Source organism: Martes martes (genome assembly GCF_963455335.1).
Source record: "Martes martes genome assembly, chromosome: 5".
NCBI lineage: Eukaryota > Metazoa > Chordata > Mammalia > Carnivora > Mustelidae > Martes > Martes martes.
In genome coordinates this window covers 80102057-80174145 of record NC_137892.1, presented here as the reverse complement: position 1 = coordinate 80174145, position 72089 = coordinate 80102057, and the positions used below count along the sequence as shown (strand labels likewise).

General features: G+C 38.4%; 2 protein-coding genes across 3 annotated transcripts; one reads left to right on the top strand and one right to left on the bottom strand.

Annotated features, from left to right (window-relative positions):
* The first annotated feature begins 18915 nt into the window (after positions 1-18915).
* Positions 18916-26817, top strand: SETD9 (SET domain containing 9). Of its 2 annotated transcripts, XM_080803799.1 has the most exons (6): positions 18925-19035; positions 20437-20804; positions 22638-22761; positions 23030-23145; positions 24076-24181; positions 26328-26817. In XM_080803799.1, the coding sequence occupies exons 1-6, from the start codon at positions 18938-18940 to the stop codon at positions 26413-26415; spliced, it is 900 nt and encodes a 299-aa protein (XP_080659925.1). In that variant the 5' UTR covers positions 18925-18937; the 3' UTR covers positions 26416-26817. The 2 variants fall into 2 exon arrangements, with proteins under 2 accessions (XP_080659926.1, XP_080659925.1); XM_080803800.1 differs by lacking the exon at positions 20437-20804 and having other exon boundaries at positions 18916-19114.
* A 3406-nt stretch (positions 26818-30223) lies between these two features.
* MIER3 (MIER family member 3) lies at positions 30224-63643 on the bottom strand. Its single transcript, XM_080803911.1, has 12 exons — positions 62649-63643; positions 59269-59414; positions 49904-50038; positions 48125-48245; positions 47071-47156; positions 46799-46871; positions 44451-44602; positions 41854-41935; positions 40352-40446; positions 34547-34674; positions 34321-34463; positions 30224-34218 (listed from the first exon to the last, which is right to left on the bottom strand). Exons 2-12 carry the CDS (start codon positions 59365-59367, stop codon positions 33761-33763), a joined length of 1572 nt encoding a protein of 523 aa, XP_080660037.1. The 5' UTR covers positions 59368-59414; positions 62649-63643; the 3' UTR covers positions 30224-33760.
* Positions 63644-72089: the final 8446 nt, after the last annotated feature.

Sequence of the window (72089 nt, the reverse complement as noted above, 5' to 3'; positions counted from 1 at the left end):
GAAAGCAGAGTCCATGCAGCACACAATGGATATACTCTCAGTAGCCCTAGGGTATAGGTGACATTACACTGCAGGGACCTCTTCTTCATAAAGCCACTACTCTCAAGAACAGGAGACAGAGTTGACTTTCCTAACACAAGGAAACAGGCACAGGGACTTAAGACAAAATGAAGACAGAGGAATTTGTCCCAAATGAAAGAACAGAACAAGGCCACGCTAGGGATCTAAGTGAAAGAGATCAGTAACAATGCCTGATGGAGAATTTAAAGCAATGATTGTAAGGATACTCCCTGGGCTTGAGAAGAGTAGAGGACATTAGTGAGACTATTAACAAAGATAAAGAATAACAGAGAAGAGATAAAAGGCTCGATAAACAAAACGAGAAACAGCTTCACAGAATAAACAGCAGGCTGGAAGAAGCAGAGGAATGAACTGGTGACCTGGAAGAGTAATAAAAGTAATCAAGCTAAACAAAAGAGAGAGACAAAAGAATTACGCAAAATGAGAAGAGACTTAGGGAATTCAGTGACTCCATCAAACATAGTACATTCCTATTATAGGAATCCTAGAAGAGGAAAGAGAAAATGGGGCAGAGAATTTATTCTAAAAAATAATAGCTGAAAACTTACCTAACCTGGGAAAGCAAACAGATAGATATCCAGATGCAGGAGCCACAGAGAACTGCCAACAAAAACAAAAGCAGAGCCACACCAAAAGATATTGTAATGAAAATGGCAAAATACAGTGATAATGAATAAATATTAAAAGCCACAAGACATGGGGCATGTGGGTGGCTCAGTCATTTAAGCATCTGACTCTTGATTTTTGGCTCAGGTCATGATGTCAGGGTCCTAGAATCAAGCCCCGCATCAGGCTCCACTGTCAGCGTGGAGTCTGCTTTTCTGCCTCTCTCTCTCTCTCCCTCTGCCCTTTCCCGTGTGTGCATGCATACATACCCTTTCTCTCTCTCTCTAATGAATAAATAAATCTTTTTCTTGAAAAAAGCAGTGGGACGCAAAGTGCTGAATGATAAAAACCTGCACCTCAGAATAATCTATCCAGCAAAGCTATCATTCAAAATAGAAGGAGAAATAAAGTTTCCCAGACAAACAAAAACTAAAGGAGTTCATGACCACTAAACCAGCCCTGCAAGAAATACTAAAGGGGACTCTTTGAGTGGAAAGGAAAGACCAAAAATGACAGTATGAACATAGGAAACATAGAAGCAGTAAAAATTAGTGTTTCTATAAAGTATCAAGAAACTCACAAAATAAAAAGATATAAAATATACCTTACACCATATACCTAAAGTATAGGAAGGACCCATACTTGGATGATACTGATGATGAGAGGGACCCAGAGACAGAAGAACCTTATGAAAAGTTTTGTTTGGAATCTGAGCATAAGCAAAAACAGTAAAGCTAGGGGTGCCTGGGTGGCTCAGTCACTGAGCATCTGCCTTTGGCCCAGGTCATGATCCCAGGGTCCTGGGATGGAGCCCCACATTGGGCTCCCTGCTCTGTGGGAAGCCTGCTTCTCCCTCTCCCACTTCCCCTGCTTGTGTTCCCTCTCTTGCTGTGTCTCTCTGTCAAATAAATAAATAAGATAAAGATAACTTTCAACAAATCAGTTTTATAAAGCAGTTTAGGTTATGGTGATTTAGCAGAACACAGGAAAACAAGAAAATGTGTCACACTTATATTAAGGATGTTGAGTTACGTTACTAATGTATGCAACTTTAATTTTGTTTAACACTATCTCCCCAAATAAACTTTATTTTCTATAACTTAAAATGTATGTGTATGTGTATGTGTGTTTGTGTGTGTGTACACACTTGCAATAGCTTATATGTACATTTAATTCCACTGTTTTGGCTACAATCATATCAATTTTGAAAACAAGTCCTAGGCTTGCCTCATCACTCGAACATGGCTAGATAACTACTAAATCATTCTGAAAACCCAAGAAATCAATCTGAGGAGTAACAGAACAAACTATACAACTAGGCAGAGAGAAGAGGCTACTGTGGAAGGTAGGAGGTGCAGAGATGAGATTTGGGGGAGGAAAGGATTGTGCATGTTGTAGAGGAGAGGCAGTGTTAATCACCGAGAGAGGCAAGTGGCTCAGTGGGTTAAAGCCTCTGCCTTCAGCTTGGGTCATGGTCCCGGGGTCCTGGAATCGAGCCCCACATCGGGCTCTCTGCTAAGTAGGGAGCCTGCTTTCCCCTCTCTCTGCCTGCCTTTCTGCCTACTTGTGATCTCTGTCTGTCAAAATAAATAAAATCTTAAAAAAAGAAAAAAAAAATGGAAGAAGGAAAGGAATGAATAAGTGATGTAGAGGACAAATTACTGAAAATAATTAAGATGAAAAGAAGAGGGAAAGAAAAATATTGGATCACAAATGTAGACTTAAGGATATCAGCAACTGCAGAAAGTGTAACAATATTCATATCATAGAAGTCCCAGAAGAAGAAAAGAGGGGATAAGGGGCAAAAGGTTTACCTGAGAAAATTATAATTGAAAACTTCCCTAACCCAGGAAAGGAAACACATATCCATATCCAGGAGGCACAAAGAACTATCAATATCAACAAAAGCAGGCCAACACCAAGACATATAGTAGTAAAATATGCAAAATACATAGATAAGGAAAAAATCGTAAAAGGAGCAAGAGAAAAGAAATCCCTACCTTACAAAGGAAGACAAATAAGGTTAGCAGATCTCTCCACAGAAACCTAGCATGCCAGAATAGAGTGGCAGGATATATTCAATGTACTGCATGGAAAAAATATGCAGCCAAGAATTTTCTATCCAGCATGGCTGTCATTCAGAATAGGAAAGAAAGAGTTTCCCAGACAAACAAAACTAAAGGAGTTGCTGACCACTAAACCAGCCCTGCAAGAAATATTAAAGGGGACTCTGAATAGGAAAGAAAGACCAGAAGTGACAAAGACTAGAAAGGAACAGAGAAAATCTTCAGAAACAACTACTTAACAAGTAATACAATAATACTAAATTCATACCTATCAATAATCATTCTACATGTAAATGGATAAAAAACAAGACCCATCTGTATGATGCCTACAGAAGACTCATTTTAGACCCAAAGACACCTGCAGATTGATAGTGAGGGGACGGACGGAGAAGTATTTATCATGCTAACGGACATCAAAAGAAAGCCAGGGGCGCCAGGGTGGCTCAGTGGGTTAGGCCTCTGCCTTCGGCTCAGGTCATGATCTCAGGGTCCTGGAATCAAGCCCCGCATCAGGCTCTCTGCTTGGCAGGGAGCCTGCTTCCCCCTCTCTCTCTGCCTGCCTCTTTGCCCATTTGTGATCTATGTCAAATAAATAAATAAAATCTTTTAAAAAAAGAAAAAGAAAGCCAGAGTAGCCATCCTTATGTTAGACAAACTAGACTTTAAACCAAAGACTGTAACAAGAGATGAAGAACAGCACTATATCATAATAAAGGGATCTATTCAACAAGATCTAACAATTGTAAATATTTGTGCACCCAACTTGGTAGCACTCAAATACATAAAACAGTTAATAACAAACAAAGGAACTAATTGATAATAATACGATTATATTAGGGGACTTTAACACCCCATTTACAGCAATGGATAGATCATCTAAGCAGAAAATTAACAAGGAAATAATGGCTTTGAATGACATGTTGGACTAGACGGACTTAACAGACATATTCAGAACATCTCATCCTAAAGCAGGAGAATACACATTCTTCTCGAGTGCACAGGGGCATTTTCCATAATATTACATACTGGGTCACAAATCAGACCTCAACAAGTACAGAAAGACTAAGGTTATACAGTGCATATTCTCTGACCACAATGTTATGAAACTTGAAGTCAATTAACAAGAAAAAATGTGGAAAGACCACAAATACATGGAGGGTAAAGAATATCCTACCTTCTTTAAGAATGAAGGGGTCAACCAGAAATTAAAGAAGAAATTTTAAAAATAGATGGGAACAAATAGTAATGAGAACAGAAGAGTCCAAAACCTTTGGTATGCAGCAAAAGCAGTCATAAGAGGGAAGTATATACCAATACAGGCCTACCTCAAGAAGCAAGAAAAATCTCAAATACACAACCTAAACTTACACCCACAGGAGCTAGAAAAAGAACAAATCAAACCTAAAGCCAGGAGAAAGGGGAAATAATAAAGATTAGAGCATTAAAAAAAAGATATAGAAACAAACAAACAAAAATCAGTAGAACAGATCAATGAAATCACGAGCTGATTCTTTGAAAGAATCAATACGACTAAAAAAAAAAAAAAAAATCAATACAACTGATAACCCCCTAGCCAGATTTACCAAAAAGAAGAGAAAGGTCCCAAATAGTTAAAATCATGAATGAATGGGAAGAGAAAACGGCCAACACAGAAATACCATTTTAAGAGAATGGTATGAAATATTATATGCCAACAAATTAGGCAATCTGGAAGAAATGCACATATTCCTAGAAACATATTAACTGTCAAAACTAAAACTGGAAGAAACAGAAAACTTGAACAGACCAATAGCCAGCAGGGGAACTGAATCAGTAACCAAAAGTCTCCCAACAGGGATGCCTGGGTGGCTCAGTTAGTTAAGAAACTGCCTTTGCCTCAGGTCATGATCCCAGAGTCCCGGGATCGAGTCCCACATCAGGCTCCCAGCTCTGGCAGGGAGTCTGCTTCTCCCTCTGACCCTTCTCCCCTCTCATGCTCTTTCTCACTTTCTCTCTCAAATAAATAAATAAAATCTTTTTAAAAAGTCTCCCAACAAACAAAACTCCAGGAGTAGATGTCTTCCCAAGGGAATTCTACCAAACATTTAAAGAATAGTTAATACCACTTCTTCCAAAATGTTCTGAAAAATAAAAATGGAAAGGAAAACTTCCAAACTCATTCTACAAGGCCAGCATTACCTTGATTCCAAAGCCAAACAAAGACCCCACTAAAAAAGTGAATTACAGAGAAATATCCCAATGAAAATTGATGTAAAAATTCTCAACAAATACTAGCAAATCAAATCTGAATGATACATGAAAAGAATCATTCACCACAGTTAAGTGGGATTTATTCCTTGGCTGCAAGGGGGGTTCAATATTCACAAATTAATCACATGATACACCACATAAATAAAAGAAAGGATAAGAACCATATGATCCTTCCAATAGATGTTAAAAAAGCATTTGACAAAGTACAGCATCCATTCTTGATAAAAACCACCAAAAAAGTAGGGACATAGGGAACATATCTTAACATCATAAAAGCCATATATGAAAAACCTAGAGCTAATATCATTCTCAATGGGGCGAAATTGAGACCTTTTTCTCTACAGTCAGGAGCAAGATAGAGATGTCCACTCTCACCACTGTTATTTAACATTGTACTGGAAGTCCTAGCGTCAGCAATCATACAGGAAGAAGAAATACAAGGCATCCAAATTGCCAAGGAAGAAGTCAAACCCTCACTATTTGTAGACAACATGATAGTCTATGAAGAAAACCTAGAAGACTCTATCAAAAAATTGCCTGATACACAAATTCAGGAAAGCTGCAGACACAAAATCAACAGAGAGAAGGAAAATCCAAGATGGCAGAGGAGTAGTAGACCACAGTTTCGTCTGGTCCCAGGAATTCAGCTAGATAGTTACCAAATCATTCTGAACACCTGTGAACTCAACCAGAGATCTAAGAAAAGAACTGTTGCAACTCTACAAATAGAAAAGCAACCACTTTCTAAAAGAAAGATAAGATGGAGAAACTCACCTCAAAAAGGAGAACAAGAGGCAGTACTGACTGCCAAGGACCTAATCGGTATGGATAGAAGTAAAATGTCAGAACTAGAGTTCAGAATAATGATTATAAAGATAGTAGCTGGGTTTGAAAAAAGCATAGAAGAGCATAGAAGAGACTAGAGAATCCCTTTCTGGAGAAATAAAAGAACTAAAATCTAATCAAGTCAAAATCAAAAAGGCTATTAATGAGATGCAATAAAAAAAAAAGGAAGGCTCTAACTGCTGAGATAAATGAGGCAGAAGAAAGAATTAGTGATACAGAAGACCAAATGATGGAGAATAAAGCTGAGAAAAAGAAAGATAAACAACTACTGTACCACAAGCGGAGAATTCAAAACATAAATGATACCATAAAGTGAAACAATATTGGAATAATTGGGATTCTAGAAGAAGAGCAAAGAGAGAGCAAAAGAGAAGGGAAGAAGGTATACTGGAGCAAATTATACTGGAGAATTTCCGTAATCTGGGGAAGGAAGTACACATTCATATCCAGGAGGCACAGAGATCCCCCCTCAAAGTCAATAAAAATAGGTCAAACCCTGCTATCTAACAGTGAAACTTGAAAATCTCAGAGACAAAGAGAAAATCCTTAAAGCAGCTCTAGACAAGAGGTCCATAACCTGCAAGAGTAGAAACATTACACTGGCAGATCTATCCACAGAGACCTGGCAGGCCAGAAAGCACTGGCATGATATATTCAGGGTGCTAAGTAAGAAAAATATGCAGCCAAGAATAAGACAAACAGAAACTAAAAGAATTTGTGATCACTAAACCAGTCCTGCAAGAAATATTAAAGGAAATCCTTTAAGCGAAAAGAGAGCTCAAAAGTAACATAGACCAGAAAGGAATAGAGACAATTTACATAAACAGTAACTTTACAGGAAATAAGATGGCACTAAATTCCTATCTTTCAATAGTTACTCTGAATGAAAATGGATTAAGTACCCTAATAAAAGACACAGGGTATCAGATTGGATAAAAAAGCAAGACCCATTGATATGCTGTCTGCCAGAGACTCATTTTAGGCTCAAAGACACTTCCAGATGAAAGTGACAGGGTGGAAAACCATTTATCATGATAACTGACATCAAGAGAAAGCTGGGGTAGCAATCATTATATCAGACAAATCAGATTTTAATCCAAAGATTATAATAAGAGTTGAGGAAAGACACTATATCAAAATTAAAGGGTCTATTCAATAAGAAGATCTAACAACTGTAAATATTTATGCCCCTAACATGGAAGCAGCCAATTATATGAGCCAATTAATCACAAAACTAAAGAAACACATTGATAATAATGCAATACTAGTAGGAGACTTTAATACCCTACTCACTGCAAAGGACAGATCATCTAAGCAAATGGTCAACAAGGAAACAAGGGCTCTGAATGATACAGTGGACCAGACAGACTTCACAGATACATTCAGAGCATTCCATCCAAGCAACAGAATATACGTTCTTCTCTAGTGCACATGGAACATTCTCCAGAACAGATCACATCCTGGGTCACAAAACAGGTCTCAAACAGTACCAAAGACTGGGATCATTCCCTGAATATTTTCAGATCACAATGCTTTAAAACTAGAACTCAACCAAGAGGAAAGTTGGAAAGAACTCAAATACATGGAGGCTAAAGAGCATCCTACTAAAGAATGAAAGGGTCAACCAGAAAATTTAAAAAAAAAGAATTTAAAAAATTCATGGCAACAAATGAAAATGAAAACACAACTGTTCAAAACCTTTGAGATGTACCAAATGAGGTCCTAAGAGAGAAGAATATAACAAAACAAGCCTTTCTCAATAATCAAGAAAGGTCTCAAATATACACCCTACTCTTATACCTAAAGGAGATGGACAAAAACCAGAAAACAAAGCCTAAACCCAGCAGGAGAAGAGAAATCATAAATATCAGAGCAGAAACCAATGAAATGGAAACCAAAAGAAGAGTAAAACATATCAATGAGAGTAGGAGCTAGTTCTTTGAAAGAATTAATAAGATTGATAAAGCCCTACCCAGACTTACCAGAAAGTAAAGAGAAAGGACTCAAATAAATAAAATCATGAATGAAAGAGGAGAAGTCACAACCAACACCAAAGAAATACAAATAATTATAAGAACATATTATGAGTAACTATATGCCTACAAATTGGGCAATCTGGAAGAAATGGATGTATTCCTAGAGACGTATAAACTACCAAAACTGAAACAGGAAGAAATAGAAAACCTGAATAGACTCATAACCAGCAAGGAAATTGAATCAGTAATCAAAAATCTCCCAATGAACAAGAGCTCAGGGCCAGTTGGCTTCCTAGGGAAACTCTACCAAACATTTAAAGAATTAATACCTATTCTTCCGAAGCTGTTTCAAAAAACAGAAATGGAAGGAAAACTTCCCAACTCGTTCTATAAGGCCAGCATTACCTTGATCCCAAAGCCAGACAAAGACCCCACCAAAAAGAAGAATTATAGACGAATATCCCTGATGAACATGGAGGCCAAAATTCTCACTAAGATACTAGTCAATAGGATCCATCAATACATTAAAAAGATTATTCACCACAACCAAGTGGGATTTATTCCTGGGCTGCAAGGGTGGTTCAACATCCACAATCCCATCAATGTGATACAATACATGAATAAAAGAAAGACAAGAATCATATGATCCTCTCAGTGGATGCAGAAAAAGCACTGGACAAAGTACTGTATCCTTTCTTGATTAAAACTCTTCACAGTGTAGGGATACAGGGTATATAACTCAATATCATAAAGGCCATCTATGAAAAACCCACAGCAAATATCATTCTCAATGGGGAAAAACAGAGCTTCTCCCCTAAGGTCTGGAACATGGCAGGGATGTCCACTATCAGCATGGTAGTTCAACATAGTACTAGAAGTCGTAGTCTAAGAAATCAGACAACACAAAAAAATAAAAGGCATCAGAATCAGCAAAGAAGAAGTCAAACTTTCATTCTTTGCAGATGACATGATACTCTATGTGGAAAACCTAAAAGAGTCCACCCCAAAATTACAAGAACTCACAAAGGAACTCAGCAAAGTGGCAGGATATAAAATCAATGTTCATAAATCATTGCACTTCTATACACCAACAAGAGAGCAGGAAGAGAAATTAAGGAGTCGATCCCACTTGCAATCGCACCCAAAACCATAAGATACCTAGGAATAAATCCAACCAAAGAGGCAAAGGATCAGTACTCAGAAAACTATAGAATACTCATGAAAGAAATTGTGAAAGACACAAAGAAATGGAAAAATATTCCATGCTCATGGATTAGAACAAATATTGTGAAAATGTCTATGCTACCCAAAGCAATCTATACATTCAGTGTGATCCCTATCAAAATACCATTAACTTTTTTCACAGAGCTAAAACAAATCATCTTAAAATTTATATGGAACAAAAAAAGACCCCAAAGAGCCAAAGGAATGTTGAAAGAGAAAACCGAAGCTGGTGGCATCACAGTCCCAGGCTTCAAGCTCTATCACAAAGCTGTAACCATCAAGATGATACGGTACTGGCACAAAAAGAGACATGTAGATCAACGGAACAGAATACAGAACCCAGAAATGGACCCTCAACTTTATGGTCAAGTGATCTTTAACAAAGCAGGAAAGAACATCCAATGGGAAAAAGACAGTCTCTTCAACAAATGGTGTTGGGAAAACTGGACAGCCACATGCAGAAGAATGAAACTGGATTACACTATATTACACCATACACAAAAATAAATTCTTAATGGATTCAAGACCTAAATGTGAGACAGGAAACCATCAAAATCCTAGAGGAGAACAAAGGCAGCAACCACTATGACCTCGGCCACAGCAACTTTGTACTAGCTAGGTCTCCAGAGGCAAGGGAAACAAAAGCAAAAATGAATTACTGGGACTTCATCAAGATAAAAAGCTTCTGCAAAGTGAAGGAAACTATCAATGAAATTTTTTTTAAAAGTGCAGCCACTCTGGAAAACAGTATGGAGGTTCCTCAAAAAGTTGAAAAGAGCTACCATATGACCAGCAATTGCACTACTGGGCATTTATCCTAAAGATACAAATGTAGTGATCCAAAGGGGCATGTGCACCCAAATGTTTATAGCAGCAGTGTCCACAATAGCCAAACTATGGAAAGAGTCCAGATGTCCATCAGCAGATGGACATCTATTGTAAAGAATGGATAAAGAAGATGTGACATGTGCCGTATATGGGTGCGCGCGCACACACACACACAGGAATATTATGCAGTCATCAAAAATGAAATCTTGCCATTTGCCATGATGTGGATGGAACTAGAGGGTATTATGCTAAGCAAAATAAGTCAATCAGAGAAAGACAATTATCATATGATCTCAGCAATAGAAGGAATTTGAGAAACAAGACAGAGGATCATAAGGGAAGAGAGGGAAAAACGAAACAAGACAAAACCAGAGAGGGAGACAAACCATAAGAGACTCTTAATCTCAGGAAACAAACTGAGAGTTGCTGGAGTGGAGGGGAGTGAGAAGGATGGGTGGCTGGGTGATGGCAGGGAGGGTATATGCTATGGTATGCGCTGTGAACTGTGTAAAACTGATGAATCACAGGCCTATACCCCTGAAACAAGTAATACATTATATGTTAATTTTTTTAAAAGTTAAAAATAGACCTACCCTACAATCCAGCAATTGAACTACCAGATATTTACCCAAAAGATACAAAAATACTGATCTGAAGGGACACACGTATCCCAATGTTTATAGCAGCATTATCAACAATAGCCAAATTGTGGGAAAAGCCCAAATGGCCATTGACAGAGAGATGGATAAAGAAGCTGTAGTATATGTGTACACACACACACACACACACACACACACAATGGAATATTACTGAGCCACAAAAAAGAATGAAATCCTGCCATTTGCAATGATGTGGATGGAGTTAGAGTGTATTATGCTAAGTGAAACAAACAAGTCAGAGAAAGACAAATGTCATATGATTTCACCCATATGTAGAAACAAAACAGATGAACATAGGGAGAAAAAAAGAGAGAGAGGCAAACCATAAAACAAACTCTTAGGGCATGACTCGGTCAGTTAAGTGTTCGATTCTTGGTTTCAGTTAACGTCATGAGATTGAGCCCCACATTGGGCTCAGTGCTCAGCATGGAGTCTGCTTAAGGTTATTTCCCCCCTCTCTCCCTGCCCCCCGTCCTCTCCTCTCACTCTTTCTCTATCTCTAAAATAAATAAATAAAATCTTAAAACAAAAACAAACAAACAAAAAAAACAGACTCTTACCTACAGAAAACAAACTGAGGGTCATTGGAGGGAAGATAGGCAGGGGGATGGGCAAAATGAGTGATGGTTATTAAGGAGAGCACTTATTGTGATGAGCACTGGATGTTTTATGTAAGTGATAAATCATTAAATTCTACTCCTGAAACTAATATTCCACTATGTATTAACTAACCAGAATTAAAATAAAAACATCAAACAAAAAAAGAAAAAAAGAAAGATCTAAAATCAGTAAGGATCTACTTACGAAGGTCAAAAAAGAGTAAAACCAAAGAAAGTAGAATGCATAAAATAATACAGAACAGAAATGAACAAAATTTAATTTTAGGCAAACAGAAGAGAAAATTAATAAAGCCAAACCTCTTTCTTTGAAAAAAAAAAAGAAAGAAAGAAAGAAAGAAAGAAACTCCCAGTTATAATGAGAAAGGAAACACAAACCACCAAAATCAGAAACGAAAATGGGGTTCTCACTATAGCTCATACAGACATTAAAGGGACAATAAGATTATGTTTACGAAAACTTTATGCCAACCAATTTGCTAGACTAAATGAACAAATTCCATGAAAAATACCTTACCAAACTTGAAAGAAGATGAAACAGAATTTTTCAATAGCACTGTATCTTTCAAAGAAATGGAATTTAGGAGGGGGGATGGAGACGGCAGAGTAGGAAGCTCCTGAGCTCACTTCCTCCTGAGGACATACCAACATCTATAACTACACACAAAACAACTATCTCTGAAGACAAACTGAAGACTACCAGGACAGATCGTACACAACTACAGATAGAAAGAAAAAACCACATCAAGATGGGTGGGAGGAGCAGAGATGTGATCTAGCCAGGATCCACCACCCCTGCACAGTGATCGCCTACAGGAGAGATACCACAAACATACAGGCCCTTGAGGAGGAACAAAGGATCCAAGCCCCACATCTAGATCCCCAGTCAAGGAACATGCAAACATGCATGGGAAAAATGAGGCTCATAACAAATGTCTTTGCAAACCAGCGGTGCTTATGTTTGGGAGATCCAGAAGGCAGCAGGAAACTTAAAGGGCAGGTGAATAATTTCACTCACTCCAAGTTCGAGAAAAGAAGCAGCAGTTGGAAAAGCACCTGGGTTATACGGAAAGATCCATTCACCAATTTTAGGACCTGTGCCAAAGGCGCAGGGATCTGTTAGAACATTCTCCAAAGAGTACAGCATTCACAGACTAGCTGGTCCAGCCTAGCAGCAGCCATTTCCAACCCTCAACTTACTGTGCTAGCACCAATCCGTGGGCCGTAGCCTTCCTCTGCAGACTTCACCAGCCCAACTTACCTGCCCCAGCCTGCCCCCTGCGGAGCAGTTCCCCACCTGGCCACACCTGCAGGTGGAGGCCGCTGCACCAGAGTCCCAGCCTCCCCATTACCCCATCCCTACCAAGCAACCTCCATCCCAGGGGAAAGAGCCAAACACTAGAGCACCTGCAACAGTCACAGCTGGGCCTCACAGCCAACCACACTGGAGGCCGATCCCACCCACACACATGCCCACAGCTGTTGCTCCAGAACTTCATGGCCAACTGCATGAGGGGCCAACCCTGCACATGAGCACACTCACAGTAGTTATGGCCTGGACTCTCAGCCAGACAGGCTGGGGACGAGCCCCATTCACCAGCACATCCATAGCCAACATGGCTAAGCCACACGGAAAGCTACCCTGGGGAACAGCCCCTCACACCAGTGAATCCACCACCAAGTGCAACCCAGCTATAGTAGGAAGGTACCTGCAGCCCAAAGAGGGGAGACCGCTAGGGCACCTGGCTCAAGTAATGAGGGGTGGGGGGTGGGGTTGCACAACTGGACCTGACAGGATACTTCTGCATAAAGCCACTCCTTCAAAACTGGAAGGAAGCCATCAACAAAATGCAATGTACCCTATCTACTAAATAAGAGAAGATATCTGCAACTGATAAAACAGATAAGGGGTTAATATCCAAACTATATAAAGAACTCATACAACACACTACCCAAAAAAAAAAAAAAATCCAACTAAAAATGGGTAGAGAACCTAAACAGACATTACTCCAAAGAACACATACAGATGGAGAACAGACATATGAAATGATGTTCAAGATTGCTAATCTTCAGTGAAATTCAAATCAAAACTACGATGACATATCACCTCGTACCTGTCAGAATGGTGAGTATCGAAGATAAGAAATAACAAGGTCAGAAAATATGTAGGAAAAAGGGGAAACTTGGGAGCTGCTGGTGGGAATGCAAAATGGTGCAACTGCAATGGATAGTCTGGACGTTCCCCCAAAAATTAAAAATAGAAATACCATACAATCCAGCAATTCCACAGCTGGATATTTACTGGAAGAAAACAAAAGCAGTAACTAGAAAAGATATATGAATCCCCTTGTTCACTGCAACTTTACTTAAAACAGCAGAGATATAGAAACAACTTAAGTGTCCATCAATAGATGAATGAATAAAGATGTAGTATAGATATAGAATGGATTACTATGCAGCCATCAAAAAATGAAATCCTGCCATTTGCAATGATGTGGATGGAACTAGAGGGTATTATGCCGAGCGAAATAAGTCAATCAGAGAAAGACAATTATCATATGAGATCTCTGACATGAGGAATTTGAGAGGCAGGGTGGGGGCCAGGGGAGGTAGGGAGGGAAAAACTGAAACAAGATGGGACTGGGGTGGGAGAAAAACTATAGAAGACTCTTAATCTCAGGAAACAAACTGAGTGTTGCTGGAGGGTGGGAGGGAGGGATAGGGTGGTTGGGTGATGGACACTGGGGAGGGTGTGTGCTATGGTGAGAGCTGTGAACTGTGTAAGACTGAGGATTCACAGACCTGCATCCCTGAAGCAAATAATACATTATGTGTTTAAAAAAAAAAAAAGAGTATGTGGTGTATAAACAATGAATCTTAGAACACTGAAAAAATAAAATTAAATTTAAAGAAAAGAATATATGGTATAAAAATATACAATGGAATACTATTCTGCCATAAAAAAAATGAAATCTTGCCATTTCGAACAACATGGATGGACCCAGAGGGTACTGTGCTAAGTCAGAGAAAGACAACCATCAAATGATTTCACTTATATGAGGAGCCTAAAAATAAAGCAAGAAAACAGAAACAGACTCATAGATACAGAAAATAATCTTGTGGTGCCAAGGAGAGATGGGCAAAATAAGGAAAGGAGAATAAAAGGTATAAAATTCCCAGTTATAAAACAAATAAGATGGGAATGCAATGTACACCATAGGAAATATAATAATAATGTAACAACTCCATATGGGGACAAATGGTAGCTAGACTTATAATGGTGATCATTTCCTAATGTATATAGATATTGAATCACTATGTATACCCAAGAATAATACTGTATGACAACTCTACTTCAATTAAAAAAATGAATTAATTAACAAAGAATATGACAAGCCCAATGGTTTCACTGGTGAATTCTATCAACATTCAAAGAAGGAATAACAGTACTCATATACAAATTTTTTGGTGTTTTAGAAAGTAGAGAAGAGAATACTTCTCAACACATTTTATGAGGTCAACATAAGCCTAACACCAAAACCCTAAAACAAAACTACAAATAAACCATGAGGCTAAAAAGTTAAAACACACTTCAAAATAAATGTAAGACAACAAAAGCATATAAAAACCTATAGGGTATAACCAAAGTATTACTCATAAAGACTTTAAGGATGGTGCAAGATTTGACAATGTGTCATTGTAATTCATTACATTAATAGAAGAACAGAGAAAAATGGCAAAGAAAAGCATGTGATATTCACCATTTAAAATTATGACAAAAATTCTTGACCAACCAAAACTAGAGAACTTTTTAAACTCAGAAGAATACCTACCAGAAAATTATAGTAAATATTAAACTTGATGGCAAAACCTTAGAAATAAACAGAATAATAAAGTAGAATTATAGACTAATATGGGAAGACTCCAAAATATATTTTTGAATTAAAGAAGTTACAGGTATTTACAGTAGTTTAAAAACACTCCACATATTTCTATGATTTTCTGTAGGAATATACACAGGTATACAAATACACAGAAATATGACTTACAGAAAACACATCAGCCTGATAACTTCTGAAGAGACCAGGTGAGGACCAGGACTGGCCTAAGTACAAGTCACAGAGTCTGATTAAAGGAGATTTTAGCTTTATCTACCATGTTTCTATTTGTTACCAGGAGAAAGCTGTTTTTATAAATAGCTTAGGTAACTAAAAAGTAACTTTAATACCATAAATTTAAATTCAGTATAGTACTGGAAGTCCTACCCAAAGCAATTAGAAAAGAAACAAATAAAGACATCCAAATTGAAAAAGAAGTAAAACTCACTATTTGCACATTACATGATATTATATACAGATAATACATCTAGAAAACCCTAAAGACTCTACCAAAAAACTGTTAGAACTAATAAATTCAGTAATGTTATAGGGTTATGAAATCAGTATACAAAATCTGTTGTGTCTATACCCTAATGAGCTATCAGAGAGAGAAATTAAAACAATATCCTTTACAATTGCATCAAAAAGAATAAAATACAGGGGCACCTGGGTAGCTCAGTTGGTTAAGTGTAAGACTCTTGATTTTGGCTCAGGTCATAATCTTTGCATCATGAGATGGAGCCCCACATTGGGCTCCATGCTGGTGGTCATGGAGCCCGCTTAAGATTCTCTGTCCCTCTCCCCCACCACACACACACAAAAAATCTCTCTCTCTCTCTCCTTCCCTCTACCCCGCCCCCTACCTCCCTCGGTGAGGGGGGGGAGGGGGAGAATAAAATACACAGAAATAAATTTAACCCAGGAGGTGAAAGATCTGTACCCTGAAAATTGTAAGGCATTAACGAAAGAAAATGAAATAGACACAAATAAATGGAAATATATTCCATGTTCATGGACTGGAAGAACTAATACTGTTAAAATGTCCATCTACTCAAAGCAATCCACAAATTCAATGCAATTCCTTGAAATTTCAATGACATTTTTCACAGAACTAGAACAAGTAATCCTAAAATTCATATAGAATCACAAAAGACCCCAAACAGTCAAAACAATCTCACAAAGATGAGCAAATGTAGAGGGATCATGCTCCTTGATTTCAAAGTCTAATACAAGGCTACAGTAACCAAATAATACAGTGTTAGCATAAAAAAAGACAGATAAATGTAAGAGAATACAGAGTCCAGAAATAAACCTATATTTACATGGTCAAATAATTTATGACAAAGAAGCCAAGAATATACAATGGGGAAAAGATAGTCTCTTCAACAAATGGTGGTAGAAAAGTGGGCAGCCTCATGCAAAAGAATGAAACTGCACTACTACCTTACACCATACACAAAAATGAACTCAAAATGACTTGAAGACTTGGATTTAAGGACTGACACCATAAAACTCTTACACAGTAAGGAAAATATAAGCAGTAAGCTCCTGGACATCAGTCTTAACAATAACTGTTTTTGGCTGTTTTTTTTTAATCTAACACCAAAAGCAAAGACAACAGAAGAAAATGAGTAAGTGGGACTACATCAAAGTAAAAAGCCTCTGCACAGCAAATGAAACCATCAACAAAATGAAAAAGCAACCTATGGAATGGGAGAAGACATCTGCAAATCATACATCTGATAAAGGGTTAATATCCAAAATATATAAAGAAATCCTACAACAGAAAAAAAAAATCCAATTTAAAAAATTGGCAGAAGACCCAAGCAGATTTTTTTTTCCTGAAGAAGATATACATATGGCCAACAGACACAGAAAAGATGCTCAACACTACTAATCTTCAGGGAAATAAAAACCAAAGCTACAATGAAATATCACCTCACACCTGTTAGAATGGCTATTCTGAAAAAGGCAAGAAATAACAAGTGTTGGCTGGGATGTAGAGAAAAGGAAATCCTCATGCACTGTTGGTAGGAATGCAAATCAGTGCAGCTATTATGCAAAACAGTATGGAAGTTCCTCAAAAAATTAAAAATAGGGACACCTGGGTGGCTCAGTCAGTTAAGCATTTGTCTTTCGCTCAGGTCATGATCCCAGGGTGCTGGGATCGAGTTTCCCAGTGGGAAGTCTACTTCTCCCTCAGCCGGTCACTCCCCCTACTTGTGCACTCTCTTGCTCTCTCTTTCTATCTCTGACAAATAAAGTCTTTTCTAAAAAATTAAAAATAGACCTACCATAAGATCCAGCAATTCTACAGCTGGGTATTTACCCAAAGAAAATGAAAACACTTAACTAGAAATGATATATGCACCCCTATGTTCACTCTAACATTATTTACAACAGCCATGACATGGAAACCACTGAAGTGTCCATCAATGGATGAAGAAATCATGGTATGTATATGTGTGTATATATGTATATGTGCACACACACTCACACACACACACAGACACATACAATGGAACATTATCAGCCCTTAAAAAGGAAACCTTGCCATTTGGGACAACAAAGATGAACCCTGAGGGTATCATGCTAAGGGAAAGAAGACAGAGAAAGGCCAATAACATATGATTTCGTTTATATGTGAAATCTAAAAAAAAAACAAAATAAAACAAGCTCAGAGACAACAGACTGATGGTTGCCAGAGGTTGCCAGGGGTTGGAGGGTAGGGGGTCATTACAAGAGAAGTAAGATCTGGGGATGTAATGTACAGTGTGGTGACTATAGGTAACAATACTGTATATTTGACAGTTGCTAAGAGAGTAGATCTTAAAAGTCCTCATCACAAGAAAAAAATCATAACATGTATGATGACCAATGTTAAATAGACTTATTGTGGTGGTCATTTTGCAATATATACAAACATGGAATCATTATGTTGCACATGTGAAACTAATGTTATAAATCATTATACATCAATCAATCAATAATAAATAGAGTCTATGCAAAATGGTCCCCTTAACTGGATGGACAACAAAGATGATTACACTACATGATAAAAATTTTTAAAACACTGGAAATATATACAAAATTTTTTCTTGAAAAGTATATTATTATAAGTAAATATACTACTAGTTCTTTTCGCTTCCTTTTAAGTTTAGAGACCATAAAATCACTTTCTTTGAAGGCCATTTATTAATACAACCTGGAACTGAATTGACCCCATTTAGCAAATCAGGTAAATCCGCAGGATGCCAATTTACCAAACACAACACCTGAGCCTCTAGAGTTTGCCAACATTCTGTATTATATCAGAGTGAAATGGAGACTTTGGCAGATATTCTTTCTCTCCTTGTGTTTGAACAAATTAGTCCTAAAGCCACCTGCCTTTACCTGAATTTTCACTAGGTCTCATGCGTTCTATTTAGACTTTTGCTTAGGATTTCGCTTTCATTCTCCGCCAAAGAAGAGGAGAGCAGTTTCCGCCTAAGGAAAAGGCACCAACACATTTAATTTTTAATAAATTCTTGGGGATCTGAAGATAGTTGCGAGATTCTTGAAGTTAGCCTCCACTGGAACTAAGCGTGAGCCAAACTTGTCCCAGGTGGGTGTGTGTGCGTGTGGGTGTGTGTAAATACACGAGCGAATGGAGAAAGTTAAGGGGGAGAGAGGGCTTCCCTCAGCTCTACGCACCTCTGATTCAGCCAGTGGGGACAATAAAGGAGAGGCACAGACAACACCAGCAACAGGATCCAAAGGAGTACCAGGGCCACAAAGCTCGGAACTGAAGGCGGAGACAGAGAAGGGGCGGGACGGCGTGGCTCCCGCTCCTCCCCGAGCCGGGGCGGGCCCGAGACCGCGACCCACCTCTCCGCGCTGCCCTCGTCACAGCGCCTCGGGACAGCCATGCCGGGTCGCTTCCTGCGGGGTCTGTGGCAGCGATGGCGCCGTTACAAGTACCGCTTCGTTCCTTGGATCGCGCTGAACCTAAACCACAACCCGAGGTGAGAGGGCGAGACCGGCAGACCAGGGGCGCCTTCGTTCAGCACCGCGACGCCACCCGAGCCGCTGGACCCGAGGCCGGTGAGCCTTACATGGGCGGTGCCTCCGGCGGACGGAGTCTCAGGCGGGCGGAGCTTAAGCCGGCCCCGGGACCCGAAGCTGGTGGAACCCGAAGAGGGCGGGGCCCGAAGAGAGCGAGGCCGAGGCTGGTGGAGTCCGGAGGGGAGCTGGGATACTGACCCGGGCGGGGAGCCTGTGATGGGTGAGGCCTGTGGCCTAATCTCCCATGGTGCCCCACGCTGCCAGGTCTGCAAGGCGGGCGTTGCCCACGTGCAGAGGCGCGTGTTCTCCCCGGCTTCTGTCCCGGCAGAGAGACTTTTGAAAAAGAACGAAGCTCTTACAGCCAGAGGGTGTGTGGTCTTCTCTCCGCCAAGGCATAGTTAGGAGCTTGAAAATCCTTTAAAAAGCCAAATCGAGGTTTATTTTCACAGCTCCATAGTTTACCTGGTGAAAACAGCCCAGCTTGCCCGTGAGGATAGCAGCTTGGACTGACGCGTAAAAACGAGCAAAATGCCACTAAAAGCACATTGGAGTCTTGGGTTTAAATTAGTTCATGCCTGAGACGGGGATCTAACTGAGACGGTGGCTGTGGAGTGAGTGTCATTGCGGGCTCTAGTAAGTGGCGTGCTAGTGATCTGGAAGCAGTTCAGTAATGCTCACTTAAATGGGGCACACTAGCTCCACTGAAAGCCGGTTAATAACCAAAGAGCCTTTCCAAAGTTTCTGTCGGCGAATACGTGAATTCAGGGCCATCCTTACTATAGAACTGTGAAGCGGGAATTGCTTTTTGTTAAGAAGTAAAAAGAATACCATTATGCAAATAAAAATGATGCAGCCATTGAAGAAGTCAGTACTCCCAGGAAAGAATGTGACAGTGTATAATGTTAAACTTGTCTTTAAAATTACACGCCTACAAAAAGAGCCATTGCAATATGTGGATTCTTATGTGATGTTCACATAATGGCTATGTGTGGTGAAAAAAAGAACTAGCTCTTTTCAGCTTCTGGCTCTCCCACTTAACAGCTTTTAGGATGTTGGGCAAATTCCACAGCATCTTCAAGCCTCAGTTTCCCCATCTGCAAAAAAGAGATCATGAATGTAAGGGTCCAACAGCATTTGGTACAGTTAGAGCCTTCACAAATACTAGCTATTGTTAACTTGGGTAGGTATTGTCCGGAGCTAGGTCACTAAAACTACCCCTAAACAACTCTTCCCTGAACGTCTCAGTTTTATGCTGTTCAGACACATGAGAATAATCACCATGAAGGCCAGTGACTCAGAAGGCATGAAGTGTGGCTTTTGTCAGTTGAAGGGTAGTGAACAGAAATTTTTCCCATTTTCAGGACCCTCCGATATGTTCCAGAGGAATCCAAAGACAAAGTTATCTCAGATGAAGATGTCCTAGGAACATTACTGAAAGTTTTCCAGGCTCTATTCATAAATGATTTCAATAAGCAATCAGATATCTTGACTATGCTTCCAGAAACTGTTAAATCAAAATACCACAACCTACTGTCAGTTCAACATCCAAGGGTGAAACTGCTTGAATACAGACATCAACAGCAAAATACCTTTAAACCAGAAGAAATTCTTTATAAGACATTGGGTTTCAGTGTTGCCCGAGCAACTAGCTCACTGATATCTGCTGGAAAAGGTGTCTTCGTTACCAGAGGATTGGTACCAAAAGGCGCGGTTGTATCTATGTATCCTGGTAATCACACAATTAGTGCTTTGCCAAGAGTTTCCTATTTACCCATTAATATAAGTTCAAGTAAATACATAGTACTGTAATCCTTCCAGTTAAGGGGTTAAATTGAAAACTCAAATTTCCACAGAGTCTTAATTTCTGATTTAGAAATTAACCATAAATTATTTTATGTGTTAGAAAACATCCTTGGGGGACGCCTGGGTGGCTCAGTTGGTTAAGCCGTTGCCTTTGGCTCAGGTCATGATCCCAGGATCCTGGGATCGAGTCCCATGTGGGGCTCCTTGCTCATCGGGGAGCCTGCTTCTCTCTCTGCCTCTGCCTGCTTGTGCTTTCTCTCTCTCTCTCTCTCTGACAAATAAATAAATATATAAAATCTTTAAAAAAAAAAAAAAAAGAAAACATCCTTGGGACGCCTGGGTGGCTCAGTGGGTTAAAGCCTCTGCCTTCGGCTCAGGTCATGATCCCAGGGTCCTGGGATTGAGCCCCACATCGGGCTCTCTGCTCGGCGGGGAGCCTGCTTCCTCCTCTCTCTCCCTCTGCCTGCCTCTCTGCCTACTTGTAATCTCTGTCTGTCAAATAAATAAATAAAATCTTTAAAAAAAAAAAAGAAAAGAAAACATCCTTGAGTATTTCTTTTCTTTTTTTTTTTTTTAAGATTTTAGTTATTTATTTGAGAGAGAGAGAGAATGAGAGAGAGAAAGCATGAGAAGAGAGAAGTCAGCGGGAGAAGAGGCTCCCAGGGAGCCTGCATGTGGGACTCGATCCCGGGACTCCAGGATCATGACCTGAGCCAAAGGCAGTTGCTTAACCAACTGAGCCACCCAGGCGCCCGAGTATTTCTTTTCTTTTAAGGAAATTTTTGTAGTTAATGTTTAAATGTGGAATATTTAAATGTGGGATACAGTATAGCCTACTTTGATAAGATGAATTACTTAGAAAGCACTAGAGAATAAGTCAGTTGGCTTACATAATTGGTAACTAAAGGTAAAAATAGTATGGGTTAAAACAGGAAAGATAGATTTTAAACCCATAAATCATTGAATAAAGACCTTCCTGCCATTTCTACACTTGGAAAGTAAAGCAGCTGCTTTGCAAAAAGACCATTGACTAGAATGCTCAGGAGAGTATGTTATTTGTTGAATTAAAATAATATAATTTGGTGTGGTACAAAATATGTGTGAATGCTTAAGTAGACCTATGTTTTCAAAAAGGCATTCTACTATTTTCTGATTTTATATCCTTAAGCAAGAAAGTTGGTTTCCTCCTACACAACTAACCTAACTCTGTAAAGACTAAATAGAACAAGTCAGCAACAAATGAATACTAAAACAAATTTAATAAAGTAGCATGCCTGGAACATAGGACAGGCCCAGTAAATATTTTGTCCTTTCCTCCATTGCCAATGAAAGGAGAAACAACCTGAATGTCAGACTCATTCTTTCCCATTTTTTCTGCATTATTAAATCAGTTTTTAACAAAATACATTTCTTAAAAGACTTTTTAATAGATGTCAAATCACAGCCTACTTTAAAAAGCCAAAACAAAGCAAACCCACGACTTTGCAAAACTGAACCTCAGATGTGGTGTTCACATTTTAATCAACCAGAATAGTCACATTTTATTTGGCTGTGTGAACAAATTGGTCCTCTGCTCCGCTTACTATTGAGCACTCTTCCAAGGAGGAAAGTAACCAAAGAGAATGTGATCGTCTAGACTGGAGATAAAATATTTGAAAAAGAATAGATAAATTAAGACAATTTCTTTCATGTTTTACTTATGTTTCCAGATGTTTATGATATTTACATGTTGTTATGTCTTTATCTTGTTGTATAATAGGTACAGTATATCAGAAGTATGAGCCAATCTTTTTCCAGTCCATTGGAAATCCATTTATTTTTAGATGCCTGGATGGGGTACTCATTGATGGAAATGACAAAGGAATATCAAAAGTTGTATATAGGTAAGTTGGTACCCATGTTCAAACTTAATATTGGACCACCACAAAATGATTATGACCACTAGCCTTTTTACTTTAAATAAAAATCTGTTTAAGCAGCTGCTAAGTAGCCACTCAGTTGCCCTATTGACTAGATAAAACTTTTTTAAGGAAAAAAAACTTTTTTAAGAGAACCTGGACTTGTTCAGTTTTAGGGTTACTTTTATACTTTTGGATTTTATTGTAAGATATAAAAGAACAATCCCTTAGCTAATTTTTTCACCTGTTTCAGATCTTGTAATGGGAGAGATCGACTTGGTCCTTTCAAAATGAGTGATAGTACATGGCTAACATCAGAAATTTGTAATCCACTGGCTGTAGGACAGTATGTCAACAATTGTTCAAATGGTAAGTTGGCATCGTGGGTCTGTGAGACAAGATATAAATACAGCAGTGGTAATTTTCCTCCTTTGCCCTATGACTGAGTGCCAGAGGCAGTTATATTTAACATCTCAGCTATTCAAAGCCCATTGGTAAACTATAACATTCTGGTGGCAAATATCGAAGAATCTGGGGAAGTAATGATATACATTAATTGAATAATTTATTGTTTTTTTCTGGTTTTGCAATAAATATAGGCAATTGATAACTGCTCTTTTGATCATCATTATTGTAGCATTTTTTTTAATAGTTCACTTAGAAATCATTCTTTCAGTGCCTCGGTAGAGCCTGGTAGGTTGAACTAGACTGGTATCCCTTTCTGTTGCTATGTGCATGAGTCACTTACCTTCCCATAGGGCTTGACTTCCCCAAAAGTTCCAGCGTATTTAGCATAGGTTTTGGTATTATGGAGATGTGAACTTGAAACCTGACTCTTCTACTTAACCTTTAACCTTTCTGAGCCTCTGTAAGTAATAGGGGTGCCTGCGTGGTTCAGTCCCTTGAATGTGTGACTCCTGATTTCAGCTCAGGTCATGATCTCAGGGTTGTGATATCAAGCCCCAAGTCAAGCCCCCAGTCGGTCTCTGAGCTAGGCAGGCAGTCTGCTTGAGATTCTCTCCCTCTGTCCCTCCCCCCATTCACACGTGTGCACTCTCTCTCTAAAATAAAATAAATTCTTCAAAAAGTAAATAATAAATATATATATATGTACATACATATATATGTACATATATATATGTGTATGTATATATAATCTAGTAATGCATGGAACATAATAGTGATTATTTGAGCATGTTCTTATAATTTGGAAAACCACACATCAAGTGTCATAATTCAGTACTGTTTTTCATGACCTTATAAAATGGCTGCTGATAAATATTATATACTTGTTCCTAGACAGAGGAGCTAATGTCTGCTATCAAGAATTTGATGTGCCTGCAGTCTTCCCTATAGAGCTGAAGCAATATCTTCCAAACATTGCCTATAGCTGTGACAAACAAAGGTTAGTTTTTTTTTTTCCTCTCTCCTGTCTTATGCTATACTTAAAAAACATATGTTTTCTATGGCGCCTGGGTGGCTCAGTTGGCTACTGACTCTTGGTTTTGACTCAGGTCATGATCTCAGGGTCCTGGGATGAAGCCCTGCATGGGGCTCCACACTTGGCTGCTCAGCGAGGAGTCTCCTTGTCTTTCTCCCTACCCCTCTGCTCTTCCCCTAGCTCACATGTAACCCCCCCCCCAAATAAATGAATAAATAAACTTCAAAAAAATTTTTTTTCCAAGAAAAAGCTATATAGAATTAGGGGAAATTTTTTTAGTGAAAAATTATGACTTAAATTTTGATTTTTCATCATACCTGAATGTGTTAATGTAATGTACACTTATTTGAAATTTAAAATTTTCCATTAACCTAGCTCATTCTGCTTCTTTAAGAGATTTTATTTATTTATTTGACAGAGATCACAAGTAGGCAGAGAAGCAGGCAGCGAGAGAGGGGGAAGCAGACTCCCCACCAAGCAGGGAGCCCGATGTGGGGCTCAATCCCAGGACCCTGGGACCATGAGCTGAGCAGAAGTCAGAGGTTTAACCCACTGAGCCACCCAGGCGCCCCTCATTCTGCTTCTTATTACCCATTTTTATTCTGTGTGGTACTTTAAAAGTATTAACCTTAAAATTTTTTTCAAGTGATTCTGTTATTTTTCTCCTTACAAATTCTTCAAATACATTTTTTACTTTAATCATTTTAAGGATCATGTTCTTCATCTCACTTGAGAGTACCCAGTTGAAGAAAAAAGCCAAATTACACTATTAATTCTTTTGCCCATTTCTCTATTAGGTTTGGAAACTTAACAATGAAAAAAAGATAAATATTCAGAAGATACATATTTGTAATATAAGGTTTATTTTCTATTCATGAAGTGGAAAGTCTGCTGAAAGAATTCAAGTAACAATTTCTACATATAAGTAATTCTGTAGAGTTTTTTATCAGCGATGCTATAGGAAGATGTAATCATTATATTATAACAGTGAGCTGCCAAACTCTTGTATGGACCCCATTAAATTGTCCTTTTAAGATGAATGAGATTTAAAACTTAGACTATTTTCTTTACTTAAAACTCAATAACTTCTCTGTCTCTATTCATGTGTGTTTGTATAGCTAACAGTTTGAGTATTTTAGCCATATACAGTGGAGTACAATGTCATTACTGTTCAACAAGTACAGGGGCGCCTGGGTGGCTCAGTGGGTTGAGCTGCTGCCTTCGGCTCAGGTCATGGTCTCAGGTCCTGGGATCGAGCCCCGCATCGGGCTCTTTGCTCGGCAGGAAGTCTGCTTCTCTCTCTCTCTCTCTCTCTCTCTCTGCCTGCCTCTCTGCCTACTTGTGATCTTTCTCTGTCAAATAAATAAGTAAAATACTTAAAAAAAAAAAAAAACAAGTACAGGAAATGTTAACTGAGTAGGAACATTGAAGGTTACATATGTCTTGTGGTATCCATAAAAGTATTTTTTTTAATTCTGGTTATTATTATTATTATTATTATTATTATTTTTGAGAGGGAGAGAGATAGAGGAAGGGGAGAGGGAGAGAGATAGAGGAAGGAGAGAGGGAGAGAGAGAATCCTAAGCAGACTCCATGCTCAGCACAGAGCCCAACACAGGGCTCCAACTGACAACCCTGAGATTAACACCTGAGCAGAAATCAAGAGTCAGACATTTAACCACCTGAGCCACCCAGGTGCCTCAAAATTCCAATTAATTTTAAGTAATGTTTCCAGCTTTGCAGAATACAAAGATAAAAATTAATTTTAAAATGTTAAACTACAATAAATGTCATTTTAAATTTTTTGTGATTACCAGTTTTGGGAGCCTAACACAAAAACAACATATTGGTGGTCTTTTTAAATGCTAAGGAATAGACATAGGTACTTAAACTCCATCAGAGAAAATAAGTAAATAAATAAGTTTTTAAATAAGTAAATAAGATAATAACGCCATCAGGGATAAGAGCTTTTTCCTCATGGAAGTCAAATAACTAAGACAATAGTAAGAAATTTGAGTAAAATTATAAGATCTATAATGGTTATATTAAAAATATGAGCTTGGATCTGTTAATACTTATGACTTTTGTGTATTTTTCTTTTTGTTTTCAGCCCACTTCGATGTGTCATTCTTGTAGCACTAAGGGACATCAAACAAGGAGAAGAGCTTTTTTCAAACTACTATACAATTGTCAGCTAACTAAGAGCTAGAAATAAGGTTTTCTACCCAGCTATTGAGTTCACTCTAAATGTTTTTTGCTCGTCGTATCTCTGACTTAACCTATAGAACAAATATTTTAAGGCCTAATTGGAGGGTATTTTTGTTTTTATGATAAAAGCTATGTTCTTCATTGCAATTTCAAATTTGGAATACAATTCCAATTTTAATTGGCTTTCCCTTAAATATACAGTAGCTTATTAAGTTAAAACCTACTGTCTGAACTTAAAATTCAAATTTTCTTGTATTTTGTATATCTCTGTGGTGCTTTATAAAATTCCAGCCAAGCTGTAATTTTCATTTCTTACACTGTTGATGTGTACAAACTTGTGTAAAAACTTATTTTTATGTAATAAACTAAAGCAAAAAATGTGTTGTCATGAATTTTGTGTGTGTGTATATGTGTGTGTGTGATTTAAGGATTGTTTTAGCTAGGTAAGGGGGAATTGGAATTGGAATTTACTCTTATTTGCATGTTCACACACATACACGAAGTTTAAAAGAGTGAGAAAGATGGTTTTAGCATAGAAATACAGTTAAAAGATAGTGGTGGTGGGAGGGACACCTATTCCCATTCTCTTATTTCAGTGGGGAGTGCTGACATTAGTGATGCTCCCGGCCTCTCTCTCCGTCTGTTGTAGAAAGAGTGATTTTATGAGATTCTCTTTGGAGAACTAGGCACCCATGGCCCAGACCCCTCTAGTTCCTTCTCTGTGGGCTCTCTGCCTAGCCAGTGACGAGGGAGTCTATCCAAAGGTAGAGTATTAGTGAGCTGACCTGCCCACAGCTCTGAAGCCACCTTCTCCAGTGAGTTTCACTCGTGATACTTACTTTGATCTGCATTGACCTGACTCCTGCATCTAATTCTCAGTTCCAAACATGGATGAAGAGGATGTTTTTTATTGGACTCCTTGATTTCTAACATGGAACCTGTATAACCATATTCTAACCACCTAAACTGCTACATCAACAGCTTTTCTCCCTTCATTTATTGTAATTTCAATAGTCTCCTAATTGCCTTCCCTGTTTCCACTCTTGCTGCCTTTACAGAATGGATCACCAAGAAAGGTTCTTATAAATATAACTCCCATCTTGACCAGCCTCTGCTCAAAACTCTCTGATTACTCCTCATATAGTGGAAGAAATGTCCAAGTGCTTCACATATATGACATAGCCACTCAATACCTCTTACCTCATCTCCTGCTCATTCTACCCTAGGCACATCTGTCTCCTCACCACTCCTGAAACTTGCTGGGCACACTTGCACTTCCAACTTCTAGTTTTCTGTGCCTGCAAAGGTCTTCCCTCAGAGAGTCACCTTGCCCAACCAGCCTACTGAAATTTACAGTCCCTAGCTGCCAGCCCTGAAAATTCCCATTACGCTTTCCTTCTTTTTCTCTATTAGATTTATCTCATGTAGATAGTAAATGTATATTTGTGACAGCATCCGATTCCTTTTCTCAGCCTCATTTGTCCTTTATTTGTGTCACCAAGATGCTGGGAAAACAGGGAGACTAATTTTACTTAAAAAAAAAAAAAAAGAAAGAGCCTATCTACTTGACCACTTGACCAAGAAGATCCTGTTACACAGACCCTTAAGTAAAATACAGAAATACTAACTCCTGGGGCTCCTGGGTGGCTCAAGTCAGTTGAGCAGCTGCCTTTGGCTCAGGTCATGACCCCAGGGTCCTGGGATCAAGCCCCACATTGGGCTCCCTGCTCGGTGGGGAGCTTGCTTTGCCCTCTCCTTCTGCCTGCCACGCTGTCTACTTGTACTCTCTGTCAAATAAATAAGTAAAATCTTAGAAAAAGAAAGAAATACTAACTCCTGTGGACGTATCTGGGGGGCTAAAGTATTTAGGAGTGAACTCTTACAACGTAAATTTAAAACTACTTCAGAAGGAAAAGAAAGGTATGTGATATAGAAAAAATCAAATATGATAAAATGTCAATTGCTCAATCTGGATTTGTCTTTATTCTGTTCTTTTAGCTTTTGTCTTAAGTTTTTTTCTTTTAAAGCTAGGGGCAAAGTCACCATTAGCTGAAGGGTAGACGATGTCATCAAGCTTTTAGGAAATGTCTACTACATGAAGGGCTCTGGGGGAGTCAGGATAAAATATGGTTTCTGCTCATAAAGTGCTCATGGTGGAGTATAAAGCTTGCCTCGTATAATAATTTGGTCTGCACTGGAGGAGTGAAAAAAATTTTTAATGTAACAGGCATTTTAAAACAGAAACATCTATTTTTCTCACCGAAATAATTGTTTAGACTTATAAATGGCTGGTTTCATTTCTGACATACTTCTGAAATGCTTTTATGAGTTCTAACATTTCATGAGTTCTATGAAACAACTTCATGGAAATAGAGGCTTTACCTCCGTATAACTGCCTCATCAAAACCGAGTTACCCAACAGCTGTGTCTCTCTCTAAAGTGCATGTCAACTGGTGTATTAAACCTAGAACACATGAGCACTCCTGATCTAGAATCACAAATTCAGTGCCCCTGTGCCCAGTTTTGTCAGAAAATCCCCACAGACACAGAAAGAGAGGAAAAGCATTAGAGAACACTTACTGGATGGGAAGTGGTAAATAGTCCTCCTAGGGATGAAGACAAAGTGTATATAGTGAAATATCCAACTTACAGATTCTTTGAGAAGTCAGAGAAGCAGTAAGCTCAAAGCCTATCATTGATGGAAATTATGGCCAACAAGGATAAGGTCTACAAGTCAGGAGAAATTCTCCTCCAAGACTCTCCTCCCTCCCCTAAAAGCCTGAAGTACTCTGTAGCTCTCACATGGTATGCAGGATTCGAAACACTGGTGTTCGGCCCCACCTGAAGGCACTTCTGTCTATGTGTTCCCCCCAGAGGCCCGCACATTTAAGTTTCTGTGGTGTCTGTGCTTGGAGGAATGCGGTTTTAGACATGTAATCAAAGCAAAGGAGTCAGAGTATGTGCTTTCATTTTATCCTCTTCGTGTCCTTGTACAAAATTTGAGCCTGTGTGCAATCTGATCACTGCATATTAAGAATGGACTAGATTCTCTCTCCCTTTTCCTCTGACCCCCCCCCCAAATCTCTAATAAATCTTAAAAAAAAAAGAATGGACTACATAAAGCTCCACTCGAGCAAATGAAATATGGGGACAAACTTGTGAAATTAGACTAAGACGAGATCATCAGCTTGAAAAGATGAAGGTTTAAAATATTTCTAGGGGTGCCTGGGTGGCTCAGTGGGTTAAGGCCTCTGCCTTCGGCTTGGGTCATGATCCCGGGGTCCTGGGATCGAGCCCCACATCGGGCTCTCTGCTCGGCAGGGAGCCTGCTTCCCCCTCTCTCTCTGCCTGCCTCTCTGCATACTTGTGATCTCTGTCAAATAAATAAAAAAATCCTTTAAAAAAATATTTCTAGAGTCTACTAAACTATAAAGACGAGTTTACCATAAATATATTGTCAAGTAATAACATCTGATCAAATTTCAGATACCATGTCTTCCTAAAAGACAAAGTTACCTAGAAGAGTGTTTGAAACATAACAGACATTCAGTAAATATCTCCTGAATTAAACTAGAAGTGTAATAAGCCTCACTTTGGGACGGCTGGTTTAGTATAAATGAAAATCTGTTATAGAGGATTTAAAGAAAACTTATTTTATCTACTAACTTTGTCACATACTTGTTTACAACAGCAAAATCCCAGCTGAAAAGTGGTTAAGTTTCCACCCATGTGTTATAGCTTAAGATTTATTAAATAAGTATCTACGTGCAGCAAATACTCACACGAACCAAGAAAAAAAAAAGATTTCCAGATTTTTATTTCTGGAACTGTACACCAGGTATTAAAGTACAACAAATACAAAATAATGCTCAAAAAAATCAGTGTTTATGTACAAATATTAAAATCAATGCAACAATAGCAACTTCCTCTTGAACATCTGTTACTAAAACTTGTTGTGATTGTCACTAATTAATCTCATACTCACAGGGTACTTATTTCAAACTGGGACAATTGGAATCACTGGTCATCTAAGAGGAATTTTAATATCTACCTAACAATAAAACTAATAGTTTCCTCCTTTTAGTGAAAAAATTAAGAACTTTTTAAAAAACATAGTAATGTCAATATTTTTATAAATTATTTCAATTTCCATTTGTAGACAATGTGCTTTGAAACTCTGGGCAAACAATCTCCTTGGTGGTCAGGTTTATTCATTAGTTTACATTCAAAGTTGAAATATTCACTAGAGACTTTGGTTAAATTAAATAATATCACTATGCTCTATTAGATCTGAAGTTCTCAAATATTTATGACCCTCAATTTTAAAAATTAAAAAGGAAACAATTGCACAATTCTTTGACCTAATTGTACACACTTTAGTATTGTTTAAACAGTATTCTACATCCTTCAAGTAAATTCAGCAGTTGACCATGACAAGAGGAAAACTAAACACTTAAAAAGCTAGCATGGAAAAGATGAAGTACGACTAACAAAAGTAAAGTATTGCTATAATCACAGCACCAGTTACACTTCTAAATGAATCCAGGTCCTCTTCAAATTCCCTGTACATAAAAGATACATCAGCCAACAACGCAACAGCTCACCATGGATTTTTGGTTTGTTCATAAGAAAATAATGTGGCAAAAGGAAAAAAGAATTTATCACAGTTTGTTATAAGAATTGTGCTTAACACTTGATAATAAAGGCATTATTATTTCTTCATAAAATTGCAAATCAGTAATTTTCATGCTCTCAAACGCAATTCTTCTAATAAACGGTAACAAATTCTCTGTTAAAATGCTTAACTGGAGGGGGAAAAAAACCAGTAAACCCAGCATTCAAAAGAAAATTCAATAAATAGCTATTTTACATGGATAAAGTCATAGTGGTACAATTTATGAATGTCACAACAAGCATGCACAAAAATGGTATTATACATGGCAGAAGCAGTCAGAAAATATTGAATTAGATCTAAAAAGATATGAAGAATTTACATATATATATACAAAAATCTTGCAAATTATTGCCTCATTTTAACAAGGAATTAAAAGTAAACGTTACCAGCTAGTTAGCGCTCTCTGAGAGGCTAAAATCAGATTGACATTTAAAAATCTACTAAACTAGCTGGAATTTATTTTTCTCTCATATCATTTACTGGATTTTGGTCAAAAATCTTTATTTAAATAACTAAAGTGTCCATTCAACTTGCTGATAATCAAAACTTTAGATAAGAAACACTGTTTCCATCTTATATCAAGATCCCAGCAATGCATAGATAAACTGAATATGTTACTTCATCAGCTACTGAGAATGGGCATGTTCATTTAAGTGCAACTGGTATTAGCATTCAGTCATCTTTGTGTAAGTTACTTTATACAAACCAGCCACTGTAAACCCAGAGTAAAAATCAAAGTTAAAACAATGGAAGATTATGGCCAGTATCTTACTAAATTATAAAAGGTATACTGATTTTTAACAGAAGAAATAAGGTTCAAAGTTTAGCACAACACCACAGCAATAAGAAGCTGATAACTTGGATAAAAATATCTGAAAGCAACACAGAGCCCAGGCTACCCATTATTTACCGTGTGCATACAGGAATGCTAGACTTTAGATGTATAAATTAGAGACTGATTTTAAGTTATTAATTTAACTACTTTTGTCCACTGTGCTAAACTAAATTTTATAGTAAATATGCTACTGCGTAAACACTTCAAAGCAATCTTCATTAAAATGCTGCAAAGAAAAATAAGAATACACATCATCCAAAACTAAGGATGTCATTGCAGTTCACAGTTTGTATAATAAATACCCTCCCTTTCCATCACTATTAAGGTCACTACAACCTATCTACTCCTCAGCACAACCTTGAAGCGACTTAATCTTACAAATATGAGCAATGCAGCCAAATATTAAAGGTTTTTGCAAAGCAAGACAACTAGTAGAATCTGGAAATTAAGACGGTGCGCAAAAAAAAAAAATAAGCAAAATTCTGTCTTAACTGAACTATAAAAGCAAAGCTTATTACACCCTAATACTGTATTACATACACATTGTTTGAATTCACCTTTTAACTTAGAGATGCATATCTATAGAGCAAAAATGGCCAAAGTTTAGGACAATGGCTTCTCATTCACAATGTCTGCAATAAAAATAAAAGTCTGAGATGCATCTGAACGTCTATCACTTTTGAAACTTAAAGTGGTAAAGTACCATGCTATTGCAGATAGAAACTCACATTTTTCTCACCAACTGTTCAAGCTAAACAAAAAAGTTTAAATATACTTCAAGGTTCTACTGCATGAAGTGTAAAATCTAGAAGTCCCTCCCAAATATTAACACTTTGAACTGCAGTGCTACAAACAACTTAAGAAGTGTCCCAAAACGTAAATCATTGAGTGGCAACATCCTAGACTTTGTAGACTGTGTCCTGCAAGTCAGTTGCCTCAGGATAAACTAATTATCAATGACCAGTATGATTTTTACAATTATAATCTTGACAATGGTGGACAAAACCCCATCTGAATACCACATCTTTAAATGCCAAATTTTTAGCCAATAAATGAAGGTACACAGAACTCTTCCCACAGTAAAATGACTGATTCTGTGTAAGGTAGCCTTGGTCTAGAATTTTGAAACAGGATCCAAGCAAGCGTCTTCATAATTTGCACGCAGTTCCTCGTGCTGGCTTCCATAAAGATGGACTTGCTGTTTTGTAAACTGAAGTGCTCTAGTTGAATAACATGAGAGAAGTTTCCATTTTAAAAAAATCCTTGCATGTTTGTGCAGTTTAAAGAAACCTACCCCTGCTTTTATTTAATTAAGAAAATAAAACCAAAAAATGCTACATTGAGCAGGGATTGGGATCGGTACCTGTAAACATTGTTATTCCACTGCATCCATTATGGCAAAAGGAATTTACACGAAAAGAAGCCACTCCATTCAGTTCAGAACATCTGTGCTGGTTTTGAGCTGGTGGCCTCCGTCTACAGGTTTTAAAACTGGGAGTGAGGGCAGTGGGGAACTGAAAAGAATAGAAAAAGAAGGGAGTGGAGAAGAGGTACTGGGGGATGAGGAAGAGATAAGCAGAGCTTAAAGCTGCACCACAGAGTTCAATCTTAGTTCCCAACTCTGCTGATCATAGTTCATTTCCACATTTATGGATTGAAAAATGAAAATACTCTTGATAAATCAAGATATAGTTCTATACATACTGACATCACTGATGTCATACTGAAAAATGTTCAAACTTCCAGTGAAAGACTAAGCAAACCTGATCCTTTCCTCAAGTTTACTGGTACTGCACACCCACTGTTTCTGGGCCCCTCACTCCTGTCACTCAGAGTGAAGGGCGGCATGCTGATGCAGAGCATGGGCACTGATGAAACCATTGGTCTCACTGGCAGACAGACTGCCAAAGTCAGCCACGGAGACGGCCATTTTGGCACTGGTGATGTGATGTGTGTGATTTTCAAAGTCCACACCCAAATTATTTACAGAAACCTCATTCATAAAGGATTCAGGAACAGCAATGCCCATTTTCAATCTCTTTGCTGGTCTTTCTGACTCTTCACTGCACATGTTCATGGGGTTTAGCTCCGAGTGATAAAATCCAGTCTCAAATAAATTAAAACAATCACTTTCCCCATTGCTCGGCAGGGTGAGTAACTCCTCCGTTACGACAGGCACATGATTGACTTGTCCACGGGGTGTGTTGCCCAGTGGAGGAAAGCTATCATCCAAACAATTCACATCCGTGGGGTTGCAGACCGTTGCCACACTGTTGGTCAGGGCTAAAAAGAAATGGAAAATGGTTTAAGTAAGTCCCATGTCCTGAAACGAAGATGACCTAATTTTGCGCTAAGCTAACGAACACAAAAAGATACTCATTTTACCTGTCAAGTCACTGGCAGTGAAAGAGTTGAGAATGTTCAGCTGTTGATCAGGAAGAGGCTCAGGTCGATTAGAAGTTAAGGCTGAAGAATTTACTGTCGAACCCAGAGCTTCTGTTTCATCTACTAAACGATCCATATAGTCCCTGAAAAACATACCCCAGTAACTTCAAGACTGCCTATCACAGTTAAAAACAGAAGTCTCTAAAATCAACCCCATAGTACTTACGTAACTCCAGGGTGATGGTTATATCGCTTCTTTCCAAATCTTGTCTGTTGAGCAAAGTAATCATAACGTTCAGATTTCTTCCACATATAGTAGAATGCTACACATTCAGCAACTGTTCTAGTTCTCACCTAACAAAAAAAAGTTAAAATTTTTAAACAGAAACCAACAGACTCAACCCATTTTTCAGTAACATCTTTTTTTAAAGAGTTTATTTATTTATTTGACAGAGAAAGACAGAGAGCACGCAGCTGCACAAGCAGGGGGAGAGCAGAGGTAGCGGGAGAAGCAGACTCCCCATTGAGCAGAGAGCACAACTCGGGCTTGATTCTAGGACCCTGGGATCATGACCTGAGTCACCCAGACGCCCCACCATGTTTGTTTTTTTACAACACTGTAACTTCAATCTATGGGTCTTATTTTCTATCCTCCCTATTATAAATTCTGAACATTTTACTAGTAAAATGTTGTTACGTTTAAACTATTTAATAATAAGGATACCTTCAAAAGCTCAAAGTTTGTTATTTAAATCAGAATGTATTCATTGATAAAATAAATGTGTATCCAGGAATGATTTTACACGTTTCCTGAAAATCTTAAAACAATGGCAACCTTTACTTTCTCCGCACTGAACTCTCACTGTGATTCTGACTGAAGCCAACAGTCCTTCCTAACCCTGAGGGGTCCATGAATGATATTCACTGGCATCCATTAAATTCCAAAATAATATGCAGCTGTACTTTTCTGGGGAGAAGAGCTGCAGCATCATCAGATTATCAAAGGGTTCCATAATGCAAAAGAGACACAGAACCCTTAGGAAAGGGAGTAGCACTCAACTGCATCTGCGATTTAAGATGATCCGCTAGCTAACGGCAGGGTTTTTTCCTTCAACATGGGTTTGGTTCATAGCTCCAAGAGAGTTTGGTAAAAACAACAACAATAAAAAAATATGAGCCTTGCCAACTTGGCCCCACATCCAGACTGGGGCTGGTCAAACTATATACAGCTACAGGTATGAGTTCAGGCATACAGACAAAATTCTGTATCCTTATCTAATAAGCACTTTCTCTATTACTTAATCAGCATCAACTAAAGAAGTTTCAGAGTCTCTATCCTGATTAGTGAGCATGATATAATAAGTTCATAACATAAGGAACAAGCTTTTTAAGCAAAGAAATAAAGTACATATTTCAATAAACATCATTCACTTTAAGTTTCTGTGGTGAACATAGGCTTTCTGGGGACAGAGACCTTTCCTGTCTTACTCACTGATGTATCTCTAGCAATTAAAATGCCTGGTAAATGGCAGAACTTAATTATTTATGGAATGAATGGACAGATTTCACTAGTCATTGAAAAACTTTTGTTTTATTTTGACTTAAAAAACCAAGACTTCTTGAAAAAAAAATTTTTAAGATTTTATTTATTTATTTGACAGAGATCACAAATAGGCAGAGAGGCAGGCAGAGAGAGAGAAGGAAGAAGGCTCCCTGCTGTGCAGAGAGGCCGATGCAGGGCTCGATCTCAGGACCCTGGGATCATGACCTGAGCTGAAGGCAGAGGCTTAACCCACTGAGCCACCTAGGTGCCCCCTTGAAAAACGTTTTATCTACTCAGTAAATTAAGTACTTCATCTTTAAGAAAACATTAGGTTTTCATACATACAAAAAGGCTCTCAACTATTCAACATCTTACTAGAAGGTCTAGCAAATGCAGTAAAACAAGAAAAAAATAAAAGGTATACGAGCTGAGAAGGAAGAAATAAAACTGTCTCTGTTCACAGATGACATAACTATTTACATAGAAAATTCCAAAGAATCAGCAAAACACTCATGGAACTAATAAATGATTGTAGCTAGGATGCAGGATACAAGGTTAATATCCAAAAATCAACTGCTTGCCTATAAACCAACAATAAACAACGAATATGTGAAATTTAAAAATACAATAGCATTTACATTAGCACCCCAAAAATGAAATAGTTTAGGTACACATCTAACAAACTGCATGCAAGATATTATGTGAGGAAAATTATAAAACCATGATTAAAGAAATTAGAGATCTAAATAAATGGAAAGATATTCCACATCCATGGTAGTAGGAAGACTCATGATTGTTAAGATGTCAGTTCTTCCCAACCTGACCTATAGATTCTGGACAATCCCAACCAAAACCCCAGCAAGTTACTGGGTAAATACTGACAAACTAACTCTAAAGTTTATGTGGAAAGGCAAACAAACAAACAAACAAAAAAAAAAAAAAACCAGAGTGGCCAACACAATATTGAAAGAGAAAAACAAAGTTGGGGAATGACATTACCCAACTTCAAGACTTACTACTATAAAGTTACAGTAGTCAAGACAGTGTGCTACCGGGGCAGGGGTGGGAGGGTGGGGAACAGATACAAATTAACACAAGAGAATGGAAAGCCCAGAAATAGACCCAAAGAAATGCAGTCAACTAACTTTAACAAAGAGTAAAGGCGATGCAATGAAGGATAGTCTTCTAAGCAAATGGTATTAGAACAACTGGACATCCACATGTAAAAACAAAACAAAACAACACGAAAGAAAGAAAGGAAGGAAGGAGGGAAGGAAGAAAGGAAGAAAAGATAAGAAAGAAACTAGACACAGATCTTAACAATTTTCACAAAAATAAACTAAAAATGGAATACAGACATAAATGTGAAACACTAAACTATAAAGCTCCTAGAAGATAACATAAAAGCTAGATGACCTTCGGGATAACAATGACTTTTTAGATGTAATACTAAAAGCATGATCTGTAAAAGAAAATCTGATTAGTTGAAATTCACTAAAATTAAAACCTTCTACTTTGCAAAAGACACTGTTAGGAGAATGAAAAGACAGCCATATACAGGGAGAAAATAATTGCAAAACACATATGTGATAAAGGACTATTATCCAGGGGCGCCTGCGTGGCTCAGTGGGTTAAAGCCTCTGCCTTCGGCTCAGGTCATGATCTCAGGGTCCTGGGATCGAGCCCCACATTGGGCTCTCTGCTTGGCAGGGAGCCTGCTTCCCCCTCTCTCTGCCTGCCTCTCTGCCTACTTGTGATCCTCTCTCTGTGTGTCAAATAAATAAATAAAATCTTTTTTTAAAAAAAGGACTATTATCCAAAATATCCAAAAAGAGCACTTAAAACTTTACAATAAGGCAACAAACCACTCAATTAAAAAATGGGCTAAAGGCCTTAACAGATACCTCACAAAGAAGAGACACAGATGGCAAATAAGCAAATGAAAAGATACTCCACATCTTATGTCATCAGAGAAATGCAAATGAAAACAACAAGACACATTACACACCTATTATAATGGCCAAAATCTAAAACCCTGACAACATCGAATGCTGGAAGGATGTGGAGCAAGAGGAACTCTCAGTGCTGGTGGGAATACAAAATGGTAAAGCCACTTTAGCAGACATTTTAAAGATTTTCTATGTTTCTAACCAAACATAATCTTACCATGGAATCCAGCAATCCCACTCACTAGCATTTAGCTAAAGGAGTTGAAAACTCAAGTAACATGCAAAAACCTTCACACCAGATGTTTATAGCAGCATATAACTATAAAAAACTTGAATGGGACCATGATGCGCCTCAAGGTGAATGGATAAACTGGTATATCCATACAATGGAATAAAAGAAATGTGATAAAAAGAAATGCACTATCAAGTCATGACAAGACATGAAGAAACCCTTAAATGCATACTACTAAGTCAAAGAAGCCAATCTGAAAAGGCTACATACTATATGTTTCCAACCATATGACACTCTGAAATGGCAAAAGTATAGAGAGAGTAAAAAGCCAGATGCTGGGGTAGGAGTGGAGGAAAGAAGAGAGGAATAGATTGGAATTGGTTATAGTACAAGGGATTTTAGGACAGTGAAACCATTCTGTATGACACCATAATGGTGGATATCAATATATATGTAATGGCACAAGTCATTACATACCTATCAGAACCATATAACACAAAAAGTGAACCAGTATGTAAACCATGGACTTCAGTTAATAATAATATACCAATACTGGTTCATTAACTGTAACAAATGTATCACACTAATGTAAGATATTAATAATAGTGGAAGCTGTGTTTGTGGGGATAAAGGGACATATGGGAATCCTATGTACTTTCTGACCAATTTTTCTATAAACCAAAAACTGCTCTAAAAAATAAAGTCTATTATAATGAAAATAAAAAGGAATAAAATATTGACCAACCCAGCCACTTCAAATCTTATGTTCCTTTAGGATGTAGAGCGATAATAACAAATAAACCATACTTCAATGAAACTTAATTATTCCAGATACTGGGATATACACATGCACACACACTTTTTAAAAAATTGACTTTATTTTTTAGAGCAGTTTTAGGTTCACAGCTGACATGATCATAAAGTACAGAGTTACCATAATCATCTTCTACTCCCAAACACACAGAGCTTCCTCCACTATCAATTCCCCACCACAGTGGTACATGTTACAATCAATGACTCCACACCAGCACATCTTTATTCCCGAAGTCCATCATTTACATTAGGGTTCACTCAGGACTAAACATTATATAGGTACTGACAAATATATGATGACATATATCCACCATTAGAGTATCATACAAAATAGTTCCACTACCCTAAAAATCCTCTGTACTGTGTCTATTCATCACTCCCTCTATGATAAATCTTGTAACCATTGATTTACTGTCTCCCCAGTTTTGCCTTTTCCAGAATGTCATACACTTGAAATCATACTGTAATATAGCTGTTACAGATTGGCTTATTTGACTTAATAATATGCATTTAAAGGTTCCCCCATGATTTTTTTTGTGTCTTGATAGCTCATTCCTTTTAGAAGTGAATAATATGCCATTGTCTGGATGTGTCACAATGTATTTATCCATCCACCTCAAAGGACATCTTACTTGTCTCCAAGTTCTGGCCATTATGATTAAATGTGCTATTAACATTTTGTGTGGATATAAGTTTTCAACTCTTTTGTGTAAATACTAATGAGTGTAACTGCTGGATCATATGGTAAGAGTATGGTTAGCTTTGTAAGACACCGCCAAACTGGGGCACCTGGGTGGCTCAGTGGGTTAAAGCCTCTGCCTTCGGCTCAGGTCATGATCCTGGGGTCTTGGGATCAAGCCCCGCATCAGGCTCTCTGCTCAGCGGGGAGCCTGCTTCCTCCTCTCTCTCTGCCGCCTCTCTGCCTACTTGTGATCTCTGTCTGTCAAATAAATAAATAAAATCTTAAAAAAAAAAAAAAAAAGAAACCGCCAAACTGTGTTTTTGAAAGGGGCCATACTATTTTGCATTCCCATCAGCAATGAATGAGAGTTCCTGCTGCTCCACATCCTTGCCAGCATTTGATGTTATTAAAATGTTTATAGTTGGTTTTAGTTAACCAATGTTTCTTCTTTCAGCAACTACGGTTCTGGCTGCTAAAGAGAAACATTTTTGAGGCCACAAACTTCTGAAGAGCTTAGAAAGAAATCAGAGTCAAGGCAAACAGAAGAGTAAGACTACGTAGAAAATATAGGCAATCCATTCTCCGTGAGTAGAGTGTAACAACTATGTATGTCAAAAGATAGGTGAGTCCTCTATCAGCCACCCCGCGTGAAAGCCAATCCCAGTCATGTGTAGAGCAACATAAGAAACGATGACGGCAGGAAAGCATTAACAAACTCTTCCTTTTTTTTTTTCCTACCCAAGTGACTTAAAACTTACATGCTTCTATTCATTGTCTATACTAACCAATCTATACTAATTTGCCTAACTTACCTTATTCTTCTGTATAAGATGAAAATCTTTTCCAAAAAGCATGAGTGCATGTTCAAAGCTCCGGCATTCTTCTTCCGTCCACGCAGTCATTCCTTCTAAAGAGATTTAGAAAGAAACTTTATTGGCTTCAGAGCTCTTTTACATGAATTGCTAGTTTACACTTTCAGTATGTTTCCCCTATAAAAGGCCATTAACTAACTATCCCTCTCTCTCTCATATGTACACATACACACAGTTCTGTATGCAGAAGATATCAGTTAGGATTACCAAAAGTATGCACAATACAAATCTTATTTAAAAATCAACAATGCCAAAATACAAACAATGGGTTCTTTTTCTCTACATGGGAGGATAAGAATATAATGTTTTTCTACCATTTATGCTGTTTTTTTTATTTTTTTAAACAATAAGCATGTATTTTTTCAAAATTAAAAAAAGTTATCTCCTTTATGGGGAAAAAAAAGCCTTATTTTGGGTATTATATCAAAACCACAGTGCTTTTAATTAAAGACCATAAGTAACCAATACATATTTATTTAAAGTCAGTTTGCAGAGTGCTACACTCTGGAAAGCCAATGGGAATATGGAACAGCCTATGCTCTCAAAAGACTAAATCCCATTCAACTGCTCAGAAGATGCTAATATGAGTGACCTCAAATCTGTTTGGGGCAGAGGAAACTTGAAGTTCTTCACTTGAAGACACTGGGGACCAGGTCCTCCCTAAGAGAAGTCCACCATAAAAATAAAACATAGTTTGAACTAAAGAAAAAAAACCAGTATTTAGTTTTTGAGATTAGGAAAGCTTAAAAATAATTTTCTCAAAAAAGCAACTTCTACAAGAAAACATTTCTACAGACTATCTCAACCTACAAGTTTAAATGTACTGTTTTCGGCTTTTCTATTTTTCCAAATCATTTATATAATATTACTGAGTATTATTTCATTCTATATCTACTTAATGAAAGCTATGGTGCATGCAATTATTTATATAGTGACAAAACTACTGAAATTAAAGATAACCATTTTCCCTGACACACACAAAACAAAGCCTAAGTATTGTAAAAATTTTATTACATGATTACTAAAAATACCTTCTTTGTAATAAATTCAATGGAATATATACATTTTTTTAATCTTTAATATGCTTCTCATTTCCTGTTTGGTTTAAAAAAGAAAAAACAACTTTTCTTTTCAATGAAATCATAAAATCATTCTTTTTAATTACTTTGGATATATTGTCATCTCTGGGGTCTGCTTTGTTCTGTAACTATTTCTTCAAGAAAGTGGAGGTGACAGGGGGGTAACTAATTTGTATTTGAACAACCTCTCGTATGTCTAAAAATAGAGGGCAAGAAAAGGAAAAAATTATTGGCTATGAAGATGAACAGAGATCTTACAAAAGTGTTATGGGATGGCTCCATCCTTTACAATACTTTGCTTATTCTAATCCCCAAATGAGCATCCCCTATCACTTCCCTCTCTTGATCCCAAGCGTTCCTTACCTTGAGATGCCTTTCCATTGCAGCAGTACCTTTCAATTGCTTCCTTTATATTATGATTACACTTGAGAAGTTCATATAATGCCTACAAGAGAAAGAAAAAAAAAAAACCTATTCAATAAAAACTATGAGAAATTCACACTTAAGAGCATTAAAACAAATAGACACAAAAAAAGGGGTTGGGGGGAGACTAGTAAGAGTCCTAACAAATACTGTCTGAAATGCTATCTAAATGCAGGACATTTAGGGGTATGTTCGCCCAAACATTTAGTCTACTTAACTATCCTGGTATCCCAGGAGTTTGTTCATTTTCACTCTACCCCTCAGAAGTCACCTGCCAGTATCATTATTATTATTATTTTTTTTTTTAAATTGCCGGGCCATCTGAGCTGGGCAATTTCCCTATGTTAGATGATTTTTTTCTAATTGGGAAAAATTAGAATTATGGTCTTATTTCTTGACATCACCTACTCCCTGCCTTTTAGAGCATTAATAAGAGGGAACAGCAGCAGACCTAGAAGAGAAGGATGGGTACTTGAGTGACTGGGGTTTATAATGGTCTCATGGTCTAATACGAAGGGTGTCATTTTTCTTAAAATTAGAATTTCTTCTCATTAAATCTGTTTGGAATTACAAATAAACAAAATAGCAGCAGAGAGAACTTAAATGAAAGTTAAATAATAATCCACCTTCCCAAGTAATTTCCAAGAAAGGCAAAGAGGGCCCAATATTAGTAAATCTATTAATACATCAATAGGTTAATAATTAGAACATAATCATTAAAAAACAATCCAGCTGCCAAAAAAGCATCTGACAAATCAGTATCCATTTCTAATTTTATAAAAGACAAAAACCATTATAAGTAGATGGTTACTACCTTAGTATAATAAAGACAGCCTCTATCAAACCAAGCACTGGTTATTATTCTTAATGTAAAAGCCTTAGATATATGAATTTCCATCAAAAGAATGCCTCAAATCACTATCACTACCAAGTCTCTGAGAGGAGCGTTATGGCTAATGCAGTAAGACAGTTAACAGGAATAAGAGATATAATAAATGGTTAAGGAAGGAACCAATATATAATTCAATAATGACTTTAAGACTAGAAAGCCTGATAAAAACTGAAAATTAGTTTTGAGAAAAAATACATTCTGAAAAAAACTGATTATTTCTCTATATTAACAATATATAATTATAATAGAGTTCCTATTAACAAAAGTATTAAATGCACATAAATATTTAAGATATTGTCAAATTAAGTTAATTCGATCTATATGATACCCAAACACAAACATTTGAGTGATTAAAAAAAGGTAAAATTAATGGAGAGTCAGACCATGTTCATGAACTGGAAGGTTTAGTGTTTTAAAAGTATTAATTCTTCCAAAATTAAATTATAGTTTAATAGACTATCAATACAAAAACCCAGAGGGGGGGTTCTTTTTGACAGCTGCAAAGCTACTCCGAAATTCAGCTACAACAACTTCTGTATGTTACTTGGAAGTTCAAGTCTGAGTCCAACTATCTCTGGATATTCATTTCAGTTAGGATTATTGAGGCTAAAGATACAGAGTGAAAAGTATACAAGAGGGGCAAAATGATGTCAGATGGCAAAACCAGGGGAATTAAAAAAAAAAGACCCTTACTAGACAATACTCCCAGTCCCATCCCACATACAATTAAGAGTATCCTGCAACTATAGGTACACAGTGCCTAACAAATACTCCTAAAGCATATTTACACAATCTTAATAGGTAATACTATTCAACACTTCCTGAACAGAGTTCAAGAATAATCAAAAAAATACCTTTATTATAAAATCTAAGGTCCAACCATAGAGAATGTTTAAATAAGTTATATTATAGCTACAGGATGGAAGAATATACAGTCATCAGGAAGAGATACTAAAGAATTCTCAATGGCAAGGAAAATAAGTGATTCAAAGTAAGACATGCACATACACACAGAAGAAAGGACCAGAAGAGAAAATGTGAAACAGTATGGAGTGGTTATCACTAGGTTGTGGGACTTTTTCTTAACCAGCATTTTCCAAGTTTTATTTTTTATTTTATTTTATTTTTTTAAGGTTTTTTTTATTTATTTGACAGACAGAGATCACAAGTAGGCAGAGAGGCAGGCAGAGAGAGGGGTGGAGGCAGGCTCCCCGCTGAGCAGAGAGCCCGATGTGGGGCTCGATCCCAGGACCCTGGGATCATGACCCGAGCTGAAGGCAGAGGCTTAACCCACTGAGCCACCCAGGCGCCCCAGCATTTTCCAAGTTTTAAAAATCTATAGCGAAAGAGATACCCAGTTCACATGTAAGAAATACTTGAATCATATATAAGAAAGTCAAGAAGGTGGCGTAGTCGGTCAAGCTTCTGACTCCTGATTTCAGCTCAGGTCATGATCTTAGGGTTGTAAGATCGAGCCCCGCATCCCGCTCCGGCCTGGGTGAGGAGCCTGCTTAAAATTCTCTGACCTCCACCCCTGTCCCCCTTCTTTAAAAAAAAAAAAAAAAAAAGAGAGAGAAAGAAAAAAAAAGAAAGAAAACCAAGAAGAGATTAATTAGCTGCTGTTTCAATAGAAGTGGAAGTATACCTGTTCATTGTCCCTTGTGTGTGTTCCTGCAGATATCCTATCCATTATTTTTTCATTTCCAGTTCTTAATGAGGTCTCAACAAGGTACTCCTTAACTTTGCTCTCCAAAACCACACCAGGACGCCAAAGTAACTGGTCTTCATTTTCATACACTAATAAAGAAAATTCCATTAACACATTAAAAATAGTGAACATACTCCTAGATATATATTAATTGTCCTTCCTCTTCTTTGATAGGCTACACACTACACACAACTAACTTTGAGGACAGCAGCAATTTGACTGTCTCACAAGGTGACTCTTTAATTGGTAAAGGTATAAAAAAATTTTTTTAACTTTATTGAGGGCCGAGTGTTTCAATGCCTAGACCAAGTAGCTTTCTCACTGATAGGATTCACTATCCAATCAGAAGGCATTCTATGCCTAGTGAAATCTAATGTAAAACTCAGAAGGGTGTTTTATATTCTCCTAATGAGGGGGGAAAAATAACCTGTATAAATTCTGTAATAGCCTCACTAGAGTTTTTCTTGAACTATATGCCTCTATGATGTGAATACAGGTTAAATACTGCAAACAAATAAAACAAACAAAAATAAGTAAAAACCAAAATATCTGCCAAAAACAAAATACCTAAGAAAGGTAGCTATTTACTTTACTAATTTCCTCCCAAAGAGTGAATTTTACTTAAAGGAGAATACACATCAATCAAAAATGGAAAAGAATGATTAACAGTAAGAGAACTAAACTTTCCAAAATCTCTTAAAAAGATTGATCTATTAATAACCGGAATGTCACTAAAACAAGGTGTATATTCTATTAATGCACATTGCCACCATACTTAAAGCTTCTACTTCACACAATAAAGTAACACAGATGGCACAAATATTTATCCCATTGCTTCAAGTGCAATGCACTCTTCAAGTGTATGGTAGTACTAAATATAGCTAATAAAATGATTTACTGAGAGATCACTATGTACCATGGACCAGGATAAGTGCTTTATATTCAGAACTATGTGAGGCAGGCATTATCGCTCCCGGTGAGCAGGAAAGTTAAAAATAAAATATGCCTATGAACCAGTAAGACTGACTTTTGATGTACATTCCTTTCCTCTTTGTCGAAACTGAAATAGGTAAAGCAGTTTGGGTTTATTCCCTCCAAGGATAGAGAAGGTATACCTTCCCTTCTGAATGTGTACAACTGAGAGATGACTACCTCTGTTATGTTTAATCTAAGAACTGACAGTGGCTGAACATGTTCTTAACTTCAAGGGTGTGTGTCATTTGGGTGGGGGAATGGAGAGGCTGGGCCATCTCAAGATTAACTACTGTTTTTGCTTCCCTGAGACAACAGCATTTTGAGAGCAATTTAGAAAAACGTTGTTGCTGAAGTTGCCAATGCTAACAACCTTAGGGTAGCCCGTCTTCCCTTCCTTTAAATGGAGGATGACCTAACAGAGCAAAGGGAAAAAGAAAAACTCAGGAAGAGTTGTGTCGCTGTGCTGCTCTGGCCCCATGATGTCACATGGACAAACTGACTCCTTAGGGAAAGTCAAATGTACATGGTCAAATCTCCAGGCTTCCCAAGTTCAGCTAGGGAAATGTACCTGTATTTTTATTTTCCGCCATATTTTCAGAACCAACTATAACTGGGATCTACCAAAAATGTGAAGAAAAACCAATTACACTTAAGTAGGGGTATACAAAAAAAGAAACAGAATCGTGTTCTATCACCTTCTCTTTCAGGGCTCATACAGGAGAATTTCTTCTAGAGTCTTTATTCATCAAGAGTTTTCTTTGCAAGAGCATTTTATCTCTAACGTGCTCATTATCTCAGGTTATAAGATTCTACCCACTTCTACTAGAGTGGGATGTAGGTCAAACAGATGCACCTGCAGAGGCATTCCATAACTTTACCTGGTGCCTTAGCATACCCATAGGGCTAAGAAGCACTGTATAGAGACAGAAGTGGTTCTCTGAGTCTATTAATTGTGATATATTATTCCTGAGTCAGGCCTAAACTTTTGCTGACTCCAAATCTATCTTTACACTGCCAAGGTTGAGGACACCTCGGTTGCTCAGTTGGTTAAGAATCTGTCTTTGGCTTCGGTCATGATCCCAGCATCCTGGGATTGAGCCCCACAATGGCCTCTCTGCTCGGTGGGGAGTCTGCTTCTCCCTTTCCCTCTGCAGTTCCCCTGCTTACACATTCTTTCTCTAATAAATAAATAAAATCTTCCCAAAAAATTGATGTATACTCCCTAGGTTGATATATAATCAAATAAACAAACACATTAAGGGATAGCTTGGCCTACCAAATAGTATCAAAATCAAAACCAAAAATCTTACCTTTCTCATCACCATCATACTCTCCAAGGTAAGGGGGAATCTCTGCCTGATACTGTAAACCAATCATTATTTCCTACAAGAAAATTCAGAAGTAAAAACAACTTATAAAAATACACTGAAAAACCAGTTCCAACTCATTAATGAGTTACTACAAGTTGAAAGAACTTTCATCTCGCAACAGCAAAATTATCTTAAGTTACTTTAGAAATGTTTTTAAAAGCTACTTTAGTCCAAACTATCCACTAAGTTATTATGATGGTAACTCAACTTACTTTCCTCAAATCTTCAGGTGAGTTACCACTGTCTGTTTCAACATCTTCAACTTCTGATTCCTTATCTCCATCACATGTAGTATTTGCTAAAAAAAAATTTTTTTTTAATTAAATTTTAAAAAGGTTTTTACTGCCTGTTTTTGTAGCACATGTCCCTGGCACATGGTATTTTATAAAAAATCTGTTGAATGAATGAGATCAGCACAAATATACTCAACTTATTGTACTATTTACATTTTAACACTAGTCAAAACAAAACACTGAAAATACTAAGAAAGTGTATAGTATCCTTAAGATTTTTTTGGTCTACTGTCAAATAGTTTCCGAAGGCAAAGGAAAACCACTATGTTCACCTTTTAAAAAAACAGAAAGCACTAGAGTTCTTTTATGCTAACCCAGAATGGGACACAGACAAAGAGGTGCATATTAGGTCCATTAAAACTGTTTTTGCACACATACACCTGTATGTGTATTTGCATTTATTTGTTAAGTGAACAGTTCTTCTATGATCAAAATACCTAAAGAAATAAGCAAGACTGTAGGTAAGAAATTATTTCACTTCAAAGACGTTTTAAATATTACTGATATACATTAAAGGGTAACACCAAGAACTAAAAAGAAGAAAAAAGAATTAAATAAATCACTAAAAAGATAAAAAATACTTATTGACCATCTGACGGTTTTCAAAACCAGGAGAGTAAAGGGCCTTCTAAAACAAGTCCAAAAAATGTCCATAAAATTTCATGGTTGAAGAACTACAATTGGTTACCATAGCAGCAGATGAATCTTGGGAAAGAAAATAGACAGCTTTGCAAAACTAACCAAATGTTTAAGGTTTTAAAACAACATGTTAGTTCAACTCTACCCCAATAAAAAGTTACAATCGTATTTGGATTGTAACAGAATTATATTTCCATTAAGTAAAACACTTAGAATATTCTGACGACCTCTTCTGTTGTTTTGTTTTATGTCTGACAAACTAGTGAATGCCATAAAACATACTTGAGCCAGAGCATCAGTGCTACTATTAATCAGTAACAACTGAGTTTCTTACATCGTAAAGGCCTAGGGAAGAAATCGGAAGTTTCATGGGAAGTCACAGATGGTGTCAGGTCATCTGCAGAAGACTGAGTTTCCTCATCATCACCTGACAATAGGTCTTTTGCTATTTCCTCCTATAAGAATAAGAATGCAGTGCTGGAGTTAGAAATTACTACATCTCATAAAAAATTTTTTTTCACTTAAAAAAAGAAATTATACTTCATCAATTTCATATTATTTATAAACATATTATGTATTATGATACAATTAAAAACTTGTTAAAGGCCCCTTAGTTTTGAGAAAAGTAAATCTGAAATGCTCCTATAATTTACTTCATGTATATAAATACTTAATAACACTTGGTATTTAACTACATATAATATTTATTAACTATATTATTATAGACTTAAACAACCTGTCTAACTCATGGAGAAGCAGAAAGCTTATCCGAACCTGCAGGCTAATTTTTAGTGAATTTACAACAAAAATAATCTTTTTTTAAAAAGATGTTATTTATTTATTTGATAGAGAGAGACACAACGAGAGAGGGAACACAAGTAGGGGGAGTGGGGAGGGAGAAGCAGGCTTCCTGCTTAGCAGGAAGCCTGATGCAGGGCTCAATCCCAGGACCCCGGGATCATGACCTGAGCCAAAGGCAGACACTTAATGACTGAGCCACCCAGGCACCCCAAAAATCATCTTATTTCTATGTGAGTAAAAATTAAACTCACTTTCTACCAATATAAATAAATAAAACCAAAAAATTCTCCAAACTCTTATTCTCTAATAATTAAAAAAAAAATCTAACCAATGAAAAACTCTGACTAGTGATATAATTTTAAAAGAAACAGGTTTGAATTAACTTTTATCTAAGGATATAGTCATCTGTATTCTGGTACGTAGTAGGCACTCAATATTTCCTGGGTGACTATAGTCATTAAGGTGTGGTACATTAATACCACATTTGACTGAAAAAGGGGAACAACAAAACTCACAGGAAGAGGTTCCAAGATGTGGATTCCTCTCCCTGTCTGAGATCTGAAAGGCAAGGAAAGCTTTCCAGAGACCATAGAAAGTTAGCAGAGACCGTGGCTGTATGAACTTTCCTCAGCAGGGACTATGCCTTCCCTGCAACCAACAATGTTACAGATATATCACCAAGACCTTGGCTGCTGTGGCTGCTGCCACTCACAGAGCCCAAGAAAACAGAACTTCTCTCCAACCATGCCACATCTAAGCCAGCTTGGTTTGAAGGCTTCTGGGGGATTTATTAATCAATGGATTCAAGAGTTCAGAAGATCAAAAACAGGGCAAAATCTAAGTTTAGATACAATATGTCAACATAGGAAAGATAAACTTTATGGGAGAACACTCAAACATACAAAGTATTAAGAAGCTACTAACACTTTTAAAGCAGTGTAATCAAAGCCAAACAATATTTAAATTGGTCACCATAATGATAAAGAGCAATGGGTCAATAAGAAATTTACATTTCAGAAATATAAAATGCTTTCAATTAAAAGGAAACTAATAAAAACACCCAATGGTAATGGATCTGGAATTTTTCTTCTTTTTTTAAAATTTTATATTTTTTTTTCAATGTTCCAAAAATTCATTGTTTATGCACCACACCCAGTGCTCTATGCAATACATGCCCTCCATAATACCCACCACCAGGCTCACCCACCCCCCACCACCCCTAAGACCCTCAGTTTGTTTCTCAGAGTCCATAGTCTCTCATAGTTTGTCTCCCCCTCCAATTTCCCCCAACTCACTAAATGCCTGTACTCACTTTGTCTAGTGTCATGTCTGGTAGTTCATCAGCAAGTTCACTTGGGGAGCTATTTGCACTGGAATTTGCCACTGCTGGAATTGTAGGTTCATAGCCATAGAATGCCAGTAAATCTTCTAGAGGCATGTTTCCTTCCTATTCAAGACAGGACACAAACATAAGCTCAGTAGATGTCACAATACAGAAGCACAGATAAACTGTGATGCCATTAATGTTCATAAAACACATTTTCAAAAAAACAGCAGTTATCATATCAAAGCCAAATTTTAGTTGTTCTTTTTGTACTATTGCTAGAAAACAGGCTCAAACACTTAGAGTATTATTAATACATTAACAAAAAACCTAATGATTAATATCTTCATTTTTATTTCCAGCAGCACTTTACTCTTTAAAAAATTCCTCAAATATTTGCTTTAGTGATTTTTTTTTAAAGCATTCACATTAGCATAAAGATTTACCTTGAAAGAACTCACAATTAATCAATCAATAACTTCATATAATATTCAGCTTGTTTCCTTGGACTTAACAATTGGCCACTTGGTTTATTCTTCATGTTAATTAGATGATAGCTCAAGGGCAACCACTGCTAAGCAATCACTAATACTAGTAATACTTATATATTACTATTCAAAATTATCCTTTTATATTACTAACACTTTATCTGCACTCTGTACAACTGTTTTAAGTTTCTCTCCTATAAACACCTAATGAAGTTAGTATCATTACCACCATCTTAGAGGTGACAAAACGGAGGCTTAGTTCTGGGTTCAAATCCCAGTGCCAGTTCACTTACCTGCAGCAATGCTTTGATAAAAGTACATACTTTGCTGCAATGCTTCCTGTGTTATGAATACCTATGCAATGCCACATTTTGGTACACTTTTCCCCCCAACTAATCCATCTGAAAATAAGTGGTGTATCACCTTTTCAAAAATATCTTAATTCAACTACTAAAGTGTATACAACTATTTATAATTATTCAAATACATAAATAACAAAAAAATATATCTATAGATTAGTTAGTTAATCTGCTCAACATTTTGAGATGTTTATGCTCATCTATTAAGAAATTCATTAAGCTTGCTTATAGGTTTAGTTTTCCCTTTAAGGCAAAATGCCAAAGTCATGAAGCAAAAGCATGAAAATGCTAAAGCTGAGTACGTAAAACATGTCCTCAGCTGTTCACAAAGTGAGTTGAAATGAGCCACTTGTGATTTCTAGAAACACACTGCCTGCCAGGCTCGGGGAGGTGCCCAAGAATCTGACTTTCACCTTTACAGGTCTAGAACTTGTATTTTTCACTGTGCCTGATTCAAACAGATTCATGCTAAATGAACTTAGAATAAGGTTTATAACAGAATTTGACTTTGTAAATTTGCAGTAGGAGACCCATGCCTTTCCAGTGACCATACCAATCATATCACTCGTGAAATCCTTTCAGCTTGGGATTGAAATCAGTTAAAAAGCTGCTTTAGTAGCATGGAGTCAGCAGAAATGGAGTTGGAAGTTCATCCATGTCATGGGGAAACCTCATCAATTATTCTTCTCTCAAATCAAAGAACAGAACCCCTCAAATGTGCCCAGAACCAGATTCAGTCTCTCTAACCCTGCTCCTTGCAGATTCCATGCAGCCCATTCCCTTTGGCTCATATCGGTTCTAAGAGGAGATTGCGTTGCAGCTTTTGTAAACCACCTGTCTGTAGTACTTCTTCAAAACCTCATAGTTTCTATGTCAATTTTCATGCATCATACACCTTTCCATCAATAAATCATTTACTGGGTTCTAGGTGCTATGCAGAGGTTGCTAGCTGTGGATACAGAAATTTATAGAAAATCCCTGCTCTCAATGAGTTCAGTCTTGATGGAAGAAACTGGTAAGTTAACAATTACAATACAATGTGGTGACTGCAATAATCAATTCCAGAAATGGTAGTATACATTGATAGATAAGAGAAGGGAAGAACTAAACTCTAGGAATAATGGCATGCATGAGATTAGGGAGGTGCTACATAGGGTGCAAAGACCGAGCTAAGCAACATTAGACAGATGAGAACTATGTACTAGGGCCTTCTGGTGTGTCATAAGAAACACTGACTAAGCAGTTACTGGGTACCAGTAAGCCACTCTGCCAAGTGCTGGTATGAAAAAGAGGTCTTGCCCTTCTACAATGCACAGTCTGGGGGACCAGGGTGGTAAGGGAAGAGGGTGGAGGAGGATAATAACAATACCCAAATACAAAACTGTCAATTATGATGAATCCAAAGAAAATAAATAGGGTCCTAAAATACAGAATAATGAAGAGTGTACTTTTACAGGGTCAAAGGGAAGACAGAGAGTGCCCTTTACTCCCAGGGCAATGGGAAGTGAATGAAAACTAAAAAAAAAAAGGGGGGGGGATGAAGGGGGAGTGCCATGACTTTATTTTTTCTTAAATGTTGGGCAGTTACATAAAGAAAAGGCTGAGGAGATGGAGAGCTAAGAGAAAAGCAGGGAGACCACCTAAGGGTTCCATGCTGGATTAAGGTAGTGATATAAACATGGAGAAAAGTAAATAGATGATATATATATTCTAAGGTGGAATCAAATGGGTTCCTGGATGTGGGAGTGAAAACAATGTCTCTCCAGATTTCTATTTAAGCAACTCTATTTGAGTAAAAGTGGTAACTTTTATTGAGATAGAAAGGACTAAAGAAGGGGTGCGTGGGTGGCTCAGTCGGTTAAACCGAGCCTTCAGCTCAGATCATGATCCCAGAGTCCTGGGATCGAGTCCTGCATTGGGCTTCCTGCTCAAAGGAGAGCCCTTCTCCTTCTCCCTCTGCCTGCTGCTCCCCCTGCTTGTGCTCTCTCTCTCTGTCAAATAACAGAACCTTTAAAAAAATATAAAAAAAAACAAAGGACTGAAGGAAGGGTTTCTGAAGGAAACAAGAGTTCTGCAGAAGACAAAAGTTAAGTTGGAGAGGACTGTGAAACATCTAAGTAGAAGAGTCAAGTTGGCCAGCAGCCTAGTGTTCACAGGAGCAGGCTGGGCTAGAGAGATAAATCTGGCATTTGTTAGCATCTAGATGATACCTAAAGCCAAAGGTGAGAGGACAGACAGAAAAGAGAAGGGAATATTAGAAGAACTTCCAGATATATTACCCTACAAGATGATGCGCTGTGTCTGGAAAATTTTAAGTACAATATACATTTTGAAAATAACATTCTAGGGGAGAGTAGAAGAATGAGAGCCTCAACTAAGGAAGGGAATTATCTGAGTGAAATTAAGAGAAAATAATTTATTTCTTGACCTACTTGATAAAATGAATCAAAGTGACAGAGGAGTCTAAATGGATTGCCGGTTTCTGACCTGCGAAGGCTAAATACCTATAGCATTGTTATGAGACAGAAACATCAGACAAACTTGAAGGTGGACAATGGGGTGGTAAATGATAATTCAAGGCAAAGGTGAAGCAATGGGCTTGAATGAGGTCACCCAGAAAAGGCATATAGAGTGAGAAGACAAAAGCTAGAACTCTGGGAAATGCCATCATTTAAATTGCGGGCAAAGAAAGAATGGCCCATAAATACAGAAGAGGGAGATACCAGAGAGGAGAACTAAGAGAAAGCAGAATTACATAAGCTAAGGAAGAAGTAAGTGTGGAGAGACCAGAGATAGTCACTTAGGCCAAATATCAAAGAAAAATCAAGTGAAATAAAGAGAGACAGGAATTCTCTGTACCTGTCAAGCAGGAATTATTGGTGACCCTACAGCCTGTTGGGAGAAACAAAGCTGAATTGATGGAGGGGAGAAGGTACTCTGAATGGACTGAATGGAGGGAAGAAAGTATACACACTATAAAATAAGAATCACTAAAGGCAACACAGGGTTAAAAAATTTTTTTTCTCCCAAATTTAGGAAACATATGAGTAGGATTTTCTATACTGAAATAAAAGAATAAGTGTGAAGAACAGGCTCAGGGCGGGAGGGATGGAATTACGAGTTAGCCTAGGATGTGGCATATACTCTTGGGACAGTAGGGGGAGAAGAAAGAATGAGTTTAAAAGTTAAGTTTGGGGACGCCTGGGTGGCTCAGTTGGTTGAGCGGCTGCCTTCGGCTCAGGTCATGATCCCAGCGTCCTGGGATCGAGTCCCACATCGGGCTCCTTGCTCCGCAGGGAGCCTGCTTCTCCCTCTGCCACTCTGTCTGCCTGTGCTCGCTCTCTCTCTCTCTGACAAATAAATAAATAAAATCTTTAAAAAAAAAAATAATTAAAAAAAAAAAAATAATAAAATAAAAGTTAAGTTTGTATGTGTGGGGTACACAGGAGATTCCAGGTAGTGACTCATGAAAACCCTACTTTCTCTATAAAAACAAAAGTATGATCATCCATTGAGGAAGACGGTGACTATCTTAGTGGAACTTCACCAACACATTCAAGGAATGACAATAGTTACCTAAGGGAGCTGATGCTAGAATATAGAAATTACTTGTACTAACACTTGTGTAGCAAAACTAGGAAAGGTGAATCCAATCTCTGAAACACTTCACAAATGAGATTTCTATTAGACCTATTAATAAAGGACTTAACCCTCTGAAGCACAGAAGTTTTTTTTAAAAAATGGAATGAGTAAATCTCCATCTCTGAGATCTCTGTGGCTAGATCTAACAGCTTAGAAGTTTGATCCAGCACCTCATCCCAGGTAGAAGATTTTTCTCCTTTTTCTCAGGCATTTCATTGACCCTAAACTTTAAGGGGCGTATTTGAGTCTAGTCATCCTTATATATGAACTATTTTCTAACTCAAAGGTTTTCTATCAGGAAGAACATAAAATCAAGAGGCAGAGGACTAACTGCTAACCATTACTGTAGGCAAATCACCTAACTCCTCTCACCTACATCTCTTCATCTGTAAACAGAAAAGTATCATAATTTCCTTGATCCTATGATGCATAACCTCACATACCAGAAATCAGGATGCATCCCACTACCAATGTACACATCTCCCATAGTATTGTTCCTCCCTGCCCCCATCTATATTATTTCTACATCTGTGGTAGATTTCACAATCAACAAGGACTCTTAACCAAGGAAATAATGCTAATACTTACCTGATACACCTGATGGTGTTCCTGGATTGATCAAAAGAAATTGTCTAAGTGAAGTGTGGGACAATTTTCATATAACGCCAGTCTAATAACTTAAAATGTGCATTGCAAAAACAGTATACCTATAGTTTTAAAAACTTAATTAAAAAAAACCCCACAAAACAGGAAGGATCTATACAAAGGGTAAGTGGAAAAAAAGGTGATTTTTACTTTCTCGTTTCACAAGAATATCAAGTGAGAAATCTACAAATTATTTTAAAGAAATTCTCTAAAAGTTATAGCTGGAGACTATTAAATTAAAACCTCACAAGGGGCGCCTGGGTGGCTCAGTGGGTTAAGCCTCTGCCTTCGGCTCGGGTCATGATCTCAGGGTCCTGGGATCGAGCCCCGCATAGGGCTCTCTGCTCGGCAGGGAGCCTGCTTTCCCCCTCTCTCTCTGCCTGCCTTTCTGTCTACTTGTGATCTCTCTCTCTCTCTCTACCCCACCCCCGTGTCAAATAAATAAATAAATCTTTAAAAAAAAAAAAAAAAAAAAACCTCACAAAACAGTAACATGAATAAACTATAGTAAGACACAATGTAAGCCTTACTTTATATGTTTCATAACATATATCTAGTCACAAAATGTATTCTCTATACTAAAGTTCTACTATACAAAAACTGTTTTTATCTCTTATTTTTAATACATACTGTACCAAAAATCTGTAAGCACTAAAATACAGCCATATTTATACTCTATAAACTATCAAGTTTAGAACGAATATAAAAATTTCTTGTAATTTCTAAAAACAAACATTAACATCAAGGCCCTAAGACTGTGAACAGGTAAGAATACCTAAATCAGTATTCCAATAATAAAAAATTAACAAGAGTACTTTAAATGATATAGAAATAATTTTAAATTTCTTCTATAAATGATCTTTACTCTTTATATTTGTGACTCTATCTGCTGTTTATTCAATTTCTCGTTTCATTAAACATCAACATAGAATAGAGACCACATCTACATAGTTACGCTTTACCACAGATAAGAGTTATAGCTCAGAGGAAGTGGGCAGTCACTCTTAGAAATAGCTCCTCGGGACACCTGGGTGGCTCAGTTGGTTAAACGGCTGCCTTCGGCTCAGGTCATGATCCCAGCGTCCTGGGATCGAGTCCCACATCGGGCTCCTTGCTCGGCGGGGAGCCTGCTTCTCCCTCTGCCTCTGCCTACCACTCTGTCTGCCTGTGCTCGCTCGCTCTCTCTCTCTCTCTAACAAATTAAAAAAAAAAAAAAATTGAAAAAAAAAAAAAAAGAAATAGCTCCTCTTGGGGCGCCTGGGTGGCTCAGTGGGCTAAAGCCTCTGCCTTCGGCTCGGGTCATGATCCCGGGGTCCTGGGATCGAGCCCCACATCGGGCTCTCTGCTGCTCAGCAGGGAGCCTGCTTCCTCCTCTCTCTCTCTGCCTGCCTCTCTGCCTACTTGTGATCTCTATCTGTCAAATAAATAAATAAAATCTTTAAAAAAAAAAAGAAATAGCTCCTCTTGTCCATTGTTCCATGAGAGAATGATTAGGCTTCTAAGTGGAGACATAGTTCTTAGGTCTTCACTAGAATCTGTCTAAAGATCACCTGTAGTGGGGCACCTGGGTGGCTCAGTGGGTTAAGCCTCTGCCTTTGGCTCAGGTCATGATCCCAGGGTCCTGGGATCGAGCCCCACATCGAGCTCTCTGCTCGGCGGGGAGCCTGCTTCCCCCTCTCTCTGCCTGCCTCTCTGCCTACTTGTAATCTCTCTCTCTCTGTCTCTCTCTCTCTGTCAAATAAATAAATAAATAAATAAAATCTTCTAAAAAAAAAAATCACCTATAGTTTTCTGCAATTTCCAAGAATGTTATAAAATGCCAAGAAGCAAAACTGTCCAAGTACAGAAAAGTTGAAATAAAGACCTAATTTTTCTGAATTATCAAATTCAGTGATAGACACCACTACAAAGCAAAAAATTAATTACTAGTGTTTATTTCTTTAAGATTTTTATTTATTTGACAGAGAGATAATGTTTTGTTTTAAGATTTTATTTATTTATTTGACAGAGAGAGATCACAAGCAGGCAGAGAGGCAGGCAGGGGCAGGGGGAAGCAGGCTCCCCACTGAGCAGAGAGCCCAATACGGGGCTCAATCCCAGGACCCTGGGACCATGACCTGAGCCGAAGGCAGAGGCTTTAACCCACTGAGCCACCCAGGCGCCCCGACAGAGAGATAATGTTAGCTGGATTATAATTCTGTTATTCTAGGCTACCTATCATAAGAGCTGGGAAGGAAGTGCCTGAATAAAGCCAACGCAGAGCTCAAGACTCTTGGACATCTTTTCTTATCAAAGGACAACATTTTATCATCACCCCTGAAAGGAGCAGCAATACCCAAAGCTTTTCTTAATTATTTCCCAACCATTTTATCTCTATATTCTCAAATCTGTTTAGCTGTAAATTGGTTTTTTTTTTTTAATGATTAAATCTAACAGCAATTTTCTTGGGTTAATTTGTCAAGTGAATGAACACGTTCAGAAATTTTCAGGTCCACCAGAGCAAGCCTGGGATCTAGATCCTCAAGACTGCCTCTATTTCCCTGTATACGAACATGAAGGAAGACATGCAATAAGAATTCATCTCTGCCTTACAAAGACAGCAGAAGAGATTATATAAGAATGTGTCTTGTCCCTGTACCCCTGGGGCTAATAATACATTATATGTTTATAAAAAAATTTTTAAAAAAACAAAAAAAAATTGGTTATATTAAACCACCTCTTTTGATATTGATAGAATAAATAAGATTTAAAAAACAGGGAAAAAAAAAAAGAATGTGTCTTGTCTTCTTGAAGAAAAAGAGGTATAAAAACTCAAAGGATTGGGCGCCTGGGTGGCTCAGTGGGTTAAACCTCTGCCTGCGGCTCAGGTCATAATCTCAGGATCCTGGGATCGGGTCCCGAATCGGGCTCTCTGCTCAGCAGGGAGCCTCCTTCCCCCCCCCTTTCTCTGCCTGCCTCTCTGCCTACTTGTGATCTGTCAAATAAATAAATAAAATCTTAAAAAACAAAAACAAAAATATTATTATATTATTCCTGAAAGCTTTTGTTATTCTGAGCTGATCAGAAATGTGCAAATAAGAATAATTTATAGATAACTATAATCCTACATTTTTTCAAATGACCCCTATGGAGACCTCTCTCTTTAATCCTGGTATAAATATGTGTTTAAAATCCAGTTCAGGGGCACCTGGGTGGCTCACTGGGTTAAAGCCTCTGCCTTCAGCTCAGGTCATGGTCCCAGGGTCCTGGAATCGAGCCTCACATCAGGCTCTGCTCCGTGGGGAGCCTGCTTCCTCCTCTCTCTCTCTGCCTGCCTCTCTGCCTACTTCTGATCTCTGTCAAATTAATAAATAAAATCTTTTAAAAAAATAAAATAAATAAAATCCAGTTCATTTCCATCTCTATTGATTTTAGGTTTAAGAAGTTACAAACTACATTTATTATTGCCAACTTTTTAAAAGATGACTGAGAGGTGGAAAATGGGACATTATTATTTCACAATTAAAAACAGAGTAGGGGCACCTGGGTGGCTCAGGCGCCCCTACTCTATTTTTTAATCAGTCATTAAGCATCAGCCTTCAGCTCAGGTCATGATCCCACAGGGTCCTGTGACCAAGCTCCACATCAGGCACCCCTCTCAATGGGAAGCCTGCTTCTCCCTCCCATTCCCCCGGCTTGTGTTCCCTCTCTTGCTGTCTCTCTCTCAAAAAATCGTAAAAAAAAAAAGAGTAAAACTTTTTCTCTTTCAACATTCTTTTAGTATTCTACCAGATTACAAGTTATTTAAAGGAAGAGACTTCTCCCTGTATCTACTGCGGTGTTTAATTAAACTCAAGTGTGACCTTCAGTAGAATAATGTGGTTTAATGCACTGGGCTGGACTACAATTCAGCAACAAGTCTAGGACCCAAAGTTCTCTATATCTCATTATGTAAGATTCTCATCTGTAAGATGACCACGTGTACTTACTTCACGGTGCCTCAAATACTTAAAAATTAGATTAAGAGCTACAAAATAATTTTGAAAGATTAAGTGAAAATCTATTTATTAGGCTTTCCTTCAAAATAATGAGAAAATCAGTGACAGTCCATAAAAGATAGGTCAAAAACAAAGACGCTGATCCTGTTCTTATTTCAGGTAGATGGTAAAATAATATATAATACAATATCAAAATCTTTACTATAAGTTTGTTATTAAAATATGAAAGTAAAATCCTTTACCTTTTCCAAGTCTTCAATTTCAGAACTGAAGTTTTTACCCTCATCCATCATTTCCTCTTCTTCAAGAGTTCTTTCATCATCATAGTCATGGACCAACATCTCAGCAGTAGGGTCAAAATCATGATCCTCAGAAGACAAAGACCCAACTGGAATGAAACAAACTGAATCACCTTACATATTCATAACGCTACTTACAAGAAAAAATAATTTGTGTTCTTCTGCCAGTTCCTTTTAATGTTTATATGTGAGCTTTATTAAATGCATTTACTATATACTTAACAGGTTATAAAGACCATAGAGTTCTGAAAAGATATCTAAATCAGCAAAAGAACAAGGCAGAGTAATTTAAAAACACTTTAATAAGAAGTCCAGTCCATGAGAACAGAACCTATACTGGCAGCAAAGTGATTTAAACAGAGGAGTCCTAAAAAAAAATGTTCTAAAAGTCAAACTTGTCAGTTTAATGAATTTGTCTAAAAGCAACAGAAAAGGGGCGCCTGGGTGGCTCAGTGGGTTAAAGCCTCTGCCTTCGGCTCAGGTCATGATCCCAGGGTCCTGGGATCAAGCCCCGCATCGGGCTCTCTGCTCGGCGGGAAGCCTGCTTCCTCCTCTCTCTGCCTGCTTCTCTGCCTACTTGTGACCTCTGCCAAATAAATAAATAAAATCTTTAAAAAAATAAAATAAAATAAAATAAAAGCAACAGAAAAATGACAAGATTTATTAATGGAAGATTTCAAAAGAAACTGTTATACACTAAAGCTCAACACTTCAGGCAAAGAGAATATATATGTTACCCTACTTAACAACCCTCAAAGGTACAAAACACAATAGAAATCGGGTTCATAGGAAAAAATTCAAGTTTTTGTGAAGCAACTATACAGCTAATCAGTCTCTAAAAGTAGTATGTCACTTTTCATGTCCAGAACTGTATTTCAAACTCTCCACACAGGCATTAAATTATAAGAGTATGTTTTCCTTTGGACAACTAATAAGGTAATTAGTTTTTAAGATTATGTGAAGGAAGTATAGAAAAATCATATCTATAGGTTTTTGAAAGATGCAATTTGTTCTGGCCAATTCATACTGGTTTATGAAATTGTAATGCTTTTCTAAGGCAAATGTGAAGTCTACAGGATACTCTGAAAATGAAGTTGAGAAATGAGTAAGATTCACAATCCCAAGAGAATGAAACTGAATCTATGAAAAACAGAGTTTTTTTCTGGTTTTCTCTAGTATCTAATTCAATTAGACCAGTAACATGGGAGCAGGGAAGCAAAGAAGTACCAGAATCTTGCGGTAGAGGAAGGGGAAAGTGGAAGGAAATACATCTAACATAAAAAGTTTGGTCTGTTTTTAATAAAGCTATTTAATATTTTTAATTTCAAACATTTAAGGACAGTATGAGATCATACCAAAATACTGACCTACTGCAAAGATTTTTCACTATGAGGAAAAATACAGACATAATTCCATGATTTTGTTTCTAAGTTTGGAGAACTCTAATCATTAGTCCTAAAAACAACACAATTTCTGTGGAACTCAATTATTTAGAAAGCTAACATTATGATGTTATTTTTTTAATGTTGAAAGATATTATCAGTTCATTTTCAAACCTGTTGAAATACAGATGGTTTAACTTAATTTTAAGGAGAAAAATGAGTAGTTATTGAAGAGCTCAAAAGCAGATCATCCACCATTATCAATTTCCTATTTTAAGGAATTTCTGGAAACCCCTGTGGTACACAAAGTGTCAGGGATGAAACAGATGGTAACTCTTCTACCTCTTTAAGGCAGAGCCCTGTCCTCTTTTGTAATCCCCATATCACTGGTCACTGTGCTCTTCCCTCTTAAAGTGGAAGGTATTCAGTTAAGGGCCAGAAATCAAAGGGCCTAAGGATCTACTCCTGGCTTTGTCCCTGGCCTGCTGAGACCTGAGGCAAGACATTTAAACTTTCTGGGCCCAGGTCCAGTTTTTCATTTGTGAAATGCATAGTGTTGGCTTAGATGACCTCAAGAGCCTCTTCTAAGTTCTAAAATTTTCTTGAAAATTGGCTAAGTGATTAAAAACAGGTTATAAAAGTTTGTTTAAACACCAAAGCCACAATGTCTTCTTGCTCTTTATTTGGATTGCAACTTCTTAAAAGCAGACAGTGATGCAAAATGGAAAAATTCCATTATCATCCAGATGTTTGGCATCATGTATATAAATACTCTGTTCCTGAAATCAGTTATGACAAAGAAATGTTTGTCTAAAAATTAGAAAAACTTTTTAAAACAATTTTTTAAATGTAAAGATGTAGAGAGCTATTTAAAAAATAACCACAAATTTCTTCTACTCTGTGACTAATTATTTTCTAATAGCTTGAAAGATAATTAAGTGAGACCTTAAAAGTCAACTAAATGTACAAAGTAATACGCAAGGAAATGGGCTGTTCACCAAGGCAACATGCTGCAAGGGAAGATTTGGGAGCTTTTCCAGGCTCTATTAACTAGGTGACTCTCAGTAGAGTTATTTAAAAGTCTTCTCAAGTGTAAAGTAAGGGACTTGGAGTAGTTCAGAGGTACTTTTCCTGGAGACTAGTAGAGGGAAAAGAGACGGCCAAAAAGGCTAGAAAGGGGGTGAGAAACTGAAACAAAACTGTCCTCTCCATTATGGTATTCAAGGGAGCCAGAAACCCCAAAGTGTATGCAATAATGCTACGTGGAGAGTTCAGGAGAACCTGACAATGTTTCCCATTTCTAAAAGGTTAAACACTACTAAATCGTCTAAGGTTGTCTCACTTCAAAAATTCTGTATTACCACTTTCACGTGACAAACTTGTAATTCTATGTTTATTTTAAGGTGGGTAGCTTTACCTAACTCTCAAGTTCCAATTTCAATAAATCTATAGTCATTTCTCAATTATGAAAAATTTAGGAGACAAAATAAGGCGAGATGGGGAGTCATGGTTAGTTAATAACCAATGTAAGCAATCCCAAAGTGTCAACAAATTAAAGAGTTGATTTCTTGAAAAAAATTAAAACCTAAACTCATCTGGAAAAGTTAGTGGAAAGTTAATTCGGGATTAACTGTTTCAGGCTTGGAGAAAAAACCGGTATGTGATAACTAAAGATATATTACTAAAAAGAATACTTGTCTGTTAGTTAGCAGCTTTGTAACAAGTTATTTTTTTAAACATGCAAAAAAAGAGAGAAAAGTGTAACTGCTCTGTCCTCAAACAGCTTAATTACCAAAATGTACGCTGAAACTCTAAAAAAAAAAAAATGAAAAAACTCGCAGGACAATTTTTTGTGCAAAAACCTTTAGTAATATATCTCTGAGCCACACCCCCCCCCATTACCCTTTGGGACCCATCAAGAGGTAAGAAAATAGGACAAACCTGGGCTCGAACTTCCAAAAGAAGCCTAGGAGAGAGAAGAAAACGTGCGGTTAGATCGCGCAGCCGAGGGGGGGAAAGGCAGCGCCGGCAACAGGGCGCAGAGGAGGCGGAGCCCAGAGCTCCTCCGCAGCTGCCAAAAGTACAAGACGTAGCTTCGCTCCAATCGCTCCCAGCCCCTTTCGGGCCCCTCTTGGCTGCCTCGCCTTCCTCCCCGAGTCCCCAGTGTGCAAACTCGCAGACCCGGGACGAAGCCCAGAGTCTAAGAGGCAACTCCAAGCCGCTCCTTGGAGCTCAGCAAGTTACAAAGCGGAGAAGCAAAACGCAGAGCAGTCGCCTCACGGCATCGGTCCCCACTCCCCGGCATCTCGGAGTCCCCCAGATCCTACTCGGCTCTTCACGGACCCAAACACCACCTTCTAAAGCCAGACCCTTTCCTGGAAGGGAATCGTCCTCCGATCACCTAGTCTACCCCTGAGGCCCGAGAGCCCCAATTTCGAGGCTGTCCTCGGACCTGTGCGTAGGCCAGCTCGAAACTGGACACCCGCCCCCAAACCAAAGCGCAAACCCCCATTCTCTCTCCCGAAACTGAAGACGCGGCCCCTCAGTCCCAGAGATGCTATTTCCTTCCAGGGTATTCAGTCTCTCCTTAGGCCCGCCAGCGAGCCCCTCGCCCCAGCGAGCTCCAGCCGAAGGGGCTCCTGCTGCGCCACCCCCTCCCCCCAGATCACCAGTCCCGGGGGACACGGCCGGGGCAGCTTTGCTCGCCCTGCCTCCCTCCTTCAGGCCAGAAGAAAGTGGGGTTACCGAGAGTCCCTAGATATAACATCGAGAGTCTTGGACTGCCCCCTTCACACCCAGGGGTTCCCGCACCTCCAGGGCTGCGGGGCGAGGAGTCCCGCTCGCCTACCGCGAAGCCCGGCGGCCGTACATCCCGCTTTCCTCGGTGCCCGGAGCAAAGTGGAGCGAGAGGCTCCTTGGCGCCGCAGCCCGGACCCAGTGGGCCGGGGGCACAGCGCACTCCTCCCGCAGGACAGTGGCGCAGCCCGCTCCCCGCTTTGCAATCCGGCCGCGGAGTGGGGGGGAGCTCGGCCGGTTTCCACCCACCCTGGCCCTAGAAAGCGGCGCGGAGGCTCCGGCGGCCCGCGTCAGCTACCCCGGAGCACGGCACGGCGCCGTCCCCAGGCCGGGGCTAGCTGCCGCCGGTCGCCACCTCCGGTCCGGCCCCGTCGCGCAGCCGGCTCGGGGCCGGAGCCGCCGCGGCCTAGTCCCGGAGGCAGACCGCTCCCGCGCCCGCTCCCGCCCCCCGGCCGGCCCCGCCACGGCCCGTTGCCGCCCCGCAGCCCCCGTCCCGCCGCGCCGCCCCCCGTGGAGCCGCGGGAAGGGCCCCGGGTCTCCCAAGCCGGCTCCGGAGGCGCGGGGGGCCGCCGGGCGCCCGCTGTAGCCCAGCCGCTCCTGCCCGGTTTCTCTGCTCACCTCCGCCATATTGGTACCTTTAGGGCGAACGAGCAGCGCCGAGCCCAGTCCCCGGATGGGGCGCCTGAGCCAATCGCAGCCTCCGCCGCCGCCGCCGCGGTCCGCCCGGCACCCGCCCGGCGGCGGAGGCGGCTCGGCCCCTTATAGGGCAGGGCGGCCCGCGACGCCCCCGGCCCGCTCGCACGCCCACCCCGCCCGGAGCCCCACGCCGCACCCCGCGCCCCCTGCGGACCGCCCGATGCGCACCGGCGCTCACCCGCGCTTCGCCTTTCGGCTGGCGTAAAGTTCCTGCCGAAGTGGAGGCAAGTGGGGGACGAATGGAAACTCGGACATGGGACGGACCCACGTCCAGGCAATCGAGGCCGAAAAGCCGGCCGGGGCAGCGGAGAACCGATGGACAGACACTCTAGTCCGGTAGGACGTGGAGGAGGCGGGCTGGAGACGTGGAGGGACAACTCGACGGACGTCCCCAAGTGAAAAAGAAAGGAGGTGATCGATGCAGTAGACTGACGGACAAGAGAAATCCCCGGAAAATGGGAGAAGTGACTGATGGATGGCAGGGTCAGTCCAGAATGAGAGGACAGCGACCACGCACTTTGCGGTTTCCCCGAAAAGACCTGAGGAATGGAAGGTGCAGACCGGCATATCCTGGCTCTTGGAGTGGCTGGTGGAAGTGGTCATTTGCCATACAGGCTTTCAGAGATAGTGACATATAGAAGAACAGACAAAAGATCATCAAGGCAAAGGATTTGAAGAGACTTGCACAATTCAGAGGAGACATTCGTAAAATATAAACCGTGCATGTACCCCCCAAATTAGAACAATCCTAAGGGTGGTTAATTACGAAATAGTCCAGGGGATGACCCAGGGTACACACTTGATAGACCTGTGGAAGAGCAAAATAGTATATCAGAAGCCCTGAACCGAGTCTCAGAAACACTACTCCCACCCCAAAAGGCCAAACTTTTGCTTATGGTCAAAAAGAAAACTAGTCCTGTGGGCAAGTGGATGGGTGGAGAAGGGAGGACAAGGCTTAACAGATATACCTACTCTTAACACGTGCCTTCTGGGCATTCGCTCTTCATTGGGAGAAGTCAGTCTAACTCCTGACAGATCCATATCCACGCTGAACTACTTTAAGCAAAGTACACAGAAATATTCACTAACAAGTCATGGGTAGCCCACAGAAGTAAATCCTGCATGTTCAAGTCATTATGCCAAGTGGTACAGGATTGTCTTGAGGCAGGAAGCCAGAAATAACAACATGTATGGAAAATAAAGTTTAAAAAATGTGGAAGAGGGGCGCCTGGATGGCTCAGAGGGTTAAGCCTCTGCCTTTGGCTCAGGTCATGATCTCAGGGTCCTGGGGTCGAGCCCCACATCGGGCTCTCTGCTCAGCAGGGAGCCTGCTTGTGATATCTCTCTCTCTCTCTCTCTCTCTGTCAAATAAATAGAATCTTCTTTAAAAAACATGGAAGAGAAAAGTCTCTTGTAAGCTCCATGGATAAGGCAGATGCAAATACTCAAAAAAGTATGTCAGGACCCTATAGAGACTTGCTGAGGACAGTGATCTCAGACATCAGAGTTCTTCCAATTGTTGCTAAAACATGGCATGTTAAATGACAGAGCTGAGGATTTTGCTCACAAGTTGAGAACCTCCCATACATTTAGTCCACACATGACTGGTCTGCTTTTATGCTGGGGTCACCTATGATTCTCCCCTCCAAGAGCACATATGGAGGCTGAGGCTGAAGACCGGATTATGAATAGCAGGGGAAAGAATTACTTTCAACATTTCGGCCAAGGCATCTTAAAAATTAAAGTTACTCCACTGGTAAACTTTATTTATTTATGGAAATTTTAGGGAAAAATCACTTCAACCATTTCAAAACATCGTAAAGACATGGAAAATTACACTTTCCCTGCTGTGAAAGATATCTTTCGACCTTTTGTCCAGCCAAAGCTGAACTTTGAAACCAGAGGCTTGGCACATGTTGTATGTACTGTCCTCAATGAGGCGTTTAGAGTTTTCAAAGTTAAAAAAAAAAAAAGGCTTGAAATTAAGTGCAAGTGATTAACTTTAGAAATGCAGTGAGCATGTCCAGTGGACAGAGCCATTAAACAGTTCCCTGATCTGCTTGACCACAACATGAGCCACCACAGAACCAAGTCATGGTTCAGACCATGAAGAAAGTGTCTCCAACAGCCTGCCTTGTACTTAATACGAGGAAAAATATTTAGTTCGTCGCAAAACTTGGCTAATCCAAACTATAAATGTAGTCTTAAATGCCATTTTGCCATGTCCAAGAAGTATAGAGACTCATGCATTTGCATGAACTTAGTAGAGTTTCTGCAGATTCTTTTTTTTTTTTTTAAAGATTTTATTTTATTTATTTGTCAGAGAGAGATAGAGAGAGTGAGCACTGGCAGACGGAGGCAGAGGGAGAAGCAGGCTCCCTGCCCAGCAAGGAGCCCGATGCGGGACTCGATCCCAGGACGCTGGGATCATGACCTGAGCCAAAGGCAGCTGCTTAACCAACTGAGCCACCCAGGCGTCCCTCTTTTTCTTTTTTTTTTTTTTTAATAAACTGTGAAGATTCCATGTAGGCATTTGTAATTTTGACTGCTTATATTCTCATAGTTTATGTAGTCTGTGTCCAGGGTACTAAATAAGGATTCATAGAAAAATAGTGAAGCTAAATAAATTTTCAGTTTAAGGAAGCAGAGCTATTTTCTCGCCTTCTAATTAGTAGAGGAAAAGTTTACTGCCCAGTCTTACATAACACATTCCTTTTATGATAGAATGTGTAAAGTCTACCTATGTACATGGATCTCTTATTCTTTTTGATGACAAGATTTCCTGGAGTTGGTACAGACAAAAAGTCTCCTCGTTCCAGTGAGTGGAATAAAAAATTGCTTTTTACCATTGTTTTTGTTATTCTGTCACTACACAACATATGGCATTATGTAGAGAACAAGTCCTATGCTGGACACTGTGCACTATAGGATCACCATAAGATTCCTTGTCTCTCAAAAGCTTATAACGTAACTAACTGTATTCTTGTATGTGGTGGATGGGAACAAGAGGAAGGAAAACTCAAAACTGAAACCATGGTGACCCTTCAAGGAGAACCAAAATGTAATAGATTCTCCAGCCATCTTTAGAAATGAAATAAATGAGCCTGGGTGGCTCAGTGGGTTGAGCATCCAGCCTTGGTTTCAACTCGGGTCATTATCTCAGGGTTATGAGATCGCACCTCTCCTTCCCCTCAACCCCAGCTGTTGTGGGGCTCCTTGCTTGCTCAGCGAGGAGTCTGCTTGAGATTCTCCTCTCCCTCTGCTCCTCCCCCAATGTGTGCACACGAACTCTCATTAAAAAAAAATTAAAAAGAAATGAAATAATCAAGAAAAGTTTATAAATGTGTACTTTGAGACATTTTACAAAAAATAGGTAAAATAGGGCACCTGGGTGGCTCAGTTATTAAGCATCTGCCTTCGGCTCAGTTCATGATCCCAGAGTCCTAGGATCGAGCCCTGCATCAGGCTCCCTGCTCAGTAGGAAGCCTGCTTTTCCCTCTCCCACTCTTCCTGCTTGTGTTCCCCTTCTCACTGTGTCTCTCTCTGTCTAATAAAATAAAATAAAATCTTTCAAAAATAGGTAAAATAAAAGAAGGAAATGTAAATATAAAAAATGAGGACCAGGAGGTTAACACCAGAGAAAAAGTTACAAGACTATTCAGGTAATGAGATGTAATACAATACAAGAGTTAAGTCATAAATATGGCTTGCAGCTTTCTGAAGAAAAAGCAAATAAATAAATAAATAAATAAATGCAATTAGTTGTTTGATTCTCATCTTATTTGAAAAGAAATATATAAATTCTTCAAGGGCAACAGAGCTTTTCAGCACACTTTAAAAGAAATGTCTTGCCTGAGCTACATAGTAAAGTAGAGGGACATACCCTCTACCAGATTCTCAAAAGCATTAGCACGTTTTACAACACTGTTTCTTTCAGTGACCATCTATGAAAGATGAGAGTACTATATGGCCATAGGACCTACTGAAAGCAGTTTTATTAGGGCCATGGTAATGCAACACAAATATTTAGCTTTCTACAGATTCCATCTAACCCGAGGGAAAATAATAGGCCATCGAATGTTAATGTCTATGGTAGTTAGGCAAGCGTAATGAATGGGTGAAGTAGGCTAATATGAAGGCAAAAATGGGGGCAATAGCAAACGAATAGATAATAATCCTGCCTAAATGGGGCAGCCACAAACTTAATCTCAGACTGGCTCTTGCCTTGTAAGGATGTGGGCCCACTGCTTCCAGACATTTCAATTTTCCAAAAACAACTAGAAAGTTGGATCTTTATGAAGACTCTTTAAAAACTTGTCAATTAATTAAATTTTTAAACACAGTCTAGGCCAAGTAAGTCACATTAAGTAAATCATGCTGCGAGCTTCCAGTTTGCAGACCCTAACCTAGAGTATCCAATTAATATTACCTCTCAAAATGATTTCAGATAAGACTGTAATGCTAACAATTCAGCTCTGTTGGATCAAACTACTTGCATTTTTTCTAAATATATCCACTTCTGTGAGATAGTAAATTTTTTTTTTGTTGTTAGAATGAATGACGAGTCTCTGAGCAGGCTAATTCATTATAATACTTTTTTAATGAAGATTTTATTTATTTATTTGACAGAGAGAGACACAGTGAGAGAGGGAACACAGGCAGGGGGAGTAAGAGAGGCAGAAGCAGGCTCCCCACTGAGTAGGGAGCCCAATTCGGGGCTCAATCCCAGGATCCCAGGATCACGACCTGAGCTGAAGGCAGATGCCTAATGACTGAGCCAGTCAGGGGCCCCTATAATACGTTTTGACTAAGCCAAAATTATTAACGAAAGGGAGATTCTCTTCAAAAAAAAAAAAAAAAGAAAGAAAAAGAAAAAGAAAAGAGTACTCACAGAGATGAAAAGAGAGTGAATCCTTAGTTCATTACAAAGAAGAGAACCTGGTCTACAGACATGAGAATCTATCTGACCCATGAGTCAAGGCTGTCCTTAAAATATGATCAATGCATCAGGCTAACACACCTTTGTAAGGTGATCCAAATTAGATCTTCAACTCAGCGACTTTAAATTTAAGGGATATTCTCAAAAGCATTGTAAGTATTTATAACCCTTTGCACATATCCAACTTGCCATCTAATTTTTCCATTATAAGTTTAAAGAGTTGCAAAGGATATACTTCCCAATGTATCGTAATGGTGGTCATTTAAAAATAAAGTCTTTATTTAACACTTTAAAATGTATGCAGTGGTGGATGGCACCTGGGAGGTGTGGTCGGTTGAGCATCTGACTCCTGGTTGCAGCTCAGGTCGTGATCTCAGGGTCATGGAATCAAGCCTGGAGTGGAGTCTGGTTGGGATTTTCTCTTCTTCTCCCTCTGCCACCCCCCCATAAATAAATAAATCTTTTAAAAAATAAAGTAGAATGTATGCAATGGAATCTAAATACCATAGCAATTTGATATGTCCATCATTCTCTTCTATAAATAGAGAATATAGGGGCACCTGGGTGGCTCAGTGGATTAAAGCCTCTGCCTTTGTCTCAGGTCATGATCCCAGTGTCCTGGGATCGAGCCCCGCATCTACTCTCTGCTCAGCGGGGAGCCTGCTTCCCCTCCCCCCCACCTCTCTGCCTGCCTCTCTGCCTACTTGTAATCTGTCTGTCAAATAAATAAATAAATAATCTTAAAAAAATAAAGAATATATTTCTTCTTTAACAGCTGGAAAATTTTTAATTCCTTTTTCTCTCTGATCTCATATTCCCATCCTATTTCATCCAAAGAATTTTATCCCAGTGTAATATGCTTAAGCCTAAAAGTCTTTTGGTGATGCCCCACTATCTTTTTCTGCAACAAAAATATCTCAATAAATTGACACTCAAAGTTAATAATTTCTCTCTAGATTAAGTTATCAGTCCAATTATTCTTAGTCCTATTATTAATCCACAACTGATCAAAACAATATACATGTATCACAAATTTTGATTAAAGCTTATTGATCAGAAATCAAAACTGCACTGAAATCAATCTCTTATTAAGATGAATGGGATCTTAAAAAAATTAGATCACGTACTGTGGACAAATTTTACAGAATACTAGAATGAGAACGAGTTTAACATTGGTTCCATTCTTATTCTTTATGTGTATAGAAGTAAACTCTGAGAAACTATATTCATACAATAAGGGTTTTGTTGTCAACCATCACTGAACTCTTTGAACCCTTAGTAATATATCATGTGTGATCTCCATCAAACATTATTGCTAATCTTACACTGTTATTTTGATTGTCTTCAATTTTGTTGAAAGCAAAGACTTAAAAGCTACCTGATTGCAAAAGGAGTTGTTACCCAGTCCTTATGGTCCTTCACTATAATTCACTTCAATCTTGATGAATACCAAAACAGACTTTGCCAAGACTTATCAACTGATTGATTGTACTGGTTACTTTTTTTTTTCTCCTAGAGGCATGTGTTTAAGCCAACATACTCAGAAAAGGGAGGGAAAATGGAAATATTCTTAATTTTCATACTTTCTTGTCAGTACAGTATTTTAAAATAAAATCCTTTTTATCTTGTCACACGTTTTAAATATATTTTTGTCAAAACCATGAGCCTGTAGATTCAGCCCATTCAGTTTGTGGAAAATATTTGCCAGACAACCCAACTAGCAAAGACTGTCCCTTTTGTCAAACCAAACTGCCAGGTCAGATTTGCTTTCAGAAAAAGTCTGACTTCATTTTCCAATTCTAATGAGTGTGTTAAATCTTATCTTGAGGCATATTAAAAACCATTGGGAAATAAATTACAAAACATGTTACTATAAAATAGGTTACTAAAAGCAGGCAATTCAATATTAAAATGATGTAACATCTAATAGAATTTATTCATTGTATCATAAGTTATAAAAACAAGAGTAATCAATATGCAGTTCCTCATTACTTCATTTATTTTCATTCAATGTAATGTGTAGCTAAAATTGATAAGTGATTTATATTGCAAAGGATGTGGTAAAAGGCATAGTAATCCTTTGGCAAATGTGTACATGTATGTATTGAACTTTGGTATTTGCTTTGGAAATAAAAGAATTATGAGTAAAAAATCAGAAATATTCCACTAATTTCATTTGTGTTCAAATGTAATATTTGATGATAGAAAAAGATATGTGCTGCTAAAAATAACCATCTAGAAGTTAGCTTTTCTTTTATTTTTTAATAGGAAGTAGGAAAGTATCATAAGATGAAGTAACATAAGGATTTTTATCTGTGAGTTTTATCTAGTGTTATAGAAATGTAGAAATCTGAAAAAAATTCAGTTTCCTCTTGGAGATATGGCCTACAATATGTATTGAAACTAGTTGAAAATACTTGTTTAAATAGTGATTACTATTGCCTATCAATGCTGGCTTCTTTATTTTGTTCTTTCCAGAACCCTCCTTCAAGAGCAATGCATTTTTTGACAATGGTCAGGAGAGAAAAGAAAGAAAGTCATTAAATGAAAATTATTCTGCCTCTCACTATCTACACTCCACAATGTACTGTCTGGTACCAAAAAATCCCAACAAGGACCAAAATACTCCATTCTTCATACCATGCTTAACTTAAAAAATATATGAGACAGGAAGATTAAACACGCATTTAGTAAGTTCTATTAGCTTATTATATATCCTTCATTTTAATGTGTATTTCTAAAAGTACACTGTGAAGAATTCTTCTTATATCTTAGTAACTCTAACTGCAACGGAATGCACAAGGCATGGATAAACAGGGTCTTCTCTAGATGGAGGATCATTATCGTCTCCCAGGATATTAGCAGAACTAGACTTATAAATTATCTTAAGGAAAAATGCACAATTTAAGGAATGCCAGTGACTTTGCTCTCCATCCCCTCAATGACTATAT

Excerpts from the sequence above, each read along its gene's own strand:
- MIER3 (XM_080803911.1), bottom strand. The coding sequence starts at position 59,367 with ATGTTGGTCCATGACTATGATGATGAAAGAACTCTTGAAGAAGAGGAA. Across the intron at positions 50,039-59,268 it reads AAATTGAAGACTTGGAAAAG|GAAGGAAACATGCCTCTAGA; the intron begins GTAAAGGATTTT and ends TGTCTTGAATAG. Across the intron at positions 46,872-47,070 it reads CACCTGAAGATTTGAGGAAA|GAAATAATGATTGGTTTACA; the intron begins GTAAGTTGAGTT and ends ATTTTCTTGTAG.
- SETD9 (XM_080803799.1), top strand. The coding sequence starts at position 18,938 with ATGCCGGGTCGCTTCCTGCGGGGTCTGTGGCAGCGATGGCGCCGTTAC. Across the intron at positions 19,036-20,436 it reads AACCTAAACCACAACCCGAG|GACCCTCCGATATGTTCCAG; the intron begins GTGAGAGGGCGA and ends TCCCATTTTCAG. Across the intron at positions 23,146-24,075 it reads TGTCAACAATTGTTCAAATG|ACAGAGGAGCTAATGTCTGC; the intron begins GTAAGTTGGCAT and ends ACTTGTTCCTAG.